Source organism: Camelus dromedarius, chromosome 24 (genome assembly GCF_036321535.1).
Source record: "Camelus dromedarius isolate mCamDro1 chromosome 24, mCamDro1.pat, whole genome shotgun sequence".
Taxonomy (NCBI): domain Eukaryota; kingdom Metazoa; phylum Chordata; class Mammalia; order Artiodactyla; family Camelidae; genus Camelus; species Camelus dromedarius.
The window spans coordinates 19802901-19874989 of NC_087459.1; positions in this window are offsets into that span (position 1 = coordinate 19802901).

Below are 72089 nucleotides of genomic sequence, written 5' to 3' on the forward strand. Positions count from 1 at the left end.
GACACAAAACTGGGAGTCATTAGGAACAGTTATTAGAGTGAATGAAACCCAGGGCAGTGTGTGTAAACAGGGAAGAGGTCCAAGGACTGAGATGAGATCAAGGAAAGATGAGCATCTACAAAATAAACTGAGAGGGAGAACCAGTGAGATAGGAGAAACTCCAGGAAAGTCAAGTGAAGAAAAGATGTCTGGGATGCCTGGGGGAGAGAGAATGAATGATGATGTGAAATACTACTGAGAGTTTGGGTATAAGACCAATCCCAGGATTTGGCAAATTTGAGGTCACTCCTGATCTAAAAAAGAGCTGTTTTTATGGTGCAAATTTATGAGAGAAAAGGAAGAGAAGAATGAGAGGTTAAAAAATGTAGAAAACTAAATATTTTAGTACCAAGGAGACCAAATTAATTAGGACAGAAGCTGGCGGGAAAAAGGACATTAAAACTTTTTCTTTCTTTCTTTCAACGGGATAAATAACTTATTCAGGAAACACCGTTCCCCTACTCCTTTCTTTGAATGGGATTCATGATGTGTTTCATACCATTTTTTGTGGCAGCCCCTTCCTCTTCCAACATTTTTGGCTCCTGAATCTCTCTCTGGCTGGAACTCAGAAAACATCTGGCTGAAAGCTCCTTTTTTTCTGTCCCAAGACGTTAAGTTGCAATAAGAGCAGAATGTTAAGCCCGAACTAATGACCATGCCTTTGTTCCCTTCTTATAAGTGACTACATGTGACTCATTTTGACCCATTAACACCAGTTTCCAGCACAGACATCATTTCTTTAAGACCTCTGTGACCTCCCTGAACACCCCTATCGTTCCCACTAGCCTAACTCAGGTCCTTTGTTTCAACTTTTCCTGGAACTATGTTCTGTTCTTACTCATCAGAGCACTATTGTCAGTTTGTTAGTACATAGTCACTAGTATGACGATTTAATGAACTTCTAAATGAAAGCTTCATGTCAGCTTTACTTCCTTTTCATAACCCCAGGTCCCTGGAATTCATTCAACAACCTTTTCCTGTATACTCATCATATTCAGGGCCCATTAGGGCCACTGAGATAACTAAGATATAGTTGCCTCCTGCCAAGGAGGCACTCACAGTTTGATAAAACAGTTAAATATAAAAACATAACGATAAACAATGTGTTGTAGTTTCTGGGGGATCCCAGAGACACCCAGGAATGACTACCCAGGGACATGAGAGAAGTGATTTAATTTAATTTATCATATCAGAACAACATATGAATATGGATTTTTAAAAGTATAAAATATTAGAATAACCTATAATAAAAAGCTATAATCATCTGTTGAATCTCTCCCATTTTTGTCTCCAGTTTTAACCAGTATCATCTTTAAGTCTCTTGGTGGTACTCTCCATATTTTAAGACAATATTCTCATTCTATTATTTTTTTATTTATCAACTTTACTAAAAAAATTTTTTTTTGTAGGGAGGTAATTAGGTGCATTTATTTTTTTAACGGAGGTACAGGGGATTGAACCCAGGACCTCGTGCATACTAAGCATGTGCTCTACCACTGAGCTATACCCTCTCCCCCTTATTTATCAACTTTAGACATTGTTTTTGACCTCCTACTGTATAGGTGGTGGGTTAGCTTTCTTGTGTCACCCCCATCACAAACATTCCTTCCTCTTTCCCTTCTCCCAATGTAGGTCTGTCACTACTCTTGGTAATTCTGCTAGTTCTCTCCTATTCATTCAAAAAGTTTTCTTGAAATACCTTTTCTAGTTTGATAAACCATGGAGAGATGGTTAGTTGTTTGAACTTGGATTTGAAACCAGGGTAGGAGTTTTCGAGGAGGACAAGGATGAGCAGAGTGGCAATAAGGTTGGATGTTCCAGATGGATGGTAAGTCATGTAAAATGATGTACAGGAGGAGAGGAGTATTTCACTCCTATGGAACTTGTGGTACCCACACCGTATAGAGCCCAAAGTCTAACTGCAAGCTGTCTGGTGAATTATCCAGGGCAGTGTGTGTGGACAGAGTAGGATCAGGAAATAAAAAAGAAAGTAGATTAGAACAAGTCAACCCTGGACTTGTCACAAAAGCAATTCCTGTCACCCATACAGTCTCATTAGTAAAAATAAGAAGCCCAGAGTGTTTTGCATTGAAAAATATTTTCCCAGTCAGACGTGAAATATTTTTAAATGTCACAGCCCTTTTAGCTACTTTCACATTTTGAAAATCAAACAGAAAGAGGTATTTTTCAATTAAGTCCTGTCTGGGGTAAATTTGTAAATATAAAGGGTGCATGAAAAAAAATCCTGTCTGAGAATTTGATTAAAGAACATCATATTGCTAAAATCTAAACTTTCCTTTTGCATAAATTGCTACATATGAGGTTACATTTTAACCAACATTTCAGAGCATTTAATTAGAATGTGTCAGTATGCTAGGAACTTTTATGGGCCCTAGTGCAGTGAAGCTTCAATAAAACCCTGTGAGATAAGTATAGAGTTGTCCCTCTGCATTCGTGAGGGACTGGTTCCAGGACCCCTGTGGATACCAAAATCTGGAGATGCTCAAGTTCCTTCTCTAAAATGGTGGAGTACAGCTGCCCTTCTTAATCAGCTGGTTCTCGTGCATGCTAAGCATGCGGTCTGTCACTGAGCTGTTCGCATCCCCCATCCACTGGTTCTGATTCAAGGTTGGTTGAAACCGTGAATGAGGAATCCGCGGATACAGAGGGTGGACTGTAATTGTCATTCATGTCATTTACATAACAACAGCAACCATTTCCGTATGTATTGTATTCTACCAATTGTCTCATGCAATATTATTTCTTTATCCTTACAACATTTTTGATAGGCTTTACTTTCCCCGTTTTGTAGATGAGGACATTGAGGTTCACTAAGTGGGAGCATTATAAATTTCCCACACTTCTTGGATAGTTAAGCTAGGATTCTGGCCTTAACCTAGCTGGAAATCTTAACCAGCAGGTGTAGACTCTACAAGACAAACCCACTTTGCTAGACACTAGTCTAGCTGCCCTCCTCTGTACCATCCCGATTCCTAGGGCAAAAGATTTTGGGAATTGGATCTTATTGAAAGGCATGTCATTGTGCCTTCTAACGTTAAATTGCTACAACTGAATTCTTCCTGAGTAATGCTCGTTCACTCCTCTCAGTGGATGACAGCCTTGATGGGAAAATCTGCATCTAAAAACATCATGCTGCCCAGGAATCTTAGTGAAAATGCTAGAAGAAAAGGAAGGTCAGAAATGCACCCACATGCTGGGCTCTAGGATACACTAGAAACACTTGCCCAAGAATATTTTGTAGAATACCAGAAATGTAGGTTCTTGGAATAAGAAAAAAACCTCAGAGGTCATCTGGTCCACTCATTTCTTTCCCTGCCCAGCAAAGTTCTTCTCTGTGACATTCCTGGCAAAAGGTCAAAAGCACCTGCTTGGATACATTCCCCAGTTCCTTGCTGCATGGAGTAGAACCCTAACCCTTCCCTGGAATTGCTAGTCACGTGTCCCTATTTTTGTCTTCCGACCTCAGATAGAAATCTGCTTCCTTCTTTCACATTTTTATTCATTTAGTCAACTATATTTGTTGTACTCTTACTATGGATCTGGTAGACATATGGGAAGAAAAATCATGTAAGTAGCTGGACATACATGCCTCAAAGCCCCAAAGTGGAAAGAAGAGCTTGCACTCCTTGAAGAATTGGAAAAAGTCCTGTCTGGCTGGATAAGAAATTGTCTTAGGGAGCACTTGATAATGTGCTCAAAATGATAAGGATATATATTGAAAAGTCAAGGAACCTCCTGAAGGACCACCCCCCTGGCCAAATGAGGGACCATTTGATCATCAAAATACAGGATGATAGAAATGGATTCTAATCCATCAAATGAAATAAACATTAGTGAGTCAACTCTGTCATAAACTGATGAACAAATGCATAAACACTAGAAGAAAGGGCAGCTCCTTCTTACCAAAAAGTGCCACTAATAAATACAGAGAGAATGACGGAGTTAGAAAATTGTCAATGAATCATAAAATTTGTGGGTAAAAAGTTTTATGGGGCATGAAGTATTTATGTATTTTCTCACAAGATGCTTCTTAGTAATAAAAGGGAAAAAATGGAAACTTTCTAGTGGAGAGACTTAGTGATACCATTTTAACCCGTTGATCAAAGTTAGCGCTGCAGGTTTGGGGACATCACGGGCCTCTTGATGACATACTGAGGAGAACACAGCATTGTCTCTGTGGAGTCCTGACAAAATTCTGAACCCAAATCCAGTCATGAGGAAACATCAGGCAAACTCAAAATCAGGGACATTCTACAAAATAACTGGTCTGCCCTCTTTTAACGTGTCAAGGTCAAAAACGACAAAGGCATGGCACTGTCTTTGATTAAAGGAGATGAAAAAAAAGACATGACAACTGAAGGCCATGCATGATTCTGGATTGGATCCTAGACTAGAAAATAAAAAGAGCTTGAAAGGATATATTAAGAGAATTGACACATTTTGAATATGGTTGTGGATTAGATAGTAGTGTTGCCTCACTGTTAAAATTTTTGATTTTGATAATTGGCTATTATGTAGGAGAATGTTTTTGCTGTTAGAAATACATTCTGAAAATGCACATCACATCTCAGAAAAAAAAAACTCTATGCATAATTACTTATTTAACATCATCTATCTATCTAGAGAAAATATAATTCAAATAGGGCAAAATGGAAACAATTGATCAATCTGAGTGAGGAGAGTGTGAGAGTTCATACAACTTTTCTATACATTTGAAATTACACCAAAATATACAAAATCAAGATTAGCTGGAGAGGTAGGTAGAGTTAAATGCAGAGATCATGCGGGTCCTTGTTTATCATCTTATGGATTTGGGGTAAGAACATTTGGAATCTCTTGAAAGGTGTTAATTTCAAGTGCATCAAGAAAGAATGTGAAAACCGCTCGGGCTGGGCAGGAGGTGATCGCGTCTGTCTATGGCAGGAGCGTGGAGCCTGGGATGTGGAGAGGGGTTTAGGTGGAGGTAGAAGAGGTTGATGTGTGACTAAGCGAGTGTGGGAAGTGAGGAAGAGGGAGTGTGCCTTGAGCAAGTGGGTGGATGGCTCCTCTAACTGAGTTGAAATAACAGGGTTGGCAGACTCCTCTGGACCTGTGACAGTCTGGCTCTGCCTTTCACAAAGAGGGGTGACTAGACCTGAATGCACTCCTCCATGCTGTGTGTTAAAGCCTGATGCTTAGCGACGGAGCATCTTTATTTTCCCCTCTTAAGGACCTCATGTCCCTATCTGTTCAGCTACCTGTTGAGTCCTCTTTGTGATTCAAACCCCCCTCCCCAAATCACAGAAATCCCTACTCTCCTCTGTATCTCCAGTGCCACTGTTTTGGACAAAACTATCTTATTTCTCTCTTCCAAGCTTTCTAATTTCTTTATACCTTAACTTTATCTCTCCTGCCTCACACCCATCTTCACACGGGACAGTAATATGCAAATCTGGTGATGTTTCCTTTACCTTAGGATAGAACTGGATCCAGACTTGTATCTCGGCATGCAAAGACTTCAACTGCGCCGTCCCCGCCTTTCCAGTTGGCTCTCCTCCTTCTTATTCACTAGGTCAGTAAGGCACAGTACCTAAGAGCACCCAACACACAACCACTGCACTCTTTATTCAAGTTTTTTTTTCAGTCTGAGAATTTGTTACGTCGTATGGAAAATGGTAATGACAACATGGCCACGTTGGTAAGGTTTTATTGAGGAGATGCTGGTAGAGAACTTAGCACATTGCTTGGCATATAGCAGTGGCCATGCTCTGGGTGGTTGGACAGAGTGCCTCTCCCCGCACTCGTCGTTGTTATTTCCTCTTCTGGGTCTTTGCAGTTGTTGCTACACAGCAAATTCTACACAACTGTAAAGGCTCAGACCAAATGCCATCTCTTTTGGAAAACCTTCTAGAATATTCCCAGGCTCTGGGTACATGTCCACGGAGGAGTGGTAGCCTAATTATCTCACTGGTTCAACAAATATTTATTGGGAGCACACTGCATGCCAGGAAATATTCTGACACGGGAGCTAGACCAGTGGAAGGGATTTGTTGTCCTTGTGGAACGTACACTGTAGCATGGAGAGGCAGAAAATTAAGAAAATGAATAGCCATACAAGGTAACTGGAGAAAGTGCCCAATTTCATACAAGGAATTAAGCGTAAGATTGTGAAAGAGAGTGACCTGGCATGGCGGCTGTGGTAGAGAAGGCAGTGAGGGAAGGACTCCTTGAGTTCAAAAGCGAGCTGAGAACGGAATTAAGAGGGGAAACCGTGGGACCTGCAAGAGGAAGAATATTGCAGGCAGTTGCAAAGGACTTGGAATGGAATTGAGCTTGTATTGACCCGGGGACCCAAGGTGACTGGAGTGTTTTGAACAGAAGGTAGAGAGGAACACGATGAGTTTACAGACCAGTTTATAAACTAGATTGTAATCTAGTCAGGCACGAGATTATGCAGGACCGGAGAAGCATGACTAAGTCCCAGCTGTCCGAGGATGGATGGTCTGTACATTTCACCTTATAGTAAGAAAATCTGCTGGGAGAAGGGAAGGATGATTCTGGTCTGATCCAGGGAATCTGATGTGGGTTGTTTTCTAAACGCGTTGTTATGGTCAATTCCAAAAATAGGAAGGTAACTAAAGAGAGGAAATCGCAGTGAAAGTGCATTGAGGAGTGCATCTCTGTAAGTGTCAAAAGCACTGCTATTTGCTTAACTTGCTGGGGGAAATACATACTTTATTTCACCACAACGCCCTATCAGAAGTTATGGTGGAACAAACCTTACTTTGCGGGTAAGTATCTGAGAACCATGGAGTCCATCAAGGAAAGATAAATAAATGAAAAGAAAAATAGCTTCTGAGACTTTTCTTTAAAAATGAAGATATTCAACAATTTGTTTATCCATCCCTCCATCCATTGATGGACCTTTGGGCTGTTTCCACATTTTGGATATTATGAAAAATGTTACTATAAAAATTCATGTCCCAGTTTCTGTGTGGGCATGTTTTCGTGGCTCCTGGGTATATACTCAGGAGTGAAAGTTTTGGGTCGCGTAGTAAACCTATGTTTGATGTTTTGAGGAACTGCCAAACTGTTTCCTGCAGTGGCTGCACTATTTTATATCCCCACCAGCAATGTACAAAAGTTCTTATTTCCCCACGTTTTCATTAACACTTCTTCTTATTTATTTATTTATTTTTTAATTAAAGACATTGTAAGGGGTGTGGTGTATCTGGCTGGGGTTTGTGTTTCCTCAATCAGTGATACTGAACATCTTTTCATGTGCTAGTTGGCCATTTGTGTGTCTTTGGAGAAATGTCTATTCAAGTCATTTGCCCATTTGAAAAACTGTTTGTTTGTCTTTTTGTTGTTGATTTGTGAGAGTTCTTTACATATTCTAGACTTTAAACTGATACGAAACCCCGAGGCAAATCCAGAGAGAAAACGCAGCTTAGAAGTTACCAGGGAGAGCCAGGACGGGAGCGTGAGAAGTAATTACTTAATGAACATAGGATGTTTTTATGGGTGATGAAAATGTTTTGTTGGTTGGTTATTTTTTGAGGGGAAGGGGGGAGAAGTAATTAGGTTTATTTATTTCTTTATTTAATGGAGGTACTGAGGCTTGAACCCAGGACCTTGTGCATGCTAAGCATGCGCTCTACTGCTGGACTGGAAAATGTTTTGAGAGTAGAGGAAGCTGAGTGTGAGAGACCAACAGAGGCAGACAGCTGGGTGTCTGGTCCCACACAGGTGCACCCCATGGTAACTTATTCAGGTCTTTATTTGACAGCCTCATGGTCCTCGAATTCCCATTATTAGACTCTATCCCGCCCCTTGCTCCTGAAATTAAAACAAAAACAGTAATTCCCTGGGAATGCCTATCTCATACCCAGTAGATAGTTTTGCAGTGGAAATTGGGCTGGCCTGGGTGGGAACAAGGAAGCCTGACACTGGGTCCTGTTTTTACTTTCCAGCTCCAAGACTTCAATGTCTCCTACAGAAGATAAGGGTGTGCCTTATATTAGCTCTCAATTTTCCTCCGCACCTCATTCAATCACTCATTTATTCATCAATTATTTATTGAGAATGTACATAAGGCACTTTATGACTTGCCAGATATATGGTGGTGGGCAAGTTACACATAATCCTGTCTTTGTGGAATGTATAGTCTAGCAGGAGAGATGGACACATTTAAAAGCAGCTGTAGGGCTGTATAAAGAAGACTGTATTAGGGTAAGCAAGTGTAATATGGATGAACATATAAATGTGGAGGGATAAATTAGGAGTTTGGGATTTGCAGATACACATTACTATATAAAAAAAATAGATCAACAGCAAAGACCCACTGTAGAGCACAGGGAACTCTATTCAATACCTTGTAATAGCCTAGAATGAAAAAGAATATGAAAAGGAATATGTATATGTGTGTATATCTGAATCACTGTCTGTACACCAGAAATTAGCACAACATTGTAAATGGATGATGCTTCAATTAAAAAAAAAAACAACATAGTGGCGAGGGTATAGCTCAGTGGTAGAGTGCGTGCCTAGCACGCTTGAGGTCCTGGGTTCAATCCCCAGTACCTCCATTAAAAATAAATAAACCTAATTACTCGCACCAAAAAAAAAAAAGAAAGAAAGAAAGAAAAGAAATCCAAAACACAGAACCTCCTTTTGAGAGGTGGGCTGGGCGAGGAAAGGCCATTTGAGCTGAGGAGAATTGCTTTGGTAAAGTCACAGAGGAAGAATATTCCATTGCTCCTTGCACAGGGAGAACAGGGCTTGGAATTAAGAGCCAGTATGGTGGCTTGAAGGAAGTAAAAGGATTTCAGTGTGGCTGGGGGCAGTCAATGCACACAACAGGAGGCTGAAGAAGCAGAGAGAAGCTGGATCATCTAGGGTCTTGTTTGCTATATTAAAGTTCTGCAATATGCAGGATTCTCATTTCTTGTTAGTCCAACTCGTCGCCAGTCTTCTGAACATTCTCATACCCAAGACATCAGAGATGTAAGCCTATCCTGCACGAAAAGCCAGTGTCTTTCACACCCTCTGTTTCCTCCCAAATGTCTCTGGCAATTGCTTATGTCTGGGTTCTGTCCAGCTCTCCTGGCACAAGACAGAAACATACACACATCTTCCAGCCTGGGCTCGGAACACGCTCTTCCCTTCAGAGAGAATTGCTGCTTGAGACATCTAATTTTACAGATCATGGTTTTGGAGGAAAAAAAAAAATGTCACCCTCGAAGTGGGTGGGAAATGACTCCCTTCTGAGAGAGAGATGGAAATGTCAAGACACATGGGTTGGCCCCCAAACTGGATTTCTGGCCAGTGCACCCAAAGAGCCAGGAAATCCCAGACCTTCTTCTCCCCAGCCTGGTGCACAGTAGTGCAGGTTTGGAAGCTGGCAAACGCTTACCCCTGGGATCTTTCTTACCTCTGAGCCATGTCTCATGATGCTTCCCCTGCCTGGCCCCTCTCCCTTACCCCCTGGGTGCCTCCCTCATATCCTTCTGCTTAAATGTCGTCTCCCTGAAAGCTTTCCTTGAACCCAAGTTTGGCTCGGATGACCCTACTCTGTGCATCCAGAGCATAGTCCACACAATTTTGTCAAAATACTCATCCTGCTGTTTTATCATGACTGTTCTATTGGTTTTATGTTCTTCTCCTATCGAACCTGGATATTCATGAGGGCCAAGTAAATATCTATCTTATTTCCAATTTTTCTCCCGAGCACCTGGAATAGTGCGTGGTGGGTAAATAGTGCTTGGTAATTTTTTGTTGATGAAGGGATATATGAATAAACACATGAACGAATTCTGAGGGCCTGCAGTCTCCCTTGGCTAAGCCTTTTCCCCTAAATTGCTTTCATTTTTTTTTAAGGCCTCAGTTCCTCGCATAATCAAATGTCAGGACCAGAAGAGACCTTGTAATAAAAAGTCAGTGATTCCCAGGTTTGGTCGGTGGGATGCTCTCCTGATGCGGAAGAACCAATCTGGATCTGGGCATGAGTGAAGGCAAAGGGATAACGTGTAGCTTAAATAAGCATGAGCTATGCTTTCTTGAGTGGAGGTGGGGAATTACGTAGTTCCATAGGGATTATAGGTAACCTGCCACCTGGAGGGTCCCCGCCATGTGAGCCGTGCCAAAGAGGATCTAAGAGATGAGACATCCTGGTGTAGTCCGACCTTCCGTCAGACCTGAAATCCTTAGTGCAGCACTGCCGAACGAACTGCCGAGAAATTTCTGCTTGGTTACTCTTCCTGCTGGGGAGCTCCCTACATTCCAATATATCACTTATCCCAGAGCTTTTCAGTCTCAGCACTGTTGATATTTCAGGCTGGATGACAATTTTTTTTTTTTAATGTTTCTCATCTTTATTATGTGCTTACAAAATTTATCTCAGGGGAGGGTAGAGGTCAGTGGTAGAATGCATGCCTAGCATGCAAGAGGTCCTCGGTTCAATCCCCAGGACCTCCATTAAACAATAAATCTATAAACCTTAAAAAAAAAAGGGGGAAATTTATCTCTACCTTTGTGTGGTTTTTTAAAGAATACCGTATATATGTATATACACAAACATATGTATACATACATATACATATATATGCTGCAACTTACTTTTCCCTCTCCTTATTTATTGTTTATTCTTTTACAAAATGAAGACATTAACACTGATGCAATAATACTGTTTAAGCACAAACCTCGGTCGTCAGATTCCAACAATGATTCCGTAAATGTCTTCAGAGTAAGAACATCCTGGGTGATACATTAAATCCATTCTCCTTTTACCCAGAATGGTTTCTCAGTCTTTCTTTGTGTTTCATAGCATTGACATTTTTTGAAGAGTACTAGGTGATTCTTAGATAGGATGTCCTTGAATTTTGGTTTGATGTTTCCTCATGGTTTGCACTTTCGGCGGAAATGCTACCCAAGGGATCTTGTGTTCTTCTCAGTGCATCATGCTGGGAGGCACGTGATGTCTACTTGTCTCCTGCTGGTAATGTTAACTTTGATCACTTGGTTAAGGCCAGGTCTACTGGGTTCGTTCAGGACCTTAAACCAAAATTGAGGGCTCTCTCTGCTACCCAGAATCTTCAAAAGTGGGAACTCATGCTTTTGCAGGTGGATGAGCTGACTTTATGGAGATATGTTTTTGTTATCATAATTGTCTGTTTATTTGAATGCCTTTTTGGAAAAATAAATACAACCAATCTATCAAACCTGTGGCTCCTGGATCTTGAGTTTAGTGTGAGACTGGGAGAGATACGTGGCTAAAAAGAGAAAACAAAAACCAAAAAGCACGGTTATTTGGATTAGGCCAAATATAACTAGATTGTCATAGTTGGGTTTTGTGAATAAGAGGGATGCTATACCAGGTCCAGCCCTGTGACCTTTGACAAGTGACTTAAGCCCTTTGTGCCTCTCATTTCTTCATTTGAGAAATGGGGACGGGTAGAACTTACTATAGAGAATTGTAGTAAATACGAAAGGAGTTAATAGATGGTAAGCACGTATTCAGCATTCAATACACGGCATTAATATTACTATTTTATTACTAGCACAGCACAGATAGTGCATGGTTATGCTAAGTCACGTTGGTGACACACAAGAAATAGCTGAAGTTTGAGGGGGAGGGTGTAGCTCAGTGGGAGGAGGGTGTAGCTCAGTGATAGAGTGTGTGCTTAGCATGCTGGGGGTCCTGGGTTCAATCCCCAGTACCTCCATTAAAATAAATAAATAAATAAACCTAATTACTTCCCCCTCCCGCAAAAAAAAGAAAAAGAAAGAAAGAAAGGAAAGAAAGAAAGAAAGAAAGAAAGAAAGAAAGAAAGAAAAAGAAATAGCTGAAGTCTGAGAAATACCATGCTGTATCCTTCTAATACTCAGGAAGATAAAAACCAGTAGGAATACACCTCGCACCAGTCCAGAATGGCCATCATTAAAACGTCCGCAAGTGATAACTGCTGGAGAGGGTGTGGAGAGAAAGGAACCCTCCTACACAGTTGGTGGGGATGTAAATGGGTGCAGCCACTATGGAGGACAGTATGGGGTTTCCTTAAAAAACTAAAAATAGACTTACCATATGATCCAGTAATCCCACTCCTGGGCATATATCCAGAGAAAAATATAATTCAAAAGGACACATGCACCCCAGTGTTCACAGAAGCACCATGTACAATAGCCAACACATGGAAACAACCCAAATGTCCATCAACAGATGACTGGATAAAGAAGATGTGGTATATATTTACAATGGAATACTACTCAGCCATAAAAAAGAATAAAATAATGCCACTTGCAGCAACATGGATGGACCTGGAGATTGTCATTCTAAGTGAAGTAAGCCAGAAAGAGAAAAAAAAATGCCATATGATATCACTTAAATGTGGAATCTGAAAAAAAAAAAAAAGGACATAAATGAATTTATCTACAAAACAGAAACAGACTCACAGATATAGAGAACAAATTTATGGTTACCAGAGGGTAAAGGATGTAGGGAGGGGTAAATTGGGAATTTGAAATTGAAAACTGCACCTCCTAGGGAGTGATGGAAACGTTAGTTGTCTTAATTGCAGTAGTGGTTTCACTGGTATATACATCTATCAAAATTCATCAAACTGTAGATCTGAAATATGTGTAATTTACTGTACAGGAACCATGCCACAATAAAGGTGTTAAAACAAATCGTAGGAATATGAATAAGAATGGAAGTAGCCCAGGGCATATAAACAGTGGGTACCCCAGTCTTGAAGAAGATGCGGGTTTACCCTCTTAATTCCCTGGAGAGTGCCCTCCAGCAGAGAGAGGTATTGGCTTCATAAAAGCATGCCAGTGAAGCATCTTCACGGAGCCCTAGGCGTCGGCAAAGCTGTCTGCGTGGAGAAAACCTGGCTGAGACTCTATGGCTTTTATTCTTTGTTTCCCAGAGTAGAGCTTTCACCTCAGATATGGGGCCCTATTCCGGCTCCACCCTTGCCAACTTGGCAAATTATGCCACTTCTGTTTACTTCAGTCTCTAGATTTTTAAACCGGAATTAATTATCGTACCCACCAGATTAGATCCAAAAAAGGTCTAAAAAGAACCTAGCCTTGAACCTAAGATATGTCAGTAAGTTTTTAATAAATCTAATTTGTTAGAGTTAGTGCAGTTTTCATGATATCATTATCATTAGGAGAGGGAAAATAAACTGTGTTGAAACATGAGAAACAAATATTCTTTCTCAATAGAATGGAAAGACATCCAGTGAGTTAGTTTCATAGCTTACCTATACGTACGTGTATTTGTGTGTGTGTGTGTACACATACATACACAATTCACATAGACACACTGCTTACATATACTAAAATACACTTTATATAATCTGGAAATGAATATTCTCCTTTTAGAGAGGTTAAACTTTTAACCTTTCTTTCTAAAAGGAGAATATTATATATGTTTAGTACACACAACATGTATGTGCATACATTTGTTACATATATACTTATATGCACAGATACATATATACATACACATATGTCCTCAGAAAAAGTTCTCTAGATGTAATTCGAGAAAAGAAAGAAAATCTATGCCCAAAGATTTTTCACTACAGTGTTATCTGTAAGCCTTCTCTTCTTCTGCTCCCTTCCCCTCCCCTCCCCTCCCCTCCCCTCCCCTCCCTTCCCCTCCTCTCACCCTTCCCTCCTCTTCCCCTTCCCTTCCCTTCTTTTCTCTTCTCTTCTGGTTCATGAAACCCCTTAGGTCAGCTGATGAACCCCTTGCTCTAAACCACTGTATAGAAAAGACTCAAAACAGAGCATTAGACAAATCAGCTGATTTTTGCCTTGGAGTCTCATTTTCCTACGTATTAAATAAAGAGAGATTTTATCTGTTTTGAAGATGCCCCAAATTCTCTTGGCTATGAGAATGTCACCTCCGTGTCCTGGAATGCTATCTCCCGAGGCAACTGGAAGTCATTTAGAAATGAATTTCAAGAACTAGTTGGAGACAGAGGATCTCCATTCTGCTCCTCACTCCAACACAAAATGGTCATATGACGTTGGTCCTTATTTTTCTCACCTGGAAAATGAACCAGGGTCCTGATATGTGGTAAAGAGACTGTCAGTGAAGGATGGAGCAGAGATTAATAGATTGAAAGGGGCTAAAGGAAGATGACTCGGATAAATACAAAGATGGTTTATTAGGATAAAGCTAAACTGTTAGAATAGAGAGACTCCAGGCTAAAGCACCTTAAACAAAATGGAATTTTGTTTCTCTCTAATGGAACAGTCCAGGGATGCAGGTGGTAGACAAGTCGAGCAGGTGATTTTCCTCTTGTGAAGCTTCCTTTTGTGGTTCAGATGAGCTGCCCCCTTCCTGTCCTTCTCCCGTCTAGTAAGGAGGAGATTAGAGACCAGGGGAGCCTCTGCCCAACCAGTCTGTTTGCCATTGGCTAGTCTGAGGTCACATGACCACACAGAGTACTCACGTGACCACCAGAGCTGCAGGGGAGGCTGGGAAATGCGAATGGAGAGTGGGGAGCATCAGCCTGTTTCAAACAGGGAGAGGAGGCAGCCGCTAAAGCTGGGAGTTTATGAGGCATTTGTTCAGGTCTGTTTAAAGTGGCCAGGAGCCAGTCACTCAGACAGCACCTAGAGCTAATGCAGGGTCTTTGTTGTGCTAGGTGAAGTCAGCCAGAAAGACAAAGAAAAGTACCATAGGATATCACCTGTATGTGGAATCTAAAAAGAAAAATAAAAGGACACAAATAATGCAGGATCTTACCTGATGATGACAGATGGTATTTAAGCCTGTCACCTCCTCCTGGTGCTGTAGTGGAGGACCCTACTCAGAAACCTTAACATTCGGGTCCCATTTCTAGCATTTATGGCATTTGAACCCAAGTGCAGTGAATATCTTGTTGTTATTTTATTGATCTGAATCCTACCCTCCTTTCTCTGGTAGCCTTGGTTTTTCCTCTGATGATTATTCCTGCTTTATTTGCAGGACCTGTTCCACAAAGCCTTGAATCCAGGGTTGGGCATGTGGTTTATGCCTCGCTAATCAGAGCATTTCTTGAGGACAGTGATTGATTTAGGAGTGGGCATGTGGCATCAGACAAGCAGGGCAATGAGACCTAATCCAGATCATTTTGATGGAGCTGTGAAAGAGATGTTCTCATTCTGCCAAGGTTCCCCAAAAGATAAAATGCAAACTCTGAGTCACTAGTGGCTTTTTGTTACCACAGGGGAGGACCCAGCTGAGAATGAAGCAGAGCTGAGAGATGATGAGAGACTGCCGATGATATTATTGAAAGCCCCTGGATCCAGCCATGCCTGAAACTGTTCATTCTGGAATTAGTTCCATGAGCAATAAATCCCTGTTTTGGCTTTTGCCAGTATGAATTAAGAACTTGGGATGAAAATAATGCTAATAAATCACTTTCCAAGTCCCTTGCCTTTTCTCCTATATCGTGGCTCTCAGACTTGGCTTCCTAGAATATCTAGGAAGCTGTATAAAACAAAACACACCCAGATTTTCTAAAAAAAATTTAGTTCCACCAATATGAGAACAGCGGGGCTAACAATATATTTTTTAGAAAGCTTCCCAGGACTTTCTAATAGGTAGTTAAATTTGGAAACAACTAATTACTCTGTGCTGTCTACCAATGTGATGATTGCTGTGTGACTTTGGAAAATCACTGAACTCTCTGGGGTCACTTTATTTTATTTTTTACTTACTTTACAGAAAGAGGGAGGACCGGGTGATTTTGAACCGGCTTTCTTGCCCTAAAATTTGCCGTGACGACAGTCCCTGAAATTGTCATGGCCTCTTCCTCTCTGTTTCAAACTGGAGCTCATGTGCCCATTCCCCCTCCTCCCCCATAGTGAACAGATGCAGTCCAGAAATGCACCTTTGAGGCCTTGGCCCACTTTCCACAGCACACTCGCCTCTCTAGCAAGTGCTGACAGGTGTGAGCTGAGAAAGATACAAGCCCTGTTTGAAGCATGGTGATAAGAGAAGCTGGGAGACGGGCTGAGGAGAAGAAACAGAAATATTGATCTCAGGAGCTGACAGGTTTTACTGAAGGAGCCGATTGGTAGGAAAGGGTGAGCCCAGACTGAAAAGTTTACACTTTCCCTGTGCAAAACTCGACTGCAGCAGAATCTTGATTAAAACATTTTCTTGCCTTCACCCCATCCCAGAATTCTAGCCTCCGCATCCCATTTCTGATACCGGCAACCCTTGATGTTCCAGGGGCCCCCTGTGCCTTGACCATGCCGTGTTCTTTTCCGTCTCCACCCTTTGCTGGGACTCCCAGCCCTGACACTGAGTCCTGGGAACAACTGCCCCCTTGCAAGATCCAGGTCAAGCCAACTTTCCCTGGGAACCTTGTGGATTCTCCACGCAGCTCCTCCCTCTGCTGGGTTTCAAAGGCATGGTTGAGGTCTAGTTACTTCTCCACTCTGTATTCTCATGATGGGGTCACATGTTTCTCCCAACAAGAGAGGGCAGGCACGGGATGTTCAGGACAAAGTCAGTGCTCAGTAACTTCTTACTGAATGAATGAACAGAAGAACTGAATACAGGTCAAGTAAATAGGGGAGAATCTTTGTCATAGCCATGGGGTTGTAGACTGAAGATGTATTGGTGAAAATCTCTTTCAACGCTTTATGCGTGCATCGGCTTCTCAAAGTATAATCTAATTTTTCACATAGCCATCATCTTGAACATCTCTTAGAACAATGGTTCTCAGTCTTGGGTTCGCATGAGGATCATCTGAAGGCTGGTTAAAATGCAGATTCCTGCACCCCACCCCTCCCCATCTCCCCACACAAAGATTCTAATTCAGTAGGTCTGAAGGGGCACAAGATTCTGCATTTCTAATGAGATCCCTGGGGTGTGGATGCTGCTGGCCTGGGGATCACACTTTGAGAACCACTGGGCTGGATGATGTTATTCTACCCAGTTCGGGGTCTTTGAAAAAAAGTAGGATTGTTGTCCCTAGACCAGATTTCTCAATAGCACTGAGTCTTCTGAATTCCCTTGCTGGCTTTTCCATCATGTGGTTGCATTCTTCTTCGGTGACACCAGAATAGGTGTTCTTCCCATCATGCTCTGATTCTTCCTCATGATGCTACAGTGCATTATGCATGAAAGCTGGGACCCTCAGGCTGCAGTAGACGGGGAGAACTTACTGTGGGGGAGGAGGCTAGGACTGTCAGTGCTAGGGTGTGGGGCAACTGATTAGTCCTGGAGACAAAATCAACAACTGGATAATTAAGAAAAGGGTGTGGGGAAGCGAGCTGAGAATTCAGAATTTCATTTGGATTATAGCAAGAGAGATTAAACCTATTGGGTGTTCCTTGATTGACCCAGTGGTTCTTACCCAGGGCTGAGTATTAAAATCCCCCGGGGTCAGGGAGGGGACAGCTCAAGTGATAGAGCGCCTGTTTAGCACGAGTGAGGTCCTGGGTTCAATCCCCAGTACCTCCTCAAAAATAACTTAATAAATAAATAAACCTCATTCCCTCCCCCCAGAATAAATAAAAAATAAATTGGAAAGTGTTGGCAGCTTTTCCAGGTTGAAATGACCACTCCCCACCCCCATCCCTTCCTCCCCAAGGGCACAGAACTCAAATCCAGCCACCCCTGCCAGAGCTGCCAGCACCAGTGGATTGAAGTGTCTCAGAGAGGTGGACTGCGAACAAGAAAAATTATGTAAAGTAACAAAATAGAATAAAGGTTCCTCCTGTCACCTGCTTTGGCCGGTGCCACAGCACTCGTGGAAATGCCCCAGCAAACGCCTGTGTTCCAGACCAAGAGCTGAGTAAGGGAAATCTCCACGCAGGCGGGGAAGACGTGGAATTTACGATGAGCTACTGGACACCATACTTTTCTACACGCACCTGGTGCTTGACTGGTTATCTGGCTTTTAAAAAGATACAGAGGATACAGAAAAAATAATTTTAATCGAGTTATCCATGAGACGTATTGATGGAGCATCTTCTTGGGTCTGCTACCATGCTGGCAACTTTATGGCAGGAAAATAAAGATGTGAAAAGGACTGGTCTAATCACTACCGTCACTGAGACTGTAAGAGAAAGGACAAAGGCTGCCACATCCATTGCTCGAGGGCAATTAGTACAAAGCAGAGGGTTAATAAATTAAACTGTCAGGTGTCTGAGCTGTTGTTAGAAGCCCAAAGTAGACCAAGTGTCAGGCAGGGAGGGGTTAATTGGAAAAGGTTTCTGCCACCACTGACAGTCAAATCTCTATTTTCATTTCCTCTAATGGTGTTAATTAGGCTTATTACAATCACAAAGAAATGAGACTTGTAGAGAGTGGGGCTTCACTGCAAGGGTGCAAGGGCAGCTTGGGTTTGGCTATTCTGTGATTGCAAATGAGAGCACCTTAACGCCACTGTCTCAATCGAACTCTAAACCCTACTGACTACTGGGAAACTGCTTTTATTTTTCTCCCCCCCCCCGTGGCTTTCCTACAAGATTCAAGAAATTCATAAGGTGTCTCAAAGAAACTAAATAATGTATTGCTTACTGTTGGGAAAAGCTGGAGAATCATCTCACTGTTTTGAAAACTGATAAACAAAGGGAATAATTAGGGATTTATCTTGACTCTCCTATAGTAACTGTGCATAGCACCTAATGAACAAAGAAGATAGAACAGAAATATTACCATTTTGCAACTTCTAATGAAATAACGGAGTCATTGATTAGCAATGGCTTCACAAAAATGGAGACAACCGAAAATGATGTGCCTTCTAATGGAAGTACACAACTTCCATGACGTAGAGTGGCCAAGAAATTGAACTTGCGTCTGATCAAGCTTCGGGGTCCACACCACTTTATGAGAAATATGATGGAGCGAGCAACAGTTGGCATAATTCAAACTTTGGGAACAAATGACTCAGCTTTTTCTCTTGTCTATATTTATGTGTTTGCCAATGACGTGTCTATGGCTGTCTCTGTCATTTTTGTGTCTATACTTCTGTCAGACTTTGTGTCTATGCCTTTTTATCTATTACAGGGGAAATAAATAGAAGATAGACCTCTATATTAAAAGAGAGTTAAGAGACATGTCACTCAATCCTGATACATGGACTTCATTTAGACTCAGGTCAATCGAATAATAATAATTTTTAAGACTATCAAGGAAATGTAAATACTAATTGGGAATTTGGCGATATCAAATAATTCTTTCTTTTTTTAGATGTGACAACTGCATCAGGGTTATGTTGTTTTTTTAAGTAAGTTCTTATTTTTTATAAATCGATGTAAACTATTTGTATGATGCCTGGGATATATCTGTGCTTATATATATGCAGGGGAAGGTGGGGGAGGGTTTAAATGAAACCACATTGAGTTCATGATTGTTGAAGCAAAGTGATGGGTACATGGTTTCATTATGTCACCTTCTCTACTCTTGTATATATTTGGAATTTTTTCGATGAGGGGAAGGGAAGTCTACGATTATTGCTCCCTTTCCTGTTCCTTTTATTAACTCTTGTTATTTCTTTAAATCTCAGCTCCACTGTTAGTTTCTCAGAGTAGCTGCAAAGGACATTTATCTTTTTTTTTTTTTTTTTTTTTTTTGGCATCTGGAAAAGCCAGATACTTTTGTTTCCAGAATTTCTTTGAGCCAGAAAAGAGACATCACATGACCAAACCAAACTACGTGTCCCAGATTTCAAATGGAAAGAACCAGGGGCTCTGTAGATTCAAGTCTATGATCAACCCAATGTCCTCTGATTACATTCCTTGTCTGTTTAATTTGGCTGGAGGTGGATTCCGTGGCTTGCCATCAAAAACTTTACTTGAACGAAAGCTTTCCCTTACTCCCAGGTTAGATTACACTACTGTTACAGATCGTAGTAAAACCATTTGTTTACCTTTCATAGAACTTGGACACTTGTTTACTTGGACGCTTATTGGATTAATATGTGTGTCCGTAATCATAAAGTGAGCTTCTTGATTGCAGGGATCGTGTGTGCTTTGCTTCATCTCTGTCAGTGAGTGAGAACAAGAGGAGGAGGGTGATACTGCATACTGCTTGTCAATAAAAAGTTACACCCACTAGGGCACGTGGAAGGCTGTGCTTCAATCCTGTTGTGGGGACGTGGACCACATGAGTCGTCATGTCCTATCAAGTGGCTTGGGAGCAGCAGGGTCAGGTGTCCCTTTCAGTCAAAGGCATTAATTGCCAGCACTAAACTTCCCATTCTCTCTCTCTCTTCCTGCTGTAGTGACCAAGATGACCCTGCGTTCAAATGATGCCCTACAGAAGGGCAGGGACTACGAGCCTAGGTGCCATGTCTATGCACTTAGTGCGCAGAGGGCACTGTGTGGAGTGTCTACGTGGAGCAAAAACCCTGAGCTTGGCTGCGTTAAACATGTAGGTTGAGTGAAAAACAAAGAAACCTTCTGTTCCACTAAGCCAATGAGATGTAGGTACTGTCAGCTAACCTACCCTCTCCTGACCAATACAAGTAGAAGAGAAAGAAAAAGCAACAACTTGGGTGGACCTGGAAGACATTGTGCTAAGTGAAGCCTGTAACATGAGTCACAGAAGGACACGCACTGCCCGAGTCCTCTTACATAAGACATCTGAACCAGTCTAACATATGGAAGTAGCCAATGGAGTGGTGGTTACCAGCGGATGGGGAAGGGAAGGCGGGGAGTTGTTCAAAGGATGTAAAGTTATGGTTATCCAAGATGAACAAGTTCCAGAGATCTGCTGTGCAGCCTAGCACTGATCATTAATTATAGGGTATTGCACACTTAAACATTTGTTGAAGGTAGATCTCATTTTAAGTGCTCTTAATACTAAAACCAAACAGACAAACAACCCAAGCAATCAAAAAAGCAATAAAGGGAATTTTGGAGGCGATACATATGTGTATTACCTTGACGGTGGTGATGGTAACACAACTGTATACCTACGTCCAAACTCTTCAATTATGTGCCGTTTTTAATATAGTGATTACACTTCAGTAAAGCTGGGGGGGGGGGGAAAGGAAGAAAAAGAAAAAGCGTAAAGAGAGGAAGTGGAAAGAGGTATTTGCGAATAAAGAAAGAAGAAATATAACAGCAGAGAATCCAGTCTGCAGCAGACATATTCTTGGGCTTGCCGACGGATATTTCATAGGTTGAATCTCAACTCTGCCACTTACTACGTGTGTGATATTGAGTCATTCATAACCTCTCTGAAACTCAGTTCTGTTACCTGAAAAATGGGAGAAAAAAATGATACCAAATTTCTGGGGTTATTGCATAGATTAAACTCCATGAGCTAATTCATGTGTAAGCACCTAATGTGACATGATGTGGGGGCTCCAGGAATGTTGACTGATGGTGTGAGAGAAATCATCGGTGGAACCAGGGAGGGGCAGAGGTGGAGGAAGCCGTACCTTTAGAGGAGGTCCGATTGCTAAGCAGGTCCACGCACGAGTCTCCCAAGCCTGCCATTGTGCACTGTAATTTAGTAAATCATTTTGAGCAGTGGGGTGTTTGCTTATTCAATCAAGAAGTGGATTTATGCCTAATTCCAGCGGCTCCTCTGCAAAGTGCTGTAAGCTTAGGAGGCTCCCTAGCTCGGGAGCCAGATTGCTGCCTGGTGATTTATGTGATCTGGGAGGCTGGCCCCACAGCAGGAGCACAGGGCATAAATCTGAGGCTTGCAAGGAGCCCTGATTCAGCCTGGCACACCTTGGCACAGCACCAGCCCTGAGCCCCTTCTCACCTTACAGTGGGTGTTACAAAGGGTGAGATCAATGTCTAGGCTCGGAGGACGCCGGGTCTCATTTAGTCAATCATTTACTCAATCAGTAAATATTAAGAACCTTCTCTGTGCCAAATCCTAGGCTTGGTAGTTGGGGATATAAGTGGAGAACTTGAAAGACACAGTCCTGACTCTGTTGATAGTCACACTCCACTGGGAGAAATAAACAAGGCAGCCAATAATCCTATCATGGTGTGGGAAGCACAAGGTGCTGTAGGAGTGCAATAGTGTGATTTACAAGAAACAGACATATTTGGTCAGGCAGATGACCAGACTATATTTCTCATATGTATTTAGTTACATCCATAGTTCCTGGCTCATGGGTCCCCAAACCCTTGGAATTTCCTAAGGGATAAGAATGATGGGAGCATCTTCTATTGTAACATTTGGTCTCTTGTCCTCAGTTCCTGAAAACACTTTAGAGCCATAAAGGTGAAATGGGTGTTTTGTTATTCATAACCAGCTCCTTGCCACCGCAACTGGGTTTATGTTGTGAAGGTGACTTTCGGAAAGCACCTGAGGTTGGGGGCTGGTTGCCAAGGGGACCAACTGTGACTACAGGGTTGGAACTTTAAGTCCCACCCCCTATTTCCAGGGAGGGGTGAGGGGCTAGATGTTGAACCAATCACCAATGGCCAATGAGTTAATCCACAATGCCTATGTACCAAAGCCTCCATAAATATCCCAAAGAAGGGGGTTGAGAGAACTTCCAGGCTGGGGAAACAGAACGCTTCCATGTGCTACTGTGTTGTCCCAAGATGCAAGAGGACATCCTTTATTCAGGACCTTGCTCTGGGTATCCTAATCTGGCCGTTGTTTTATATCGTTTAATATCCTTCATAATAAATCAATAATCTAGCAAGTGGATGGGTTTCCTGAGTTCTGTGAGCCATTCTAGTGAATTAATGGAACCTAAGGAGAGGGAGTCAATTACAGGTGACAACCTGGACTTGTGATTAGCATCCTGAGCTGCAGAGGGTCGTTGTGTGGTTGTGTGCCTGATACACAAGGAGTCCAAACAAACTGAAACTTCGGAGTTTGGAGCAGAGACAGGTTTATTGCAGGGCCGAGCAAGGAGGATGAGTGGCTTGTGCTCAGAAACCCCTGAACTCCCTGATGGCTTTTGAGAAAGAGTTTTTAAAGGCAAAATTTAGACTGAGGGCTGCAGGGGGTGTGGCTTTCTTCTGATTGGTTGGTGGTGAGGTAAAGGCGTGGTCACAGGAATCTCATGCTCAGCCCCAAGTTACCATCCTCCACCTGGGTGGGGGCCTTGGTTCCTGCAGAGGAACACCTCAAAGATACATTGTTTTATATATTCCTTGAGGAGGACCTAGAACCCTGTTTTATGGCTGCTGAACTATTGTTTCTTGACTGCTCCTCCTTTGTTTCTGCGTTCCTTCACTTCCCTGACTAGCAATGGTTTGAATCTGCCCTCCGGTACTCAGGGAAGGTCTAGGAGGCTGAAGCCTTTTTCCTGCAAACAAGAAATGGGGGACACAGAGGGCTTTTGTACCCAGGAGGTACCCAAGGATCCTGCTTGGTTTCAGTTGGAACCTCCAATCTGTAGCAGGTTGGTCAGAATCACGGGTGACAATCTGGGCTTGCAGCTGGCACCTGAAGTTGAGGGTGGTCCTGTGGAACTGAACTGTTAAATCTGTGGAATCTGATTCTCTCTCTGGGTAAATAGAGTCAGAACTGAGTTTGAATTGAGTTGAATTCTTGGACACCCTGCTGGTGTCCGAGAATTGCTTGCTGGTGTGGGGAAGCCTTCACACACGTGCTGGAATTGAGTCTGGGAACCTAATTTAGGGGGCAAAGAGGGTAGCATCTAAGCTAGTCTTGAGCATAAGGGTTGGCTTTCCCGAGGAGGGGCTCTTTAAACTGAGACATGAATGAAACTTCTAGGAAGCAGGATTAGCTTCAGAGAAATGGGAGAGAGAAGACAGAAAACTCTGAGGTGGTTAGTCACTGGGCATGGTGGAGGGCAGAACAGTTTAGAGAGGGTGAGTGGGGAGAGAAGATGCTGGAGAGGTGGGCAGGGGTCTGATTGTGGAGACCGTTTCCAGCCAGGATAAAGAGTTCGGACTTCATCCAAAGGCAGAGGGATACAGAGTGCAGCATGATCAGATTTTCTCTTCACAAAGTTCCCACGGAGCTTTTCTATGCAGAATTGACTGGAGGAGGCTGGCAGACCAGGTCACATGCGGAGAACTCCACATGAGAGACGACGGTGAGCTGGATTAGCAAGCGACAGGGAGTTTACAGGTCGGACATAAAGCAGATCCTCACTAACACTGAGCCAGGCGCTGTCCAAAGCGCAGCTTAACTGATTTCACTTTCACCAGTCTGTGCTGTAGGTGCAACGAGCCTGTCCTCTTTACCGATGAGAAAAGTGAGGCACAGAGAGGTTAAGAAACTGGCATAAGGTCACACAGCTCGTAAGTGACAGTGTTGGGATTCAAATCCAAGCAGTTTAGTTCCAAATCCTTGTATTTTAATTCACGTGCTTAGCTTAAACCTCCTTAGACCATGAGCTTTCCAGAAAGTCAGGGCCCAAGCTCTGTAATTACTCAGAGCCCCTGAGCCTACGTGTAAGAGGCTCATTGTCGAATGAATGACTGAACTGATGAGAAGCCTGGCTGCACATCCCTGCCCTGCGTTTCTGAGCTGTGACCACTCCTGCAAGTTCCACCTTGCCTAGCCTGGGTCCAATCCCCTCTCCCATGGATTTCATCAGGAAACGCGGTGACAACCTCTGGAGATCTCTTTACCCATCCAGCCTGATAACAGATGTGAAAGTGTTTCACGGATGACACGGCGCCCGGCCAGCGGTGGTTAATTACAGCTGTCACCGTACCAGCTAAGACCCCAGAGCTGGAATTCCAGGCGGCATTTTTCTTTTTGTCAAACACCGCGAGCTTCCTTTCCTTGGAAGTCCTCCATGCAAATTAATTACTGTTATCTGTGTTTTCCGGGGGTGGGGGGTTGCTGTGGCCAGCTGGCCATGGCTCTCCCCTTGACAGCTGGGGCTCTTAGAAGCCCAGGGATGCGGACTTCCTTTCTCCTGGTGGCGGCTTCTTTCTTGCCTATTTACTTCTCCTATAATCTGCATATTATCATCAGCACAAAGCCCTCAGAACAGCATCTGACAAATGACGACTATTAAAAAAAAAAACCGTGCGCACTTCTCTTTCACCGCCTTCTAATTTGGAATAGCATTATAACTATGCATCGCTAGACAAGCAATATTATGTTAAGAACATGATAAAATGCCAGCAGCTCTGTAATGGCACCAACCAAATGGTAATTTCTGCTTCAGAAATTGGTCATTTATTTTGCTGGTCTGTTTTTACGTTCAAATTAGATGAAGTTTAATATACTGTAAAATTGAATGTATTCTGTCCTTTTCAACAAATATGGTGTGTGTGAAAATGATTTATGGCTCATGGGAACCTCTAAAATGTTAAATAATCTCTCTCTCTCTCTTTTTTTTTTTTTTTTTTTGGGGGGGGTGTGTTTCTTAAATAAGTTATGGCCCGAGAGTTTAAACACGAGGAAAGCAAAACTTTATTAAGCTCCAGGCCCTGGTTCTGTGATCAGGCCGTGGTTAGAGCAACAAGGACTGTGGCCCCACACATATTATGTCGGGCTGTAAGAACAGCCACATTAATTGCTACATTAATTTTCTTCTATTAACTGTAATTGGGAGGAAAGCAAGTCTTCCCCAGTGAGTGTTATAATTTGCGACTTAATTTTTAATAAAGCTGTGTTGAGACGGTGGGCGCTTAGCACAGGTCATTTCTTCTTTCGATGGGTGTTTAGCATCCCGTTGCTTGCAGACTGTGAGAACAGCAGCTTGAAGTGTGTTATGGGGGCAGGAGGTCGAGGAAAATGGGGAGAGCTATAAGCTCCCCAGGGATAAGGGACTTCCTTCTGGAAAAAAGCTCGAATCTCGCCTTTCTTCCCTGTTAGCCTTCCACAGCTCTTCTCCAAGCCCAAGGGAAAACTTGAGAAGCTCAGATAAATGCCAAGGCTAGACGTTCAGGACAGTGGTCATGCCATAGACCCATTTTCTTACTGAAGACAAGTCATTGGATTACTCTGAGCCTTAACTTTCTCATCCATAAAATGGAGAGATTATAATAATGATGATAACTGACTTCTTATCACAAGTACTACATGTCAGGTGCTGTTCTAAGCACTTCCAGTAACTCATTACGTTGTCGTGACAACCCTATGATGTTGGTATCTCACCCCCATTTTCGAGATGAGGAAACTGAGACACAGAGACATTAAGTAACCTGCTCCAGGTCACACAGATACTAAGTGGTAGAGGCAGGGCTTAATCCCAAGGGATCTGATGCTAGTCTCCATGCTTTCAACCTCTAGGCTAAACTCTCCACACTTGCAAGGAACTTGAAGGTAGATGGCGGGTGTGACCAGGCTTGGCATTTCTTCATCGGGAAGTTTTTCGTTCAAATATTCATTCAATTCTCGCTTTATGCCAGACACAGCCCCAGGTACTGTGGGCGGGGATACAGACGGGTGAGAGGAAGGGCATGGACTTTAATGGACTTATAATATACCTGAAGGCATTCTATGAACCCGCATCTTCCTGCACTCACCGGCTAATTCCTGGTGACAACAGAACTTTCTGCCACTTAGATTTAGTGCCAAGCTCAGCTCCAGCAGTTGGAGAAGGGGAGGGAATTAATACCTGTCAGAGCCCTGCCAGACATGTGCCAGTTTCTTTATTTATGCTATTTGGTTCATTCTTACAACAACCTAGCTAGGTATATATACTTCAACATCCCTCTTTGACGGATTAAATGACCGAAGGCTTGTCTGCAGTTACAAGACTTTCCTATGATCTGACAGCTTCCTAATTAGCCTCCCAACTTCCACCATTAATCCAGGTTCACTCCAAAGCAGAGATACCCTAGCAGATCATATCAGGAGCTAAAGGTAACGGTTAGCCTGGGGGAAGAAATGTTCCTGGGGAGGTTGTACGGTGGCCAGGGAAAATTTGGAAATCCAGGCAGGTGGGAGCGGAGAACAGAATAAAGAAAAATGTGGTTGATAAAAGATCATAGTAATGGCTGACGGAGAGTTCTAGCTAGTCAGACCTCAATTTGAAATCTAGCTCTCTCAGTCCTAGCTAGTGACCTTGGACAAGTTTCTTAAACTCTTGGAGCCTCAGTTTCTTCATTTCTAACATGGAGATGCTAAGAATGTTGACTTCCTCCTGTTGTGGTGAGAATGTAATAAGGTGCTGTTTGGGTGAACGATCTCAGCCCAGTGCCCTGCAGAGAGAAAGTTCCTAATTCACGGTTACTATAAGTATATTAGGAATTCTTGTCCGGGGATCATCTCGAAGAAAATTGCAACCAGGGCTGTCCTCATTACAATTCGGCAATAGTCGCCCCACAATTTGTCATTGGTTTTCTGCCCTTCAGGCCTGGACAAATTATCAAATATTCAGTAAGCCTTAGCTGACCAGCAAAGGAAGACACAGACAGTCACCCACTATTGTTCCCTCCCCTAAATATTCTAATTCTTTTAGTCTGGGCTGGAACCCTGGACTTGTATGCTTACTTTTCAGTGATCTTATGATTGGAAAAATTTAAGAAACCCTGAACCAATGGGTGGTTCTCAACATTATGTGTATAAGGGTCACCTGGGGAAATTCTTATACCATAGATTACTAACCCTCCCACCCCCAAGAAGTTAAAATTAAAATTACTTGCATCTTTGTTTGGTTTATTTGTGTTTTCTACTTACAACCTCAAATTTCATCAAACTGTTTTATCACTGCTTCCATATTTGGTTACCTAGTCCAGCATGGGGTGCATAATTCTCAGCAAATACTGATGGACTGATCCATCCATCCACCCACTCACTTATTCATTCAACAAACGTAGTTGGAATGCTCAAAATGTTCTGAGACTCGTCTTTGGTGCCAAATTACAGAACAAAAGGCTTTCTAAAATCCAAGGTCTTTCTTTGTAATTTGGAAAATCTTGATTGATTGGAGGGGAGACATTAGTCTTATTCCTCATATAAGAGCACTTTAAAATGAACAGAAGAAAGTTGTTTTCTGGTGACCATGGGCAAGTTACTTAACTTCTCGACCTTGGCTTTCTGGTCAGGAAACATGATGATGATACTTGCATGGTATGCTGTTCTGAGGGTTAGCACTGACCCTCGTGGAGCACTTGGCACGTAGTAGGAGTTTTAAGAATGGTAGCTATCATTGTTCTTAAAGATAAAAAGAAAATAATATTTAAGGAGACTGTTAACTGGCCATGACTTTCCCTAGTGTCATTTCCCAGGTGTGTTAGCTCTTCATACAATATTACAGGATCCAATGAGTTCATCTCACACATCCTGTGCTCTTCTCTGATTTTTGAATATCTTTCTCCTTATCTGCTTACTTTCTTCCTAATTTTGGGATAAATGGTTTCCATTTCGGTTCCCCGCCTTTTCTCTCGATAATTTCCTCTCTTCTTCCCTTACTGCTCTTTTCTACTTATTTTCTTACTGTTTCCTCCTCACCTTCCACCTTGCCTATTCCTTATTATATCCTAGCATATATCTTTTTCCTTCTCCCATTTCCTGTCTTCCCTTTTTGGTCTCTGCCTCTCTCGGGAGTCCAAGCAAGTTCTTACATTCTTGCTTTTGAAAAGAGTGTTGTTTCCTATTATTAATAATTAGAGAAAAGTTGAAGGTTTCCTATTTCTCTTCAAACTAAAACAAAACAGGAAAGCTATCTTTTTACAAGTATAGCAAGTCATTATCTTCTTTTTTTGAGTGTGACTCTCATTGGAAGTGCAACCTACAACACTGGTATATTTTCTAGTGTGTGAAAGAGAACAGATATTTTCAAGATGACCTGGTTTCTAGCACCTACTCTTTTACTAAAACTAGCTCTGAGGGCTTGAGGATGCTGTCTGACTTCTTTGGGCTTCACTTTCACATTGATAAAGTAAGTGGGTTTTACCAAACATCTGTAAAGCACTTCCCGGTACTAAAATTTCCACGTGTCTAATCTCTGATTCATTTCCTATAGAAATGCTATCAAGTGCCAAATTTCATTAGCCTGACAAGCCTCACTAGGCATATGCGGCAGGTATTCAATTGCAAATAAGAGGACAATTGACATTATATTTTTCAGTTTTCTCTGGGTCTAATGCACACTGTCAGCCATTGCTTTTCTTTTACCTTTGAAATGTATTTCTACAAAGTCCCAAAGGCTGTGAGCAGGGTTACTTAAGTCAGGGGGAGTGTTCTCAGAACCCTCTCTTTCTGTAGGTAGAGGGTTTTTTTTTCCTACCCCTTGAAAATAGTTTTTAGTGATTTTTTTCAGCTAATTCACCAGCTTTGTTGAAGTATAATTGACAAAATTGTAATGTATTTAAAGTGTAAAACACTATGATTTGGTATACATACGCATGCAATGGTTTAGTAAGCTGCCATATTACGTTTTTTAGAGCCAAGCAAACTCTTTCCTTCTTTGATTCTTAATAACAATTTCCTTTCATCGAGTATTCAGTACTGCCAAGAATCCTGTACTCATTGGAAAAATTTAATTATTCATCATAATACTAAGAAGCAGATAGATAAAATACTTTGCCACTCGATAATAATTCTCAGGCACCTCATCACCATGGCTCCCTTCCCTGAATTTGTCCCAATGTGGCAATTATCCACTTGAAGTGTGACTCTGAGAATTGTCTTCAATTCTTTATCACACTGTATCTCTAGTCTCCGTAATTCTACAATGCTCTGCTCTGGACATAGTCTCAACTCTGAACGTCTCTACTTGTGCAGACAGGTCACTCTCAAATTGCCCATTGACCTCCTCACTTCCTCCCACTGACATTCTTCTTAGATGATCAGTTTCAGGTAACTCCACTAAGATCTAATCAGTTGCTCAACTTAGACATGTCCTGAACCACCCTCTCTGCTTCTCCATCCCATAGAGCTAGCCTTATCCTATCAATTTGACCTCAAAACTATTTCTTGATTCAGAATTCTCTTCTTTGAGTCTTTTGCCATCATTATGGTTCATGATCTAATGCTCCACCTACATTTCTGCAACTACCTTCTAACTCATCTCCCTGAGACAGGATGGAAGGGGGCAGGGCACAGCCATTCAAGGAATGCCACAGCAATTAACATCAAAATGGTGAAAGATTCAACCCCTAGTAGGCCTTGAAGCTCAGGACGCTGAGAGATTTAACTTCTAGAAGATCTTGAGCTTCATTATACGCCCATTGTAATATATTAACATGGTGAATAACATGCCCACAGGCACCATGGCAGTCCCAAGGCTAACCACAAAAGGTCGAAGAGTGGGAAATGGCCAACTTCCTGGGAATCCCAGCCCCTTCCCCTTAGGTAGTCCTTCCACTTATTAGCATATGAAGCCACCAAGCCCATAAAAACCAGCAACACGGTGCCTTGTGGCCACCCCTCTCTCTCCCTCTTCAGAGATGGCCCACACTCTGTCTATGGGTGTGTACCCACTTTTAATCTGAGCACCCAGCCCCCACACCTCATGGCCTTTCTCTTGCCTTTCAATGTATCTCTGAATAAATCTACCTTCACTCAACTGTGGCTCGCTCTTGAATTCTTTCCTGCGCGAAGCCAATGACCCACACTTGGCGGGGCACATCCCAGGCGCTCACCCGAGACCTGGGACACAGCCCCTCTCATGCCCGACATCTGGTTTCCTGCATCATCCCTACTTTGACTCTTGCTAGCTTCTTACATTGTCTTTTACGGAGAGAGAATATTTCCTACTTGAATACTTTCAATGTTACCCCCATGGCTTTCAAGATGAAGTCAAAACTCCTTGGTATGCACACAAAGCCTTTCATGATCTACTTCGTCTCTGCTAATTTAATTTTCAAACACTGTTGGGAAAGTGTGACATTCCCTTTTTAATAGGTGGCTAAGCAGATAGGATGTAAACTTATAGCTACTGGTAGATCTTTTTGCCATCTTGCGGGGATAACTCATCTAATAAAAAAGCCAAAACAGATGAAGGCGGAGCTCTGACTAGGAGGAAGAGGGAGAAAGAATGCGTATGGTGGTATCATGATGGTGATGTGCAGATTAAATATGTAGATTTGGCCATGGCTGAGGCTTCCTTGAATGTCTCCATTACGTAGACAAGAAGTTTTTTGGGGGTGTGTGTGATCATGTTAATGTTCATTGGGGTTTCTCTCATTTATAACCAAGAGAGAACAAGCTAATTTAAATTATTTACCTTTTTTTCCCTAAATGTGCTTAAAAAGGACTTCAGTTAATCCCATCATGTCTTCCAGTGAGGACAATAAAAATTTTTGGAGACCTTCAAGTCAGACTACACTTACTCTTCCTCTCATAGCCACCGTGAATCCAGTGTAAAGCCCGGACTGGGAGGGAGATGGAGGGCAAGGACCAGGATCGGTGATGTAAGTCTCTCTCTGTATCCGGAGGCCCAAGAACCAAGAGCATCGTGGTCCTAGGGCAGGAGAAGGGAAAATGGATGTCTCAGTTCAAGCAGGGAGAGAGCAAACTCACCCTTCCTCCACCTTTCATTTTACTTAGGCTCCCAAAGAATTGGTTATTACCTACCCACATTGTGAGGGCCATCTGCTTGCCTCCATTCACCAATTCAAATGCTAATCTCTTCCAGAAACACCCTTGCAGACACACCCAGAAGTAATGTTTTACCGGCTATCAGGGCATCCTTTAGCTCAGTCAAGTTAGCGAAGTAATGAATCACCACAGCCACCCAATTTAAAAGAGCTGAAGCTTTCTAAAAAGGAAGTTAGTTGATTAGCTACCGTAATGATTTCTGGAATGGCTGGATTCAGTTTCTCAAAAGATAATGATGCAGGAAAACGGATGCGGGGTGTGAGGAGGGCTGAGTCCCAGGTCTCGGTTGAGCCCCGGGACGTGCCCTGCCAAGTGTGGGTCCTTGGCTTCACGCAGGAAAGAATTCAAGTGGGAGCCGCCGTTGAATAAAGGTAGATTTATTTAGAGAGATACTGCATAGAGTGTAAGGCAAGAGAGAGGCAAGGAAGGAGGTGTGGGAATTGGGTGCTCAGGTTAAAGTAAAAGTAGGTACACACTCCATAGACAGAGTGCAGGCCATCTCCAAAGAGGAGGGAGCGAAAAAGGGCCACTAGGCGTGGTGTTGTCAGTTTTCATGGGCTCAGTAGCTTCGCACGCTACTGGTGGGACCATTCCAACTGCCCTGGGGAAGGGGCTGGGATTCCCATGAATTGGGCCACTGCCCATTTTTGGCCTTTTGCGGTTAGCCTTGGGGCTGTCATGGCACCTGCGGGCATGTTATTCATCACGCTGTTACAATGAGCATATAATGAAGCTCAAGGTCTACTAGAAGTCAAACCCCTTAATCCTCAAGGCCCATTAGGAGGTGAATCTTCCAGCATTTTGGTGTTAAATTGCTGTCATTCCTTGAGTGGCTGTGCCCTTCCCCTTTCCCTCCTGTCTCAATAATATTAGGATTTTCTCTTTCTTCTCATCTTTGACTCACTCACTTTTCTATGGGTATAACATTCATCCGTGTTCTCCTCTTCTGCTGGCAAAGATGGCTCCAAGAGCAACTAGCTCGCAATTTTCTCAATTCTAGTAAAAAAAAAGAGTGCCTCTTTCCCAGTCCATCCTGAATATGTCCCTGGTGTCAATCTCTTTGGTTCTCTTTGGGGCAGACACTGATATCTGAACCAGCCACAGATGCCTCATTAGATAGGACAAACTCATTGACTATGTCTGATTTGTTAACTACCTTACAGTTTGAGATTGGCTTCCCATTTCAACACCAGATACTATAACCAGAGGAGATGCTAGACGGATAATGCAAGAGTTTGAACGTAGAAATCAGTTTCTACATCCTTTTATAAACTGAAGACTCATAGGCTCTAGAGAAACTACACAGATAGAATATTTCTGCCTCTCATTTTACGTATGAGCGGGACAAAAAGGTGAACTGACTCGCCCATTGATACAGAGCTAGTTAGTGACAGACCGGGGTGGAAAGCCATTTCTTTTGACTCTAGTTCAGTGATTTTTTTTCCCACTCTACAGCTCTGACTCATTTTAAAGGATAACTACTCATGCTCTGTGTCTTCCCCTTCTTCAAGCCATGGATACTATTCTCTCAAGTAATTTTCATTGATTTTGAGTTGCTCCATCACTTAGGTGGCAAAAAACACGGCGCAGGAATCTAGCCCCATGAAAATCTGTGCTGCTTTATGGGAACTCTCAGCAATAATATTCTTCGGGATTCTCTTTTTTATTTCCTAGTGGCTTAAAAACTCCTCTGGAAAAATGTATTTGTTGAAATGAGCATAAACTAAAATAGTATTTTTCCTTCTTGAGAGATGTAAATATTTTGAAGAAATATTAGCAAATACAGTGAAGCAGCATAACCTGCATAGCCCCACTGTCCAGGAATGATCACTATTAATACATAGTGTGTAATGATATTATATAATGAGTCCTACTATAAATACTGTTCTGTAACTTGTTTTTCACTTAACGATACCTTGCAAACATTTTTCATGTCAACAATTGTAAATCTGCATCATACTTTGTTGTACGGATATACCAGGGGTCTAGGGGTGGTGATGGAGATTAGCTGTAACGAGGCATGAGGAATATTATTGGGTGATAGCAATTCAACTCTTGGATATATATCCAAAAAACCCCACATTCATTTGAAATGATACATGCACTCCAATGTTCATAGCAGCATTATTTACAATTACCAAAGTATGGAAGCAATCTAAGTGTCCATCAACAGGTGAATGGACAAAGAAGATGTGATACACACACACACACACACACACACACACAATGGAATACTACTCAGCCATTAAAAGGAACGGAAATTTGCCATTTGCAGCAACATGGATGGACTTGGAGGGCATTATGCTAAGTGAAATCAGTCAGACAGACAAAGACAAATACTGTATGATAGCACTTATGTATAGAATCTTAAAAAATACAACAAACTAATAAAAAATAATAAAAAAGATTCAGGCTCACAGATATAGAGAGCAAACTAGGGACTACCAGTAGGGGGTGGTGCAGGGGCGGGAGAGTGGGAGGCACAAACTACTGGGCATAAGGTGGACTCGAGGATGTATTGTACAACACAGGGAGTAGAGCCAATATTTTGTAATAACTGTAAATGAAAAATTTAAAAATTAACAATTGTTTAAAGTTTAAAAATTGTAGAATTTTTTAAAATTTAAAATTAAAAACCAAAAAAATATGATTGATGTGATGACACTTTTAAAGTTGGATTATGGTGATGATTTCACAACTCTGTAAATTTATTGAAAAAACCCATTCAATTATATACTTAACCCAGATTAATTTTATGGCATGTATTGTCTTTTTGGGGGGGCAGTGGACAGGTGATTAGGTTTATTTATTATTTAATAGAGGTACTGGGGATTGAACCCAGGACCTCAAGTGTGTCTGCTAAGCACTGCACTCCAGCTGTGAGGTATACCCTACCCTCTTTATGGTATGTAAATCATACCTCAATAAAATTGTTAATAAAAAATTAAGTGCAAAGAGAACTCAGAATAGAGAAATCATTTCTGGCTTTGGAGTATTAAGGAAGGCTTCCTAGAAGAGGTGTCATGGATGATGGATTTGATAAATTGTATTGGCGCAAGTGCTGAATAATATCTATGAATGCTTGCTCTGAGCCCTTCATGTGACGTCTCACTTAATTCCCAGAAAGACCCAATTTTACAGATGAGATCTCTTATACCTAGATGTCAAATGACTTGCTTAGGGTCACCCAAGGAGCATGTGGTGGAAGCTAGCCCAGAGGCCACATCTCTCCAGCATCGAATCCCACGCCTGTAACCACTGCAGAATCCTGCCTCTGGCTTCAGCTCCTAAATTTCTGGCTGGCCGTATGAGGATGCAGTTGTTTTTGTGAACAATCTATCATCATCTCGTTTGCTGAAAGACTGCCTAATTTGCCCGTATCTAACCGAATTCAAACCTCATGGAGAGGCAACATAATAAAAACACCCTCCTAATCGTGCGCTGCTTACGGCAAATGAATTGCTCAGATATGAAATCAGAATTAGGCTCTCAGAAAGTGCCCGAGAGCTGGAGGATACATCGCGCTATCGCATTGATTTCAATTACGTCCTCACCTTCAGCCTGATGATATGACATTACACTCCTCGGTCTCTGGCGGCGGAAGCTCCCCTTCCTTTCATTTCTCTCGTTAAATACGAACGCTGCCGTTATACTTGATCGATCGCTGCAAATATTCTGCTGTTTACAACTTTGATAATCGCTGTGTAATCTTTCGGAGTAATTGGATTCTTACCAACGTGGCTGAGTTTTCAGCATCACTGCGGTGGGGGAGAGATGGGGAAACTGACATTTTGAAAGCTCCCCCCACCCCTCCCAGATGCAGACACCTCTTTTGTTCTCTGGTTAAGGTTGACCTTTTGTCTCAGGTTGGAAAGGTTATGTCCTAATAAGTTTGGCTACTGTAACAGAAAAGATGTGGTTCCTTTAAATGGGGGAAAGGCTGTAAAAGTCAGAGCTTTCCGATCCCTTAAATTCCCTCCCTGCCCGGGCTGGTGATTCTTTCATTCAAGAAGATAAGGATGAAGGAATTCTCATACGTTAAAAAAAAAGAAGTTACTCTCTTCTGGAAACACACATACACACACCTTGGAGTCTGCAGTTTATGCTGCTTTTGTACAATAGTTTTCACTCCTTTCCATCAACAGAAGTATATGGAAGGGAAAAGAAATGTATTATCTTTTCCCTTGATTCTGCCACTTTCTAGCTGGGTAACTTCGGGCAACATAACCTCTCTGAGCCTTAGTTTCCCCATACTTAAAATGGGGATACTAACAAAATTTACATTGTAGAGTTGTTAGGATACAGTAGTAAGTTTTTAAAATTTTTTGAACGGTTGTCATGGAGTCAGCGCTCAGGTTTGTTAACTGAACTACACAAAGGAGAAAAATGACACATTGACACCATCTTGCCGAAGCTTAGGGATTGGGGGCAGGGCTTGGCATTTTTAGATTATTCTCAGGAAAACAGTGCCTTGGAAAGAAGGGAGTCACACTAAGGAGGGTGGCCTCTGGGTCTGAGTGACAGAGAGGCTCTCGTGCCAAGGAGAGCTTGTAAGCTACAGAGTCCCTAACAGCCGAGACTCCACCTCTGAGACCCAAGATTGTCCAACATCAGTGTCCCATTGGGAATGCATTTTTATTCTTTTTAAAGAAGTGAAGGGAGTTACCTTACAATTTGTTCTTATCATAGCAGTATTCTTCAAATTAAAACATATTTTAAAGTTTCAACAATAAGAAGTTATTGAAAATCATTAAAATAAATCCACTTAATAGAAATAGCTAAAATGGTACTGTAACTCTTTAAACATTGTTATGCAAAGGTGCTAATGATGTACTGTTGAGTTCATTTTTGAAAAAAAGCCAATATATTTAGGAAAGGGTATGGATGGATATAGGACAAGCTGTAATTTTATTTGAGTTATAAGATTATGAATGATTTTTTTTCTTCATTTTCCCCCAATTTATATATTTCTTGTTGTTTTTCATGTCACTTCTCAATCTTCACATAAAACTGTCCCATGTAAATCCACGTCAACCGCTATATAAGCTTCTCCACTGCCAACCACATTGCCACATGACCTTTAGATGTTCTCTGTGATGAATAAGGACTTTGGTGCTTCAGTCTTCATGGTCTTCAGCTCCACCTGGATTATTTACCATCACTTTAAGACTCCACATGCCAAGGAAACCCCCAGCCACCATCATGACTTCACAAGGAGTTGACTTCCTTAGAGTCAATGAAGAAGTCTTCTGTATCCCTCCACCTCCACCAGCTACTCCTACCAATGGCCACCCTGCACTGTCACCATGAGATCTGCTCCTCTCTGAAATCATAAGCACTACCTTCTGTATCTCTAACTGTAATAGGATATATCTGCTTGGATGTCTTACAGATAGCTCCAACTCAAAATGCTTGAAACTGAGAGCTATCAGAGGTACACCCATAGATTTAAATTGTCATTCCATTTTCTGATAGTAGGACACTGGGGCTCCGTCACCTGTGAGCCATTTTAATACCGAATGAGGCTTTGAGAAATCACACCAGGGTGTGGGACCCAGGCATCCTTCCTTGATCAGGGCATCTTATTAACCTGTAATATGGTCACGTTCCTAAGTGGGTGGCTGAGCTGGGAGTTGTGCACCGCCATATGCATGTGTTTGGAGGTCAAGCATCTCTTTCTATTGTTACAAGACTGGCTCCCTACCAGCTTCAGGTTGTAAGCTGTCAGGTGCTCAAGAACGACAGTGGGGCACCAGATGTGGATGAAGACAGGTGCTGGGCATGTGGCCCTCACACAGAAGGTGGTCCATGAAGCTCACAGGGAACTGTAGCTCAGCTCATGCCGAGTAAGAGCTACTCTGCTTCCTATGCCTAGATGGCTCCATTCTCCAAGCCTGGTGTTTGTGGGTTTTGCTCTGATTGGCCCAGCTCAATTGTCCAGTTGGCCCGGAAGTCTAAAGACACCAGTTCTCAGTCCCACCCACTATATTCCCATGCTCCAGCCCCTCACTGGTCAGCAAGAACCTTTTGTGACACCTAGATTAGTCATTGATGCCCACTTGGCCATGATCAGACCCGAGGTCTCAAAATATCTGTGGTAGGAACTCTGTCACCCTAATGATTAGATGCTCTTTTTAAAGAACCTCTAACTTTCTGCTTGACTTTAACATTGTAGAAATAAATATGTTTCAATGGAAAATTTTGCCTTGTGGGGAACACGTCACTCCAGCCTGGGAGATACAGTCTCCTTCGTTTATATGTTGTAGCGCACAGCCTTCCTGAGTCTTTACAAACCGAGGCCCACAAACTGAAAGCCAGTTTCACAGAGGGCTATCCTCACCCTCAAGTTCTCTCCTGCAAGTTCTTTCCATTAATTCGAGGCAGTTCATCCACTAGCAATCACGATTTAGAGAGCCAGCAGAACACAGAACTCTGAGGTAGAATTACATTTAAAGGGATGATTTTATCTTCCAGAATATAGGTTTTAAAAAAAATCCAACTATTTATTTTTGCATCAGTAGGAACGTTGTCCAAGGAGTTACTGCACAGAGCTTGGCACCCCAATGCGTTTGGGAGAACGCTGACATTTCTTCTTCAGATTCTAAGAACTTGACACCTTATTTGGGGATTTAATACACCTACCAATTTGGTAGGCATATAAGGCAGAAATGGACACTGCATGCGGCCAGTCAAAGAAGACAGTTTGACTGGCAGAATACCTACGGCTGTGCCCACAGAATTTATATAAGTAATAAAATATTTTTCCTTGCAGAAAATCAAGTACACAGAATATGAAAGACTTCTATAATCTTGCCCCGCACGTAGAACCTCTGTCAACATTCACAACATTTAGTGTATTTCCGTCCAGTGTCTACCCTTCCTCTCTTTCTAGGTGGATATAGAGATGTAATTATCTCTATCTCTCTATATACAGATAAAGCTAGAGAGTAGTTACCTTGAGTTTTTACAAACTGAAACTACATATAAACATATATACACATATTTTTTTGTTTTTTACAAAATTAAGATTATAGAATATACAGTATATCCTGGCTTACATTCAGATTATTTTGCTGAGTAAAATACCATATGCATTATCTTGTGCCACTAGATATTCTCCACAACTTAATTTTCATGGCTTTATAATATTTCATTGTACGTTCATGCCAGAATTGATTTCACAAATCTCCTATTGTGAATATTTAAGTTTTTTTAAAAAATGTATCACTATTGTAAATAACATGATAATACCACATGTGCATTTCTGAGTTATTTCCTTTGGGTAAATTCCTGGAAGCCCAATTATTAGGGGAGAGGATATAAGCATTTTTATAAGCCTTTAGATATTTCTTGCCAAATTATCCTTAAGAAAGGATAAAACAATTTATTCTTGTACCATCAGTGAATGTATTATCTTATCACACTCTTGAGAACAAGAGGCATTCCATATGTAATTATATTCCTTGTCAATTTGATAGAAGTATAATGGCATTTTGTTGTTGTTTTAATTTGCATGTATTTGATTACAAAATAAGATGATGCTTTTAGCCCTACGTTATCCATATGTATTTCTTCATTTGTGAACAGTTGGTTTATATTCCTTACTTTTTTCTATTGAATGTTCTTTTTTTATTTTTTTCCTCTATTGATCCACTAAAGTTATTTCAATATCAAATATATTAGCTTTGGGAGAAAAAAAAAAGTGGTGATAAGAATGTGCATGGGAAACATTCTGGTACAATAAACCCCCAGCCAGTACTAATTATTATTCTATCGCTGGGGATTAGGGTAAGTGGTAAAAGTGAAGTGTTAGTTATTCTGTTTGCCTGTCTCTCCTGACCCGTCTCCACCCTTTCCTGTCCTATTCTGTACCTCAATAGTCTGGCCGTTATGCACTGGATTCTTAGGGTTCCTCTCCCCTCTGTTTTCCAGTTGGTTTTGGATAATGGGCATCGGCAACATTAGATCAGAGGGCAGGAGGAGAGAGGGGGTTGGGTGTGAGTCCTCCCCTGCCCCCTGCCCACCTTGCTGTGGTTCTGGTAGAGCCTGCATCTCCCTGTGGTCACAGCTTCTGTCAGATGGCCCTGCTTCCATCTGTCGAAACTCTTCCCCTGGCCACTTTCAACCTGGGGCGTCCACAGCATCCTGCTGCTGGTGGGGCGTAGGACTTCACCATCCCATGTGATTTCCTTCTCCATGCCCAGATCTTCGCAGACTGCACCTGCATTTAACTTTCTTCAGTTAAACCCCTGGAGCAGGTCCTCTGCTTCCTGCCAACACCCTGTCTCATACAGGAAGTGATTAACTTTTCACTCTAAATACTTCTGTAGTGTTTATTGATTTCGTTTTTTCACAAGAACCATGTGTTCACTTTGTGATTAACTGAAAATCCTTTTTTCCCTGGCCACTTGGATCGGCTCTTCAGTGATCTGATCGGCATTGTCAATTTTTCTATTGTTATTGGCCTCTTTATTTCAATACATAAGAGTTCATTGACTATTTTATATAGATTTTTAGCCATTTCATATCATCTCTATTATAAATGTTCCTCAAATCTATCATTTGTCTGTTGACTTTGCTTAAAATATGTTTTGACACATAAACACGATAAAATTATATTCAAATTTCCTATATATCCTTCTGTAGTCTCAGTGTATCTTGTCCCACTTGATAAGGCTTTATTATCCTAAGAACTGGTAGATGTAGTCTCTTTAATTGTTTTCTAGTATTTTAATTTAGATTTTTATACACAGGTCTATTGATTTTCCAGTTGATGGAGAATTGTTGGCTATTTTGAATAATGTTGTTAAGAATATTCCTGTGCAAGTCTTGGCATGGATATGGAATTTATCTATTTATCTACTTATTTATTTAATTATAGAATTTACTTTTTATATGATGTGAAGTAGGGGTTCAGACTCATTCATAGTTAGAAAATGTAAATCAATATAACAACAAATTACTCTCAAGGGTTTGGAGGGAAAAAGTATAAAAAATTTAACACTTACTCTTGGTGGGGCATAGGGGAAAATTGTTGTCTCGAAAATTACTGAAGGAAGTGTAAGTTTTTACAGTCATTTTGGAAAATAAAATGACAATATCTCTTAAAATTAAAAGTACACATGCTAGTCAACCCAGCAGCTCCACTTCTGAGAATCCGACCATCAGGAACGAAAACACCCATACATTAGGACGCATTACCAGGATGTTTGTGGCAGCTTTGAGTGGATTTGCAAAAATAAATGCTGGTGACAAAGAGAGAGTTGAAACATCTATATAATAGGATATTTTGCAGCCACTTAAAAGAATGAATTATAGCTCTAACAGTTAGAAGGATCTCTAAGAGGTATTGTTGAGTGTTTCTTATGATACTATTTTTATTAAGCTAACAATGACAAAAAAGGTATGTGTAGGTTTGCAAATAGTTACATGAAAATGGAGAAAGACAAAAGAAGCATTTACAGCTGTTTTGTTAGCAAAGGTTATGTGGTTATTGGATTTGGGAGTGGGGCCAAAAAAAAAAAAAAGCATTGTAATAGAAAAACAGAACTCCCCACTCATGATATGATCCCTTTCTGGTTTGTTATGGATATCTGCATCTATTTGCATCATTAAATTAGTAAAAAGACTATATTTATATCTATTGACTTGTAAGATTGTCAAGCACGAAATCCAAGTTGCTTAGCAAAGTATAAATAAACAGCAAAAAACCTCTTTATATGCCTACATATCCGTATGATGCTGTCTGGTTGTATACCCTAGAGGAAAAGTCGGACACATTCTAACTTGTTCATGTTAGGGATGGGGGTGGAGGGAAAAGAGAAGCCAAGGGAATTGGGATAACATGGAAATGATGGCTTTGCATAGATAGAATTTTATAGTGCATTATTTCAATCAAAGTATGTTTGTAACCTGAAACATGTAACATAACTTTTTTAAAAATAGGAAAAGGAAATAAAAGGAGAGATGCTCTATGATAGGACTATGTCTCAGGGGTGTGGGAAGGTAGCTACTAACATTGCCCAGGGGAAATCAGAAAGATCTCAGAGAGGAGGCGATCAGAAACAGAACTTGGACAAGGAGAAAATATTCCTTCGGTAGAGAAGAAGTAAGACATTGCAGGTAGAGCGCAGAGCATGTGCAAAGGCACAAAGATAGAAAAAAAAAAAAGTTCCCTAAAAAGTAGATGAGACCGGAAAGAAAGAAGGAGCTTGGGTGTGAAAATGAATGTATGTAAATACACGCATGACCGGGACATTATGCTGCACACCAGAAACTGACACATTACAGTCTTGGAGTCTGTGCACACCACACTGAGCATCTCATCTTCTCCAGAACTCTGGCTCGCCCGGAGCAGCGGCGGGTACCACGTTACACGCGAGCCCATGGAGGGTCTGTAGAACGCGGACCACTGAGTGCAAAGCGTGCTCTAAGAGAGCAAACGTCTGCTCAGGTGGCTCACACACAGTGTTTTATGAATTAAAGAGCAGTAATGGGCACTTCACTCTCAATTCCCTGAGAAAAGCTAATCAGCAACCAAACCTGGAATTGATTTTTTTTTTTCTTTTGCTAGTTCAATACTTAATGTTACATGTTAAGCAACAGGATTTTACAATTCGCTAGTCCTTCACTTACAGGGAATTAAGCAATAAAAATCCACTCACCTCCTGAATACCAAGGGCCGAGGCTTTGCCCTAATAAGTGAGTGAACCAACTGAGTGATTCAGTGAGCACATTGATTTCTTGTTTTTCCGAATACCTATTTCTTTGCTATATAGACTCCAAGAGCGTTTTTGGTTTTTTTTAAATCATCTTCTGGAATTCCTTGCCCTCTTTTCTTCTCTCCACAAGCCTGAGGCTCAGGAACCTGCTGGTGTCCGTGTCACTGAAACTTTTCGAGACAAGTGTAGTGCTGCCAGGGGTCTCTCGTGTCGGGGCATTCCCCCATCATAGTTTATAAAGAGCAGAACGGTCCTTGTTTCTTACCTGGATGACTGCAGCAGCCTCCACAGTGCTCTTTCTGCCTCCAGTCTCTCCCTCTCCGATTCTGTAGATGCAAAGGGAGCTTCGCTGGGTCTTCACAACACCCTCATGAAATAGACGCTATTTCATGATAATAATGTGGTCCATGTTTATAGATGATGAAAATGAGCTGCATGGAGGCTGCTGGCATCTAGGGTCACCTGGGTAGGGATGACACATTCACGTGGCACTCCCTAGAAAGACTGGCTGCCTTTGGTTAATTCCCACCCATCATTACTTATCTATTAAGAAAATGACACAGGGTTGGTGCACAGTGATTATTCGCTGCCTGACTTTATTGGGAACATTTCGATGGCCTCCGGTGTCCTAGATGTTTGGCATGTTGTGTGGTGCAGACAGAACAGAGCAGCTGTGAAGAATGCGAAGTGAGGGCACTCAACAGCCTCGGAGACCACAGTTTGTAGACTGCTGGTGTTTTATGGAGCGCTAAAAAGGGCTTGTGCATCCCCCAGGACTTGACAGGGAAAGGCTTGCCTTGCACTGAAGGCTCTACTGAGAGGGGTCAAGGAGCATCTTCACATTCTTCCCAGTCCCGAGAAACTCCCTGCCCATGAACCAGGATCAGGGGCTGGACTGGAAGGACAGTTACCTCCTAGATAAGTTCCATCAGGAGGCTCTTAGTCAAGCCACCTCATCTTAATAGGATGGGAGGGAGGGAGGGACTTGTTTAGGGGACTTCAGGGTCTTCTTGAGCCAATCATGAAGGCCTCATTTGTCTGTATTGTTGGTTTTCAGCTGTGTCAGTGGAGTCCTAGGTGGGCTGCAGAGAGGAACCTTAGGTGGCCAGATGAAGGGGCCAAGGAGAAACAGAAGTGCTTTGTATTTTCTTACCTTCTAATAAGCTTGTATGACATTCATTACTTTGACAATAAACCAAAACCAAAACCAAACCAAAACAAATAGAAACACCCAGCTCTGCATTGGGTTAAATATTTACAAAAATTATGTCAGCAATCCTCCCAGAACCCTTAGTGGAAGTATAATTTTAATTGTACTGTAGTTTACTATATTGACTATATGTCTATATTTTACTGAAGAATCACCCAAGTTCACACACAGCCAGTAGTTGGCAGGATCAGGATCTGAACCCAAGGCTGTCTGGCTCCCAGCCCCGGGATGTTAGCCACCTTGGTACACGGATGCGACTCCCTGAACTTTGTCTTGCTACCTCCTGTTGTTTCTTGCCTCCTCCACGTAGCTCCTCCCTGCACCATGAATAAACTTTGATAAGGAATTTCTGTTTCCCGGGGTACCAGCCACTGTTGCGTCTATGAGCATAGCCTTGTCATGCCCTGCATCATTGCTGAATCAACGTATTTGACACAATTTTTCTTTTCACCCAAAACAGAAAAGTTGAGGCTTGAACAAAAGACTTTCTTTGACTGCCTGGAAATTTTTTTTTTTCTGCACCCTTCACATATATATTTGCTTGATTGACTTCTGTTTACCATTAAAGACTTTGCCTCCTCCAGAAAGAAATATGATTACACACGCACACAGACACACACACACACACACAGACACACTTGCATGCACACACGTGTATCTGGCACAGGGTATGACTCATTAAATAGCTGCTGGATGAGTGCATGAATGAATAAATGAATGAATGTACACAATGAACATACAGAATAGTTCTCAGATCTTTCCCTATAAAGTGCCAACTTTAGGCATTTAAAAAAGGGTAAATTTGCAACAAGCAAAGTTTGAGCCAGATTGCAAGAATAGTCATGAACCTGAGAAAGAGAATGTTGACAGGGTAACCTTCATAAAGGCTTTCTCTAGAAAACACAATAGAAACAAACACGCATGTGGAGTGGTTGAATGATTGGCATGCTTGGAGGGGTGGGGTGGGGTAGTCTGGCACAACAGTTCCCCATCTCAAGTATGCATGAGATTGAAATGCAGATTTCCAGACTCATAGACATGGTAAACAATCTTATGGTTACCTGGGAAAGGGGATGGGAGGGGCTAAATTTGGGAGTTTGCGATTTACAAGTGCTAGCCACTATATATAAAAAATAGATTTTAAAAAAATTTCTTTTGATTAGCACAGGGAAGAATGTTCAATATCTTGTAATAACCTTTAATGGAAAAAACATATGAAAATGAATGTATGTATGTATATGCATGACTGGGACATTGTGCTGTACACCAGAGACTGACACATTGCAATTGACTGTACTTCAATAAAAAAAATTTTTTTAAATACAGATTTCCAAGCATTGCTCCCAGAAATTCTGATTTGGGTTCTGACTCAAGATTTTTTTTTTAATTTAGCAGCCTCATACATAGCATTTACTATATGTCATGTACTGTTCTAAGTGCTTATAGAAATCACCTCTAATTTTCACAAAACTCTTAAAAGGTAAGTGCTTCAATTATCATCATATAATGTGCTCGAGGTCACATGGCTGGTAATGGAGGAACTAGGACTAAACCCAGGCAGGAGCTGTACCTTGGTTCTGATGCATTGTTGTTGGTTTCTGGGCACTTCCAGAAGTTCCTTCAACTCTGATTTAAATCAGCTTACAAGCAGGATATTTTATAAAGGGATAAATTAGCTCTGGGCAAAGATGAATTCTTTCTTAGCCTTTGCTTCTCTGTGAATACTGGTAATCCTTGCATCATGTGACCATTGTCCATGGCTGCAATGCCTCCTTACTGTGAGTGTCTTGAGGGTGGGGAAACTTTCAAGCCTTGTTTAAATCCACCCACCCTGCCCCACACTTAGGACTGTGTCTGGCACATAGTAGGCGGTCAGTGGATTCAGTCTTCATCATAAACTTGCTAGAGAACTTGCCGCGGATGTCAGCAGTATGCACTGTATTCGTTTCCTATCGCTGTTGTAACAGATTACCACAAACTTGGTGGCTTGAAACAACACAAATTTATTATCTTAAAATGCTGGACTAAGATCAAGGTGTTGGCAGAGCTGTGTTTCTTCTGGAGGCCACAGGAGAGAAGTTGTTTCCTTGCCTTTGCAGCTTCTAGAGGCTGTTGGAATCCTGGGCGGATGGACCTCTTCTCACTTCCATCTTTAATGCCAGTAGTCACGTCACTCTCCTTACATCTTCTTCTTTGACCCTGATTCTCCTGCCTTCATCTTTCACTTATGAAGACCTTTTAATTACATTGAAACCACCCAGATAACCCAGGATAATCTTCCCACCATGAAATCCTTAATTTAATCACACCTGCAAAGTCCCTTTTGCCATGACTGTAACACATTCACAGGTCCTGGGGACTGGAATAGGGTCCACTATTTTGTCTACCATAGGTACTCAGGAATTAATAGATTGCCTCTTCTGTTCTATTTAATTAATTGATCATTCATTCACTCAACATGAGTCTTTATAATGAGCTAAAATATGTGACTTTATGGTTGAGTATACTAATCTTTACTTTAAAGAAATCCCATAAGGATATGAGACGTGAAAGTAACTCCAGCCCCGGAAAAGCAGAGAGAAAATGTTCCATTAATTTCATAGGAGAACAGAGCCACCTGAGCTGAGAGAATACAGGAAAACTTCGTGGGAGAGATGCTATTGGAGCTGGAAAATAAAACTTATGTCAAATTTAAGAATGAGAGGGAGTGGGAGCAGGAGGAGAAAGGACACGAAGGAAGAAAGCCTGATAATGAGAATAGCTAATATAAGTGAATGTTATCAAATGCCAGACACTGTTAATTACTTTATAAGGATTTCTACCCATGTTCTTCAAAACAACAAACCTAAGACATAGACATTATTGTTTTCCCCACATTATAGGTGAGGAAACGGAGGCACAGGTAGGCTGAGCATCTTATCTAAAGGAAGTGATAGAATGTGAATTGAAACCCAGCTCCTCACCCACAAGTACGTAGTCTTGTTTAGAGAGTGAAACATATATGTAAAGGGGAGTAAGTGGAGAATAAGATAGAAAAAGTTAAATAGGGATTAGATCGTGTAAGATTTGAGAGCCAGACCTTGAGTTACTACTTCATTTAAAAGATTATAAGGACTTCCACTTTGGGGAAGATGCAGGAGATGTTCTTTCTTTTATTCCTCCTACTACCTACAACTGAAAACCTAGACAGAATGGCTAGGTATGTCAACTAGATGAGGTCCCAATTTTTGTTTTTATTTACATTTTTTAATGACTCATATATCCGAGATTTAGAGCTGAAGTATCCAGCAACTTAGAAACATCAAGGGGTACAGAGAAAAAAAAAAAACAACCCCAACAAAAGTCCTCTCTCTAGCCAAAGAGCCATGAAAGGGGCAATCTAGAAAAACAGACAACTTTTAGACAATAAACCACTTGTTAAAAGTTTCCTGTTTAGCCAAGCTCCACAGGAAAAACTATGGCCCCATGCACATCTTAGCTAGCAAAGGTTCAGTGGGAAACCTGTTCTTCTACCTTTGCCAGGCTGTCATGAGCACTCACTGCTGTGGTGTCAGAGGAGTCCAGAGTGGGAGCCAGGAGTTCCATCCCCATCCAATAGTAATGAAGTGTCCCTCACCCTCCCCATTGGATTGGTGTCAAGACTTTCATTGTTGCCCAGAACTGAGGCCACACCCTATGGTGTCAGTGGCAAACATGTGGGAAGCAGCAACACGAAACATCTGCCCCACCCAGCCAGAGAGGTACCAGCAGAAATCTAGTCCATCCCCAACTTGGATATCCACAGAGACTTAGTGAGGAACGTGGACTTCTGCCTACATCCAGCAGTAATGAGGTAGTGAGCCCCTACTTCTACCAGAGCAGTGTCACAGAATGTCAGCTAATGCAGAAAGTTGAAATAAGATGTAGAGGCTCATAACATAATACCTGAAATGTCCAGGTTTCAGTTAAAATCACTCATGATTCCAAAGAAAATATCAACTTGAATGGAAAAAAACAAAAAAACAAAAAACAACAACAATCAATGCCAGCATGAAAATGACAAAGAGGTTAGAATTAGCTGACAAAGATTTTAAAGTTGTTGTCATAAGAAATGCTTCAATAAGCAAACATGCTGAAAAAAACATGTATATTTAAAAAAAGAAACTCTCAGCAAAAAAAATAGAAGCTCTAAAGAAAAATAAATGGAAATTTTAGAAATGAAAAACACAATAATTGAAGTAAAAAGCCCGGTGCATGGGATCAACAGCAGAATGGTGAGGATGGAAGAAAAAATCAGTGAATTGGAAGAGAGAACAAGAGAAATTATCAAATCTGAGTAACAGAGAAAACTGACTAAAAATGAACAGGTACTTAAGGGCCTGTGGGGCTTTAGCAAAGGATCTAACATATGTCATTAGAGTCCCAGAAGCAAAGGAAAAAGGTGGAACTGAAAAAAGCACTTAAAGAAATAATAGCTGAACATTTCCTATATTTGGCAAAAGACATGAACCTGTAGATTGAAGAAGCTGAGTGAATCCCAAATAGGATAAATCCAAGGGAATTCATACCAAGAAAAATACTGAAAACAAATAGAAAATCTTGACAGCAACCAGAGAGTAATGCCTCCTTATTCTATAGGAGAAAACAATGTGAATCACAGAGGATTTCTTATCAGACAAGGAGACCAGAAGAAAGTGAACAACATTTTCTTTCAAGATGAAAGAAAAGGACTGTCAACTCAAAATCTTAACTAGTGAAAATATTCTTCAGGAATGAAGATGAAATCAAGACACTCTCAGATGAAAGAAAACTAAGAGAATTTATTGTCAGCAGAACTGCCTGAAAAAGGAAGATTTCTAAAGATTTCTAAAGGAGGTTCTCTAAACAGAAAGAAAATTGTAAAAGAAAAAATTTGGAACATCAGGAAGGAAGAAAGTGGTAAGCAAAAATATGGGTAAATACAATTTTACTTCTCCTCTTGAGTTTTCAAATTATATTTGATGGTGAAAGAGAAAGTTATAACACTGATGTGGTTTTTAATGTATGTAAAGGAAATACTTACTATGATTATATTGTAAATGGGGAGCATTAAATGAGTTTAGGTTTTGCTTGAATTGGTAAAATAACAACATTAATAAACTGTGATAATTTTTGTTTACAGAAGGTAATGTCTAGAGCAATCACTAAAAAAGTCATACTAGGAGATACTCTCAAAAACATTACAAATAAATAAAAATGAAATTCATAAAAATGATCAGGTAAGTACAGAATAATGCTTTTTGATCACAAGGGAATCAAGCTGGAAATTAGTAGCAAAAAGATAACAGAAATTTTCTGAAAGGTTTGAAAGTAAACAGTGCAATTCTAAATAAGCCATGGATCAAAGAGGAACTCTCAAGAGAAATTACAATATATTGAGTAGAATGAAAATGAAAATAAAACATATTAAAAATTGTAGGAAACAGCTAAAGCAGTGCTGAGGGAAATTTATAGCACTAAGTGCATGCGTTAGGGAAAAAAAAAGAAATGACTCAAGTCGATAATTTAGGCTTCCACCTCAAGAATTCAGAAAAAGAAAAGCAAAATAAACCCAGAAATAGCAGAAATAGGAAATAATAAAGAGCAGAATTTGATTAAGTTAAAAGCAGACAAAATAGAGAAAAATCAATAAAACGAAGCATTTCATTTAATAACATTCTTGAAAGGATAACTTTGTAGAAATAGAGAACAGATTAATGGTTGCCAGAGGTTAAGGAAGGGGTGGAGGCAGGGAGACAGTGGATGTGTCTATAAAAAAGCAACATGAGATGTTTGTGTGATGAAAATGCTCTGTACCTTGATTGTGGCAACATCAGTCTTCTGACTGTGTTGTTGCACTATTTCTTTTGCAGAAGTTTCCCATTGGGAGAAACTGGGTCCAGTATATATGGGATCTCCTTGTGATATTTCTTACAACTATATGTGATTCTACAATTATCTCAAAATTTTAATTTTTAAAAAAGGGTATAGGGGTTAGCCATCATTATATTTGGCTCTAGTCAACACTTTTAGGACAAAGTAAACATGGGTAAGAATCAGAATCAGAATCCAGGTTTTTGGATGTCAGACCTTGGATCAGCCAGGAAACTGCAGTGATCCTTAGTTTACTTACTTGGAAAATGGGTCGAGTGAGTCAAGCCTGACTTAGAAGAGGATTCTCGGGTGTGATGAAGCAATACATGTTGTACAGAGTGTTAAATCCTAGAACCTGGAAGATAAGGGAGGCTGTGACTTAAATGGACTTTCAGGTTGATCTGAACTGAGGTCTGAAGGAATGTGAAAGTGGACTTTAGTTTAAGAAGAGGAGGATTGGGGGTTGAGGTTCGCAGGGGAGAGCCCTCTTCCTGAGAAGTGATCCTGACTCTTCCGATTTATGGGGAAAGCCAGCTTTGACTAGAGTGGCAGTATTCTGAAAGAATGTCTAGATCAAGGCTCTAAAAAAAAAAAAAGTTTTGAATGTGAATACCCACATAATGGGTCAGGCCAGTTTCCAATTGAGAAGAAAGTGGTAGATATGCCCCTATCAATGACAGAACCCCTTAAACGAATTGCTTTGGTTCAGTGAGCATAAAGGAGGAGGGGAGGGAGATGACTAGTTTTGTCCTCAAGGGACCAAGCCAGCCTTGTTCTTCCTTACGTCTGCAGTGCCAGCTCAGTCTGCCCACAGTTGGGATTTGGAATGTTGGATAGGGTGGTGATTAGCTGTGTGAAGTTGCATAAAACTTAATCTTCCTGATCCTCATGAAAATCCTTTAAATGTACCGACTTGGAGATCAGATGGGCTTGCATTAAGTTCCTGCCTTTGGAATCTTGGGTGTATTGTGGGGATTTGAGTTCCATAAAGGCAGGGACAATGTTATCTTCCTTTTCACCGACTGATCTCTAGCACTGATCTCTAGCACCAGTCAGTGCTCAGAAAACATTTGTGAATCAACTAACAGCTCTATTCTGCTTTTATCCTATCAAGCATTTGCCTAGATTTCTTCTTCTCTCCCGAATGCTCCAGGCAGTCCCTCCACTAGCCTTCTCACCATTAGAAAGCTGGGAGAGAATGATGTTGGTTGTGTTCAGATCTCAGTCTCCCGAGTTAGGCCCTGTTGCCATGGCTGTGCAGAGGCAGTGGAAGGAAGACACACTGTGTGAATAGGCTCACTTTCTGGAGTTCCTTATCAGGTGGGAAGAGACACTGGCACTGTCTTCTCACTCAGGTTTCAGGGATGTTTGTGATACAAGTAACCTGAGGACTAAACTGATGCTGGAGGACAAAAACTGGACATATGGAATCATGGAGAACTGAGCTCAATTCCAGTTCTTTTCTTTATCAGCTCTGGGTCTGAATTAGACATCTACTGACCACCTGCTGGGTGCCAGACACTGTTTTAGTCACAGGAATACAGTGGAGAGTCAGAAAGGCAAGGTCTCTGATCTGGATCTAACATTCTAGTGCAGAGAGACAGATGGTCCCCATCAACATATAAATAGTTAAAATAATTCCAGATGATAACACATGCTCTGAGGGAAATGAGTGGCTCATTTAATGAGTTCGTACAACAGGGATTCACAGAGCACTATGTGTCAGGCGCTGTCCTAGGTGCTGAAGATACAAAGAGTTGAAAATACTAATAGAGTCTAGTCTCAGATTCTACATTCTGATGGGAAAAGGCAGACAATAAAAAATGAACATGGATGTTGGGTGGTGATGAGAATGATGACGACAAATAAAGCAGATGAGGTGAAACTACGTATAGGTACGTGTGCTTGTGTGTGAGTGCCTTGTATTTCAGACAAGGCAGTCAGGGAATTTCTCTTTGATTAGGTGGCAGGCATTTGAGCAGTGACAGAACTACTCCTAAGTTCAGTTTCATGTGGATCATGGGATTTATTTAGCTTTTAGATTGTACTGAGGATTAAATGAGGTGCTAATTTTGAACGTACCTGACCAGGTGCCTGGAATATAGAAAACATTTAGAAAGTGATGACTATTATTATTGTTGCTGATGATGTTGTTGCTATTGTTATGACTACAGGTGGTCCACAGTTGTTTTGCTGGTCTGTGAAAACTGAGTCAGAAATCCATATTCCTTCCACTAGATTCTCAAGGGAACATATCTACATGAAGAGAAGGAAGAGCTCGGGAAAGGAAGAAAATTGGGGATTTTTCCCCCCACAGTCACTGCAGCATCTTCTAGAGGCTGAAATATTCATTAACTCAGACAGGGGAATGTTCCTATTTCTAGGCTTTTCAACGTGTGATGTTCACGGAGCCAGCAGTGCTGCTGGCTGTGTGCCTTAGGGCGGCTGAGTGAAGGAGCCGGCAACCCCTCCAAGTGTGGAGGAGACCCTGCATGTGTGGTCTGAGGATGCTCTGGCTGTCTGGTCCCCCCAGGGCATGGAAGGAGGAGGCTGCCTCCACCTTGCTTAGCCACTCGACTCATCCTCCACATCCTGGATCCAACCCAGCTTATTCCATAATTGGCTCAGCCACCTAGAGAAACCACATAGTCCGAAGCCAGTGGTAAAGAGAATGCAAGTGTATGTTAGTACGACTAATGATGAAAAAATGAGTCCAGATCCTGGAAGAAAGCAGCTTCTAGCACAATAGCGGCCCTTAGTGATCACTTCTCTGAACACCTTTGTCTTACAACGGGGAGAACGGTGCTATTTATTCCCTGGACCAAGACCACACAAATGAATTCATGATGAACTAGGAGTTAGAAATCAGATCCATGTTTTTCAAACGGAGGCTCACAAAAATCTCAGGAGTAATGATCGTATCTGTCTGTCTTTAAGCAGGAAGATAGAAATGACTTCAAGTATTTAAAACAGAAGGAATGTAATGGAGAGAATTATTTACCCAGATGAGAGAGATGCTGAGACCAAACATAAGATAATGAGGTGACCTAGAATTCAGATATAGCCAGAGGTTGCTGCTAATGCTAGGCCAGAGAGGTAAAAAGAAGAGGTCATGCTACCAGAGTTCAAGGGTACCTGGCAAAAACTAGAAACATGGTGGATCTGTCTGGGAAGAGCTGAAGCCATGAGAGGTACACGGTCCCTGCCCCAGAAACCATCTGCACAGAGTAGGAGAGGGGAAAAGCCCTGTGTCTCTTTTCTCCTTGCTGTTCTACATCCAGGCAGTGCCTGCCTTTGACCAAACCCAATAGGAAGCCAGCTGCCTTAGAAGAGAGGAAAACAATGTTCCTCTAACCTTCTAGGTTCTTAGCTGAGACTCCCCCTGTGAAACAAGACAGATTAAGAGAGAAAAACAAATGAAAGTATAATAACAGAGATACGTGGCAGATACCCAGGAAAATAGTTACTCCCCCAAACGTCCCAAGCCCTCGACTTGAATACCATCTTAGACAAAAGACAAAAGATGATGGGGGAAGGGGAAGGCAGTTATGAGAGGTTACCAGGAAAAGCACAGTAAACAAGGGTAAGGCTGGTATGCAGGTTTAACTTGCTGCCATCTTTATTGATTAGTTTGTAGAGATTTGGTCACCTTCCTCTTCAGTGGTACAGAAAGGGAGACACCCTTAGAAATGGAGATTTCTCTGATAAATGTAAACAACCCTTACAAAAGGATAACTTTGCTAGGTTTTCACAGCTTTTCCTATGTCTGCTGTTTCTTAAAAATAACCAGTTCAGAATAATCCTTATGTCAAAGAGGCACATTGTTGGGTAGGTAACCTATTCTTCTCACCTTCAGAAGCCTAAGAAATGCAGCTGCACAGAGGGAGTCCCACTGAAATGTAGAACAGAGCAGAGGGAGGGCAAGAAACCAATGTGAGGATAAACAACCAGCAACACAATAGTAATCACGACCTTCTACTGACCATGGGCTATATGTTAACATTGTGGAAAGGACGGTTGGTACCAAGACAAGTAATGGAACTCATCCAGGCAATTGCCCTGGTTATTTATGTACCAGCATCCCCATTTCGCATTAGGACACTGAGGCTGGGCAAGGCTAAGTGATTTTCCCACAGGTGGTGCTCTTCAGGATATTGGGGACATTTCCCTCTATATTTAGATTCTTCTGGTCTAAGAATGAAACTGACATGAGACAGATTAACAGGAGAAAAACACATTTGATTATGTATGTTCTGAATTCCTCTCTTCTCAAGGTCCCTAAAACATCTTGAAGTTTCTGCTCCTGCCAGGAAGTGTGACCTTCCTTATTCACCTGGTAAGGCTGCTGGGAACTTGGTAAGCAAGATACTAGCCTGTTTTTGTTTTGTTTGTCTTAAAGGGCTTTTTTGGCTCTATAAAGTCACCTTAGTTCCTTAATGCTGTCTGGTTATACCTGAGTCTATGACTGTCCCTTTCAAATATAACATTCTCCAACTTTGGTAATACAATTGATGTTTCCAACTGTGTCTTGCTACAAGGAGAAGAGATTCTTATTGAACCTGTGTATATAAGTAGATCGCCATAAAAATAAGACTAGTCACTATGAGCTTTCAAATTCTGGAGGGATTGGGTGGGGAGAAGAAGATGAACGTCTTAATTCTGTTTACAGAGGTATAAATTACCAAGTCGTTGAACTCATAATTAGCTTAAGAGGAAAGGCTTCTTTATATCTAGAAAACAAAAGATTAAAGAATCAGAAATATTTTAAATAAAAAGTTATAAAAATGATAATCATTCTCATTTGTTCATTCAGTCCCATGTAATTAATTTCTTGCTTTTCTTTTGTTAGAAGTTTTATGAAGCCATCAGTTTCTCCATTAGGATTCTGTAAATTCTTACCCAGTTCAGTGGTACAATTTAAAAGTTATCAGAAACTTGTGTTCTAGCCTACTTGTTAGGTTTCTTTCCATAATTTTTTCTGGAGATGAGACACATTTGCAGGAAGCTTTTGTAAAATCATCGGAGTGAAACAATAACTGTCTGTAAATGATAAAAGACTTTAAAAGGTCCTTTGTTAGAGTTTATTTGCTAAGACAGTGTAGTTATTTTTGTGATGTACAACATTTTAAGATAACAACCAACATTATGATGATAACATAATACTAAACCATATCAGATTTTTATGAATTTCATATAATTTCTGGAACATGTAATATATGCCTATACAAATACAATCTAAAAATTTAGCATTACTTCTTAATTGACAATGCTTCCTACATAATTTAACATCCAAATAAGTGTAATTAGTTTAATATTTTTGTTCTACCAGGAGGGAGAGCAAATGTTTTGAGGTTTTCCTAGGGGCCATCTGGGAAAACCATAAAATTACTTTCAGGTCAAAAAGACTTTATTTAGAATTTGATTTGGGGGAAGCTTGTCAGAAATATCAAAAGGTTTTTAAATACTTGGTAAAATAAGATCATAGGTTGCTATGAAACAATATTTAGTTGTCCATTTAACCATGGTAACAATTAAAAAGTTCATAGGCAAATATAAAAAGTCAAATAATTGTAAGTAAAATTTAGCTCTTATAATAGAGAAAGCTAAGTTTTCTTAGGTACTTTAGGTAATTAAAAGACCTGATAACACAGGAAATTATTTTGATAAAACACAAAATCCCTGCTTTTTAGGCAATCTAGTCAAAGGTAAATAAAAATCTCTTTATCAAGAGTAGACCGATAGTCTAAAAACTTTGTTATTTTAACAGATGAAAGAAAATTGAGTTCTACTTTTATTTAAGTACCCGATTGGTATTAAAGTTTAATTTAAAAAACCCTTATGTAAACTCAATTTTAGCCAACCTGACTATGCAAGGTTTCCTCTTTTTCTTTCTCTCTCTTCAACTTTTTATGCTTACAGTTTGTCCTTTTAGCAGATGGAAAACCCAGATTCTAATTTTGCACCAGCTTACTTTTGATATTAAAATTCATTTACTTGATTAAATGTATTTCAATTTTAGCTTGATCAAGTAATAAAACTCTTTTCTCAAGATTCCTTTTTCATACACCTCTATAATCTCCTTATTATATTTAGATTTTGTCCTATGCTTTCCCTCCATTTCAGTCTTTTTTTAGGCTAATATTACTTTATTTTCTCTTAAACAAAATGCATTTCCATATCTTATTGCTTCTTTTACTGAAAACACATATTTTATTTTCCTTGCATATTAAGACTTTCCTTTATTAATTTTAGTATTTTTTTTACATTTTTTAATTGAGTTGCAGTCATTTTACAATGTTGTGTCAAATTCCAGTGTACAGCACAATTTTTCAGTTATACATGAACATACGTATATTCATTGTCACATTCTCTTTCACTGTGAGCTACCACAAGGTCATGTGTATATTTCCCTGTGCTACACAGTACAATCTTGTTTATCTATTCTACATTTTGAAATCCCAATCCCTTCCCACCCCCGTCCCACTGGCAACCATAAGGTTGTGTTTTGTGTCTGTGAGTCTGTTTCTGTTTTGTATTTTTATTTTTTAGATTCCGCATATGAGTGATCTCATATGGTATTTTTCTTTCTCTTTCTGGCTTACTTCACTTAGAATGACATTCTCCAGTAACATCCATGTTGCTGCAATTGGTGTTACGTTGTCAAGTTTTTATGGCTGAATAGTATTCCATTGTATAAATATACCACCTCTTCTTTATCCAGTCATCTGTTGATGGACATTTAGTCTGTTTCCATGTCTTGGCTGTTGTAAATAGTGCTTCTATGAACATTGGGGTGCAGGTGTCATTTTGAAGTAGGTTTCCTTCTGGATATATGCCCAGGAGCGGGATTCCTGGGTCTAATTTTAGTATTTTTAATAATATATGTTAATTAGAATATTTAACCATTACAAAACTTAATTTTTAGTGAAAACTAAGAAGTAAACAATTATAAATTGTCTTTTACATTAGAATTTTGTGGATTGGCAGACTTATAAGTTTTTAAAAATAACTTCCAGGTGTGCTTCTCATAGTAAAATTTTTTAGTGAAGCACAAGGCAAGTTTACCAACAAGCCCAAATTTATCTTTTGGTTCCTCTGCAGTAGGAAGCTAAAAGTAGATAAGCATGTTCAGCAATTAATGTTCAATATTTTATCTTATTTGGAAATGATCCAGATATCAATATATTTTTATCATGAAATTAGCTTAGCAAATTCCTGAAGTGTCAAGCTACCAAAACATTTTGAAAGCTATTTTAAGTACACATTATAGTAAAGCATATTTATTGCACCTAAAAACTCTTATTATACCTGTATAATTTATTTATTTTGAATAATTATGAAATGAAATGTTATGAAAGTTTGATCATACGAAGTTTTTTTTTTGTTTTTTGTTTTTTGTTTTTGCTGAGAGATTTAACAGAGATAACATGAGCTTATTTGGCTAATAAGCCCTGGTGGAATGAAAGTTTTATATTGAATATTGATAACTCTAAGACATGCCTATGTTGATTAAACCACAAATTTAAATTACTTTTAATAATGAGTATTTTTCCCAGCTCATGTAAACCTGAAAAGCGTTTGGGTTAGTGTCCGTTATATTTCTGAGAACTTTAGAAATACTTAATTTATAGACACTTAATTCTAAAGCAATTAAATACAGCTCTTTATAAACTAATTTTGGTAATACCATTCAGAAGTAGGAAAAGATCACACATCTAAAATATATATGGGGAGAGACATATACAAACACACAGACATATGCAAACAGAGATTTTACAGCTTTTGCTTTTTTAAAAAATGAAGTCATGAAGTGAGTATAATGGTTTAAAACTCACTAGCTTTCCAAAGTTGATGGCTTTAGCCCCTTATGGGAAAAGAATAAGAAATCACCGATATTTCTCCAACAGGGTTAATTATATCTGTTGGTAAACATATTAAAACACTAGTTTTCTAGAAAAATAAATATTAACATATTTATAGAAGAGAATGATCAGTTTCTAAGGCTTTTTTTTTCATTTGTTATTAAGGTATAATTTACATATATTCAATTCAACCTTTAAATGTGAGTTATTTTCCTACATTTGTACTTAAAACTGTCTAATCTTTTGAATATAAAAGTCCTGCATATAAGGAATATGTCTTTTAAACATTGAAAAAAACCTTTGTAATATTCGGTAGATTAAAAAAAGAAAAAAGACCATAGGTGCCTTCCATCCTGTTTTCATAGCTTTTCAATAGAGGACTGTGCAGCTCCTTCTCTCAAAAGGTGGACGTTATATCCCCTCCTTTGAAACTGGGCTGGGTTTGTGACTTGCTTTGGCTAGCACAGTGTGACAAAAGCAATTCTATTCCAGTTCTTAGCTGAGGGCAAAAGCAACTTTGCAACTTACTTCCTATCTTGGGATTCTACCCGTCATCACTGAAAGCCTGGGCGAGGTTGCTGAAGGATGAGACTATTAGAGATGAAGCATCTCAGTTGAGTCCATCCTAGACCAGCAGCTCCCAGCTCAAACGTGGCTGACCACAGATGCCCAAGTCAGCCCAAGGGAGATCCAAAGAGCCATCCTATTGAGCTCAGTCTAACTTGCCCATCTATGTTAACCAAAAGACTGCTGTTTTGAGACACTAAGTTTAGGGAAGTTTTGTTACTTAGCAAAAGCTAACCAATACATAACCAGGTAGAGTCAGCAGATTGTTATGTCAATCACACTATGTCACTTTACAGGGACAATGGTTTGAGTGCCAGCTCTGTCATGTATGCTGGTGTGACCTTGGGTAAGTCATTCATGCTGCCTCCCTTCATCTTTAAAGGAGGACCAATAATCTAACTTACTTCTCATGGTTGTGAGTATTGAAAAACACAAAATCAATGTTGAGCGTGAACGGGGAGGTGCTGTGTTAGAACTGATGACCTTCAAGCTTCCTTGCAAACTTGAGGTTTCACATGGACTGTATAAATATAGCTTATTAGTATTATCATTATGCATGGAGTAGACATGTAATCAATACTGATGACACTGTTGGAATAAAATTGCTAAGGCCTGAAAGTGAAAGGAGATCATTTTTCTCAGGGCCCATTCACAGTGTTCTGACCTGTCTCCTGGAAACATTTAGTAAAGAATTGTGATAAGGTGATAAAGCGGACCCTCCCACACATGATCACAAACACTCACATGGTCCTTGAATCTTGTGTTCTGAAACTATCTAAGAGGCAAAGGGAATAAGAAGAGAGTCTGGGGGCAGTTTCTGTCTCTACTCCCACACATCTTCAGAAGGTAAGGAGCAAGGGCTGAGAATTTCCTAGGGCAACTCTGAATTTAACACTTTCTAAATAGTCAAGCCCCGAAGGACTGACCCTAGTCATTAATAATGCAACAACATTTGGAGGAATTGTCATCCTCCCACCACAAGGTGTTGATTTGGCCCGGATGTGTCAGCTTACCATGGTGAGTGTGCCTCCCCAGAAAAATAAATGAACTCAAAGCTTTAAGACCACTGGGTGCCTGAGCCTCCCGGGGCCAATTCTTTTAATGAGTTTTTCCAACCCTAGCAAATGTGTCTGGGAAGTCAGAAAAGACCATCTGAGTCCTAGGACACCCAATCATCCTGGGGATAATCATTCATTCATTCATTCATTCATTCCTAAAATCAAGATGATTGTGGATATGAATGTGGATAACAGCTAGGAGTTTGGGCTTTGGAACTAAACTCCTTGAGGCAGAATTCCAGCTTTGCCACTCCGCAGCAGTGTGGCTTTTGGCAAGGTATTTAACTTCTCTGAGCTTACTACCTCATCTAAGATAGGGGTAACAACAGCAACAAACAACTCCTTGGATTATGGTGGAGATAAATTGTTTAATTTGCAATACCACTTAGAATCATGCAAGTGCAAGGACTCCATTAATGTTTATTATTATTAGTTTTTACTATATATTATGATTCTACTGCATGCCAGATTCCATGATGGGAAGTGGATAGGCTGTGAGAAACTAAATGTAAAATGACCTTGTCCTCATAAAGTTCACATTCTATAAGAAAAGGGTGTTTAGTGATCAAGCGAATAATGGAATAAACTACTTTCCGGTTTCTAGCCGTGCAGTGAAGGAGAGAAACAGGGAGAAGCAGAGGGCAGATGATCCAGGACCGTCTTCAGCTGATACCTGAGTGATGAGAAAGAGCCCGCAAGGGAACAGTGGAGAAAGAGGGTTCCAGACAGAGGGAAGAACACGTGCAAAGACCCTGGAGCACAGAGGAGGTTGACATTTTCAAAGGAAAAATGAAAACCATGAGAATGGAGGTCAGTGAGGGATGAGCAGAGTAGTAGGGGTGCCATAAACTTGGCAGAGAAATTTGTGACGACATAGATCTATCTGGTGGACGTGATGCTGAATGAAATAAACCGGACGCGGAAAGACTAGTAAATATTGCATCATCCCACTTATACATGGAATCTGAAATAGCGGAGAGCGGCATGGGAATTGGGGGAAGTGTGGAAGTGACGGTCAAAGGGTACAAGGTGTCAGTTATGCAAGATAGACAAGTTCTGGAGAGCTATTGTACCGTAGCGTCTAGAGCTAACAATACTGTGTTATATACTTAAAATTTGCTAAGAGACTAGGTCTTATGCTAAGTGCTCTTACCACTAAAAAAAAAAAAAAAGTAGTAACAACAATAGTCATAATAATAAAATTAAGGAGGCAGGAGGAAACTTTAGGAGGAGATGGATATGCTTATGACTTTGATGATGGTGATGGTTTCATGAGTGGGTACTTATCCCTGAACTCATTGACTTGTATACAGTCAATATGAACTGCTTTGACTCACAGATATAAAGAACAAACTAGTGGTTACCAATGGGGAGAGGGAAGAGGGGAGGGGCAATAGAGGAATAGGAGATTAAGAGGCAAAAATTGCTATGTATAAAATAAATAAGCTACAAGGAGATATTTTACAATACAGGGAATAGTCAATATTTTGTAATAACTATCAGTGGAGTGTAACCTTTAAAAATTGTGAATCACTATATTGTACACCCATAACATACAATATCGTAAAGCAACTATACTTCAATTTGAAAAAGGATCTGCAGATACAAACACATGAATTCAATGACGCCCTTGGTCAAAATTATTTTTTAAAAAATATACACTGCTTTTCAAATGTCAATCACACCTCAGTAAATGTGTTTTAAAAACAGAATATGAAAAGGAATATATTCACATGTGTATAAATGAAGGACTATGCTGTACACCAGAAATTAGCACAACGTTGTGAATCAACTATACATCAACTGAAGAAAAAGAAGTGGGCAAGGGATTCTCCATGCAGGCTATGGCAAAAATAAAAGAATGAAAATTAGTAAAATGCAAATCATTGTTAAAAATGCATAGGTTGCTTATCTTCTCTCCAATTTACGTGTGCTTTTATTTCATTTATCTACAATGTGCTGGGCTTAAGAGAATGCAAATAACTTTTGCAAAGTTGTAGTACCCTCTGCGCTTCACCCTTAACTCTGCAGGTTCTCTGGCACCTGTTCAGCTCTGTACCTCATCTCCCAGTAATTCCCTAAGGTCTGCCTGGAATTTATGGCTCATTTTTGGATCTGCATTTCCCATCCTCTCTCTGACTTCTAGATGATTTCATATTTGAGCACCGGAAGCCACACCCAAGCCACCAGAAAGAGCTAGTCTTAGAAATACTAATCCTCTAGCTCCTGTTCTTCTGCAGTTGGTTTCTAGAAACTTCCACCTGCCAGTGCTTTGGGGATCAGAGAAAGACATATTCATCACGTTAGCGAAAGCCCTTCAGGGATAAGGAGAACTTTCCAAGATTCAGAGTTTTGTAGAGTAAGGACACGGATGACCTAGGGCCAGTGATGTCACAGTTGTTCAAGCAAAGGATTAATGGCATCAATAAGGGATGAGTGCTTACCACACGTGCATGCATCTCAGCAACATCAAAGGCTGTGGGGGACACCAGAACAAATTGTGTCAATTTTCTGAGCCTCAGTTACTCATTTGTAAAAAGGAATTAAAAATTGTATCCCAATATTCCAATCACAGACACTTATGACATGCTTAGTATGTACCAGGTGTTGTTCCATTGTACATTTATGTCCCTTTTAAACCTTTACGTCCATTTTTAACCTCTATGTAAACCCAATGAGGCAGGTACTGTTACTATTCCCATTTCAGAAATGATGATGTTAAAGAATAAGAGTCAAGGGAACTTACCCAAAGTCACAACGTTAGGAAGTGACTAAACAAAAATTCAAACCTTGACTGTCCTGCCCCAGAGTTTCTGTAATGAGTAGGAATGGTATTTAGTTCATATTATGTGCTTAACAGTCTTTAAAACCTTTCTTCTCATTTCCAAGGGGAACTTGGGCTAGTCATGCTAACTATGCAATGATTGCAGTTTATTTTTGTGTGTAGGGACTGAACATCCAGTGGCAATGAATGGAATGGTGGGAAAAGAGGTTTCAAATAAGGAAGTTGTGGTTAGAGGCTGGGAACTCAAAACCGATGAGCTAACTTGAGAAATTCAGATGAATTCATGCTGATGAAAATTTATTTTTCAACTAAAACGATTTTGCTTTACAATTTATAGTTATTATGATAGTATTCAGAATGAAGATGGTACAGGTGATGGTGGTGATGGTACTGATGATGATGGTAGTGAAGAAGATGGCAATATGGCAATGACAGTGCTTGGTGGTGAAGATGATGATGATGATAATGATGATAATGATGGGTAGTGATGGTGGTTGGTGATGATGATGATGACGGTGGGGAAGTGGGTGGTGGGTGTGATGTTTCTGGTATGATTATGCCCTTACTGGTGACTAGGGAAACAATAAAGTTCCATGAACTGTTTCTTGCTTCCATATTTTTCTTACACATTTCCCCCTTTTCCTGGATTTTTCTTGCTCATCCCTGGTTTATTGTATGTCTGGAGAATGAATTTCCACTTATCTTCTTCTCTCCATCTTTACTGTCATTTCCAGGTCTAATGTGCCATAATTTCTCACCTAAACGACTACAGCAACTTCCCAACTGCTCTATTCACTTCAAATCTCAACTTTTCTTTTACCCTTAACCACCCTGAATCCATTCTCCACTTGGCAGCCCGAATGATCATGGAAAAGTAGAAATCATATTTTGTTACTCCCTGGTCTAAAAATTCTTCATCTAGAAAAGAAACATGAAAAACTAACTTCTTAGCATTTCCTATAAAGCCCTTCATGATGTGACCCAGCTCTGCAACCTCATTTTATGTCACTCTGCCCTTTGACCACTAAGCTCTAGCCACACCATTATCTCTTCAGATCTCTGAACAGTCCAAGTGTTTATCAACTCAGGGATCTTTCAGACTAGTCACTTTAACTATTCTTTTCACTGCTCTAAGCCCAGAGGCTGGCACACCACATGGTCATTGCTAATATATACGTGTTGAATGAATGAACAAAGTGAAAAAGTGAATACTTTTTTTTTTTTTCTGTATCACCAGTATGTTTCACTGCTATCGCTATTACTGCATTTCTAACATCAGATTATACTTCCACGTTTTTCTACATGTTTCTCCACTAGAATACAAGCTTCTTCAGGGCTGGTACCATGCCTGCTTTATTTCTACTTCCTCAAAACTGAGGACCATGTCAGCTGAATAGCATGCAGTTATTAATACCTGGAAAAAAAAAAAAAGAATGAAGGTCACTGTGGTGGTAGGATCAACAGCCAGGTGTGTGATTGTTAAAGACGATGACATCAGGATGTCACACAGAGAGTCAGGTATGTGATTGTTAAAGGTGATGACAATCAACAAGGCAACTCCATGTGGAGGCAGTGCAATATGGAAATGCATTTTAATTACTGAGTTGGTGAATATATTTGTTTTTACCCTAGGATGGCCTTACTGCCTTTCTTGAAAATATCTTGTGTATCCTCTTGGGTCTGTTTGAAACTCTCCTTTCCGTATTTTCTCCCGGAAACCAAGGGACAGGCAGAGGAATGACATTTTCTTTGCCAAGATCAATTTGAAGTCCTCGGCAGGAGCTCGCATTAATCACCTTCTTAGAGGCTCTCTCTTTCTGCTGCTCAGAAAGACTGTTGTCAAAGGTAAAGGGGCCAGGAACTTCATTGATTCCCTTCCCACAGTATATGAATAGGTCCCCTTTATCTAACTAAAGAGGTGTATTGTCAAAATTCCCTGCATTCAACCCCTACTACTTTGAACTGCATGTGGTTCCTTTGACCCAGGACAACAAAAGCATGCAAATCTTGCCTCCAAGCTCATGGAGATAAAGCCAATGTCACACGTTTATTCCCCCATCTGGGCCAATTAGCTTTCCTCTATTCAGTGAACCAAAGAAGCCCCCACGACTGAGTGTCTACTATGGGAAAAACTTCGTGCTAATCACAGAGAATGAAGAGATGAGTGGCCTAGTCTTTTTCTTGGGAAATACATTGGGGTGGCGGAGAAAGGAATACACCATCATAGTAAAAAGTGTTCAGAGCTCTGGTAGAAGGAAGATCTACATGGGAATTTAGAATGAAAAAAATAAAATGAGGGATATGAGTGGTGCTGAAGGTTTCTCATGGAGAATTAACATTTGTGTTAGGTCAAGGAGGTATGAGCGAGGGTGTTCCTAGAAGCTAGCACAGGAAGAACTTGCAGGGGAAGGATGCATGTTCTATACCGAAAGTGTGGAAAAGGACTTGACCATCCAGAACTCATCTTCCCCTAGGATAGAATCAGTTATGTTGACAATGTTCAGGGCCCCTGGGGCAGCAGGGAAGCTGATGAAGGGAAGCAAAAGATACTGAAGCTAAGTCTTGTCTATCTACCAACCTGCTGGGGACTTGCCCTTCAGGGATGGATACAGAGCCAGCGCCAGAGGAAGAAAGGAGTGAAATTTTATTTTTCAGAACTTCATCAATACCCGTTCCCTTGATTACCTATTCCCAGCACAGTTGGCTACCACAGAGAACAGAAGTGGGAAGAGTGGCCAAATTTAAAGCAAATGATGGAGGACCCTTTGCTCTGAGTCAGCCTAAAATAGCTTACTATCCCCTCTACTCCTGATTCATCTGAAGCGTGTATCCCAAGACAGAAGCTAGAGAAATAGCCTCTAAAACTCAAGAATCTCTCGGAGGTGAGGGTTTTGGCACTTGATTGTATATGTGATGCTTGTTATTTAGATTTTTAGAGATTACCATCAGAATAACTTGGAATATGTTGTCTGTAGTTACACAGTCTGATTGCCACTGATCTGAATTAAGATGTGCTATAAGCATAAATTACACAGTAAGTTTCGAGGAGTAGGGTTATTCCTCCCAAACGTAATCCACGACATTTGGGTTGGATAGCTCATACTTCCAGGATGCAGAGGTAAGATCATGATCTAGGATGGCCAGTGAGAATTCCATATTCCCGGAGCTCCATGGACTTGCAAAAAATGGGCGGGTGACGTACCCTCCTGGACCAAAGCTAACAGGAATCGGACCCTGGTGTTTTGTTCAAACCATCAATAAAGAGGTTTCTGTTTCCAGTGGGATTCCTCAGCCAGGAAGATGTAAACTTGGGGCTGCTACTGCTCACTCTTTCACCTCTGGAAGGGAGCCTGACCGAAAATGAGAACAAGAAACAAAACCAAAATATATAGGGAGACAGATTCCCAATGACATCATTGGAACATCTGGATCTAACCATACCTGAAGCCAGATATTTTTCAGTTACATGTGCCAATACAACTTATGCTTAAACCAATTTTAATTGTATTTTGCCCCTTGCAACTGAAAGACCAAAGAAACATCATAATCGGCTCCCCTCCTCTTTCTGTACTTAACCTCTCACCTTTCCCCACCATGCCATTCATTGTATTATTTGTATCGAAATCTTTGCCTGTTTTGAAACAGGCCAATGTTTTGCACACACACCATTTCTTTGCACACACATTTTCATTTCCTTACGCAATTTTTCTCTTCCCACCAGAAATTCAACTCTGTCAGAGGAAAAATATGTCTTTCCTGATATTTTAATCCAGGTACCAATTCTATCATTCATTTAATAATGCAGTCGAATGCCCTCTATGTTCCAGATCCTGTGCTAGGTGGTTGAGGTCCATGTTGGACAAGACCTACTTTCTCTGTCCTCATGGGAAGTCTATTCAATCAAGGAAAATACTCGCATATTCCCGATTATTCTTTCCATTATGGATTTGGTTCCACCTTGGAAAGCAGCACAGAAACACATGGATGAACTTAAAAATCAAATGATTAAATGAAATGAAGTAAGATACTTTAGAAATAAATCCCCATCATTTCCAATTTATTTTACCAAGGGAGATTGATTTCAGATTCATGCAGGTGTACAAAGAACCTGGGGTACATGGTTTGAACCTCCACTCCTACCCCATACCATGAACTCATGTTTTCTTGGCCTGGCTGGGTGGTATTTTGTCTCTCTGTGAAATGTGGCTAGAGATTACTATCATTACAAGTCATATCAGAATCCTGTGACATCATCACCACTTCTTAAAGAAGACTGAAATTTTTTTTTTTTTGCATTTTTTTTATTTATTTGTCTGGCAATCCTTGTGGTCAATATCTGAGAATTGAAACAACTATGAAAAGATTAATCAAATTCCCTTAGTGACAAAAATATAATTATTCCTTGTTATAGCTAGAATCCTGATTGAATCAGCTATTGATTGTCTGGGGTATAACTTGGAATAGCAGATGCAACTGTAGACATTTTCTCTAAGGCTCAATGATTCTCTCATGTCAGATATCTCCCAAATCCTGCACTCTTTAAAACCCAGACACAGAAGGCTGACTGCAAGCCTTTGGCTGAAAGACTAACATGGTATTTAAAAAGTAAAAGACTTTGGTCTCCTTTGTCCAACAAAGTTCAAATTTCCCCTACAGCAATAAACACCTTATCTGAGAAGTAGGCAGTCCGGGCTAAAGTCTTCAACCATGAAATTATATGACTCTACCTTGACCTCTGGTTTTCTCCAGTGCATCTCATTCATAGAATACAAACAGCAGCTCTGGGCTGTTTCTCTGATCCAACTGTTGAATTGTGTAAATCCTGAGCATTGCAGGCTTCCATACAAAGGCATCCAGGTAACGAGGACATCTTTATCTGTCCCCACATACCCTGAGCATGACTGAGCAGCCCCAGGGGCTCATGCTACATGATGTATGTCTCTGACCACCTTTGTGTCCAAGCCTCCAGCAGGCAAGGAGGAGGCAGGCTCCTTCTGGATGTGAAAGCTCAGGCTTTACTGCAGTGATGAGTAGTGGCTGATAATATGCCAAGCTGAAGCAGAATCCCCCTCCGTGCTTAGTCTGACTACTTAGTGTTATTAACAATAGTTATCAGCCCACCCCTGGAATATATGTTATAATGGCTTGGTATTCAAAGTGTGGTCCATGGGCCAGCAGTATGGGAAGAACCTGAAATTTATTACAGATGCCGATTTCAAGCCCTATCACAGAACTAATGAATCAGAATCTTCATTTTAAACAATCCCAGGTGATTCTTGTGTACATTAATTTTTGAGAAATCCTGGTGCAACGGAGCTCTGTTATTCCTGTTCCAAATCCTCTCATCCTAGTTCTGATAATACCCTGAATTTATTCTTTTTGGGGAGTCAACCCACTCCACCCTCAGACCCTTGGGTGAGGGAATCAGTGTGTCCCATTGTCTGACCTCAGTGATTCGTCCAGGGATGAGCATGTGATTCGTTGTGGGTAGGGGCATTTGGGCCCATGACAGTTGTTTGAATTGTTGTGGGGGTGAGATATGATTTTCACTTTGTAGTTGACCTTTGAGGGATGCAAGCCTGGAACTGCTAAAGGCCACTTTATAGAGGCTGATGATGAAAGTACAATCAGAAATCAGAGCCAACACAGGATATGTTTGCTAAATAAATAAAAGAATGCAGAAAGAAAGGAAGAAAGGAAGAAGAAAGGAAGAAAGGAAGAAAGGAAGGAAGGAAGGAAGGAAGGAAGGAAGGAAGGAAGGAAGGAAGGAAGGAAGGAAGGAAGGAGGAAATCAGAGCCAAGAATTGGGTAAAAGTAAACCTTCATGCTATTATTTGAGCCCCCTGGATCAAGTGATGCTTGAAAATTTCACCTCCATATTATTAGTAGCACAAAACAGTAAATTCTTCTAATGTTTTCATTATTGTTATATCTATCTATCTATCTGTGTATATATACATAAAGAGAAAATTATATGGGGATGTATATATTATATCTATTTGGCTAGCTAGCAAGCTTTATCTATCTATCTATCTATCTATCTATCTATCTATCTATCTATCTATCTATCTATCAAATTTTATTTTAAGGTATTGGCTCACACAGTTGTGGGGGCTGGCAAGTTTGAAGTCCCAAGGGCAAGCTAGCAGCTTGGACATCCAGGTAAAAGTTGATGTTGCAGTCTTGAGTTTGAATGCTAGAAACAGGTAGACTTTCTCATGTTGTGGTCTGGAGGCAGAATTTTTTCTCTTTTTTTTTTGGGAGGGTGGATCTCAGTCTTTGCTCATAAAGCCTTCAACTGATTGGATGAGGCCCACCACATTATGGAGGTGAAGATGCTTTCCTTAAAGTCATTCAATTGTAAGTGTTAATCACATTTAAAAAAAGATAACTTTATGGCAATATCTAGACTGGTGTTTGACCAAACAACTAGGTACTATGAGCTAGCCAAGTTGACACGTAAAATTAATCACTTGGGTTTTCTGAATCTTGCAATTAAAATAGTTGATGGGGGTGCTAATAATCCTTAGGGATGACTCTTCCACTCACCTGAACATCCATAATAGAGAACTGCTTTTTCCTTTCTTGCAAAGGGCTGACTTTGTTCAACAAAATGAGCAAAGCAACTTAAACCCAATTTTATTCTCTGGAATCTAAAGAGCTCAGGGCTGGGAAAGAGGTTAAGGTCTAACCAGAGTTTTCTAAATTTCAATTATTTTCTTAGCACTTTGGTGACTTTTCCCCATAATTATAGTTCACAACTTTAAATCAATATTATTTTTTACTAACATATTTATTATAAAAGTAATATTTATATTACTGCCATAAATATAAATCCCACATCACTTACCGTAAATATATAATACTTACACAGATGAGTTGATTAGTGTCCTCTTTTTTCTTTTTTCTTTTTAGATTCCACATATGATTGATAGTATATGGTATTTTTCTTTCTCTTTCTGGCTTACTTCACTTAGAATGACGATCTCCAGGTTGCTGCAAATGGCATTATTTTGTTCTTTTTCATGGTGGGGTAGTATCCATTGTATAAATATACCATAACTTCTTTATCTAGTCATCTGTCAATGGACATTTATGTTGCTTCCATGACTTGGCTATTGTAAATAGTGCTGCTGTGAACATTGGGGTGCATGCATTTTTTGAATTAGAGTTCCCTGCCAAGAGTGGGAGTTCTGGATCATAAAATCTATTTTTTAGTTTTTTGAGTAATTTCCATACTGTTTTCCGTAATGGCTGCACCAAACTACATTCCCACCAGCAGTGTAGGAGGGTTCCCTTTTCTCCACACCCTCTCCAGCACTTATCATTTGTAGACTTTTTGATGATGGCCATTCTGACTTGCAGACATAGTAAACAATCTTATGGTTACTGAGGGAAAGGAGATTGAAATGGATAAATTTGGGAGTTTGAGATTTGCAAATGTTAATCACTATAGATAAAAAACAAATTGCTTCTGTATAGCACAAGGAACTATATTCAATATCTTGTAATAACCTTTAATGAAAAAGAATGAAAATGAATATATGTACATGTATGCGTGACTGGGACAATATGCTGTACACCAGAAATTGACACATTGTAACTGACTATACTTCAATTAAAAAATAAATAAAAATAAAATAAATAAGCAAGAAAGATATATTATACAGCACAGGGAATTACAGCCATTATCTTGTAATAACTTTTAATGGAGTAAAATCTAAAAATACTGAATTAAAATGCTGTACTGAAACTAATATAATATTGTAAATTAACTAAGCTTCAATTAAAGTAAATAAAAATAAAAAATACATAAATAAATACAATGAGAACAAAATAATGTTTCAAAACTCTTGCAAAATGCTATTACCTGCAAAAGAATCTTCATCTAAGGATTTACTTCCCTTTCTAAAAAAAGGGGGATTCAAAGCAACTGGTAGGTATTAAAGACAAATGAGATGTTCTCCTTGACAAAATTGGAATAATTGAAAGGAAACTGAAAAGGAATAACCTTTTTACTGCTTGATTTGATGTTATTTAATGGTGTGCTGGTGTGGCATCTGTATTACCAACTGTGGCATGTGCCCCACCCTTTGGGAAAGACTAATTTCAGTCTAATGTCAATTGCTGATTTCCAACTACTGTAACCTCAGGGCAGTGAGTATCCAGGCTTCACTTGGACTTTTCCTGTGATGAGAAACTCATGACCCACCAAGACAGATTCTGTCATTGGATATGGATACGAATTAGAAAACTCTGCCTTTGCTGAGCTAAACACCCCCTCTGTGGTTTCCATCATCTGATATCATGGTGCTACCTCTTGGGGACATACAAACCCTAACCCTAGTCCTACCCAAATTCTCCATGCTAGCCTTCCTGAGAGCTGAAGCTGGCTCCTATGGGTACTAGAATGTTCCTGTGGCTTCTCCTCTGGTGCCTTTCCTCTGTCTTCTATGTATAAGAATCATATTTGTCAAACTCCAAAACTGACTGCAAGCCCCAAATATGGCAGAGCCAACAATACTTTGGGGACAGTGGGACAACGTTGAAGTTTAGGATGGACACGCCCACCTGGTTAATCTTAGCTCACATCACTCTTCTCATCTCTTTATGTTCCAGCCATACTGGCTCTCTCTCTGTCTCTCTCTCCCTCTCCCCCCACTCCCCCCGTCCCTCTCTCCCTACTCCCCCCGTCCCTCTCTCCCTTTAACATGCCAACTTGTCCCTAATGGGGGATATTTCCACTTTCTGTTCCTACTATCTCGAAAGATACTTCCCAATTCCTTGGCACAGCTTTCTTCCAATTAGTTAAATCTCACTTCAAAAATCATTTCCTCAGAGAGGCTTTCTTTGAATAACCAAAATAGAGAATTTTTTACCCCACAGAGGCTTTCTCCCCAAGCAATCCTGTTTATTTGCTTCGTAACACGTAACTCCCAAATTATCTTGTCAGTTTACTTGGTTTTATCTAAAACACAAGCCACATGATGGCAGGGAACTCACTGCTCTCTCTAATATTTACAAGAATGCTTGGAATTCAGTATCTGTTTTGTGAGTGTTTGTTCAATGCATAGATGAAATGGAGACAATAGCGTCGCTATTTGAAAATGTTTAAAACTTACTCCCTTACTCATTTACCTATTCATCTACACACTCATTAATTCAAAGTTGTTTTTTTTTAATTGAGAGTACTATGTGTCTTCCTGAGAACTGCACACTCTCTTGCCTCTCTCCCCTGGATTTACTCCAGTTTGTCCATCTCACTTTTCCAGTGCTTTGGGCAAAACTGAATCTTCTACGTGCGCTCTGACTCTGTTGCAGTAAGTGCATAGCCTTCCTTAGTCTGGGTGCTTTCCTCCTATTAATAGAGTCTACAATCACATCAGATTTTTTGGCAGCCTCATCACTCTTGCAATACCTACAAGCTTAATGCAAAAAAACAGGAGGGGTTGAGTTTTTAAATGTGTCTTTGTGCTAAGCCACATGACCTTGGGCAGCTGGCTTCTTCGTACAAATTCAGGACCTTGCATTCATCCTTGTTAAATTTCATCATACCCTCTGACAGGTATGTCTGTTGTCTTTGCATCTCCCAGTCTGTGACTTTATTTGGGTTCTGGCAGACTGTATAAGCGGTGATTTGCAGAGTTGCTTCACAGCAAGCAAAGACACTGAGTGACAGCTGAACACACTGAGCACCCATTTCTCCACTGATTCCAGTCAGTGTGAGCCTGAGCCATGGCAAGGAAAAAAATGAAACACCATGGAAATATAGTTTTTAAAAATCAGAATAAAAATAAACACTCCTTGCTTCATTATCTGTTTCTCTGTAATAAATTACACCCAAACAAGGCTGAATAAAACAAGAACTTATAATGTCTCATAATTCTGGGGTGTGACTAGATGGTTCCTCTGCTTCATGTAATGCTGTTGGGGGCAGCACAGGAAAGCTAGAAGTCTGAAGGTGGCCCCATGCCTGCTGTGAGCAACTGATGTTGGATGCTGTCTGGGAGTTCAGCTGGTGCTTGGGCACCATTCTCCTCCATGTGGACCCTTCCACATGGCCTCTTGGCTTTCTCACAGCATGCAGCCCAAGTCCCAAGGTCCGTGTTCCCAGACATATGGGTGGAAGCTGCAGCCCCCTCCAGGCCCAGCCTTGGCAGGTGCACGGATCTCTCCCACTACGCTCCATTGCTTCTGAAGGGTCACGGGGTCAGCTCAGGTTTTGCAGATGAGGAAACTGAGGTTGAATAACAGGAATTTGCCCATCGGACCCCTCAGAACTTTCATGAGAAAGGAGATGAGCTCTGAAATCCAAGAGTCCAGGAGACCTGACTGTGTCAGGGTGCTGCTGCTGTGTATATGTGTATTATTATTATTATTATTATTAAAAAGTAAAAAAATACCCCGAAAGTTGCAAAGTTTCATTTTTAAAGAATGCAAATAAATAAAAAGCAAACAAAAATTACCACCACTTTGGAGATAATGGTAATGTTCTTTACACTTGGGGTTTTATCTTTCCAGTTGTTTTTCTATGTTTTTTGTTTTCTTTTATG